Raw genomic sequence first — 72,089 nt, 5'->3', positions numbered from 1 at the left:
ATTTAACTAATAACAATATATAAAGTCCATATTTTAAATGTGACTTCTAAGTTTATTATTGTTAAATTAAATCAATATAATTATGCCAAATTTAGAATTTTAAATTAAATCTTTAACTCTTTTATTTATTTAATTTTTTAATTAAATAGATGTAATAAAATTGATTTTTCTTTATAAAAGTTTCTTTTAATTAAATCATTTAATAATCTCTTTGGTTGATTTAATTATACTTGAAAATTACAACATACCCACAAACTCAATAGGATAAAAATCAACTAAAAGACAAAGTACAAATTAAACTCAAAGGTTAAAAATCTTGAGTTCACGTCATTTTGACAAATTTGGAAAAGTAAACAAATCATATACTTGTCTTTTATCTTAGGACAATTTGCCCAGGTTTAGGATTTGGATTTGAGAACTATCTCCCCTCGTTTACCATTGAGATACTATGATAGGGTACGCTCATCCTAGCAATTCAGGGAAGTTGATGTCTGGTACCTCCAATCTAGATAAAGTTGAACATGTACATATGCATATATATCTAAACTAAACATGCAATGGCGAAGAGTGATACATCGTGTAGATCCTGACAAGTAGATGACTATGGCTCCCTCCCTCGACCACATAAAATACATCAAACATATGATAAAACATACATGTACACCATACACATGCAAGTATGGGGTCAGTAGCCATAAAACCACATATAATTGTCATCATGAAAGTAACTAAAATCACTATATGAAGTATGCACAACATAATCATCACAAGAATAGCCATGAACACATCAAATATGTGAGTATAAAGTATCTCATCAAATATATAATCCAATCATGTAAATAGTGTGAACCTAATCAAGTAACCAAGTACCACTAAATCAAATCATGTAACCATAAAAATTGGCCCAAAAGAATTTCACAATATAACTTAAAAGAAAACTAGGGGTAGGTACTACATTCTCCCCCTAGAATTAGGCTTACTCCTACAATCCTATAAACAAGTAGGGATATGAATCATGTAATCTAAATGCATCCTCCAATGTAGCTAATGACTCATCAGTAGAGTTCCATTGGACCCTTACCTGCTCTATGGTTCAACCCCTAAGGGTCAAATTTCATTGCTCAAGAATGTGCACCATCTCTAAAGCTAGCTACCAACCGTCTACGTGTAACACATTCCAATCAAGAATATACTATCTAAGAACATAAACATGGAAAACATCATGTAAATGAGCTAAGTTGGGTGGCAATGCAAGATGGTAGGCAACTAGACCTATCCTCTCAAGAATCTCAAACATACCCACAAACTAAGGTACTAGCTTCAAACCATTTCCATAATGGATTGGACTCTTCTATGAATGCACTCTCAAGATTGAAAAATGAGTATCAACACACTTAACCATTTTTACTATACATGTCGAGTACACAATGGAAGCCAAGATAGAATCTCTTTATGTGCCAAGTCATAGATAGTGCCAAGCAAACTACAATTGATGCCGAGCAGAACACATTACTGTATATGCCGAGCTATATAGAATTCAACATGTGTCGAGTAGATCAAAAGACAGTGTGTGCCAAGAAATGCAGGAAAACTAATAGGAGCCGAGTAACACAAGAATTCTATAGGAGCCGAGTAATGCAGGAAACACAATGGATGTCAAGCAATCCAGAATAGATGGTGCCGAGCATCAGTATTACTTCATGTGTCGAGAAGTGCAGGATTAGCATAAGAGTTTGTGCCAATACAAACCAAGATGTAAAATGGTTATGCATGACTCATGACAGAATAAGGAATTAAGATCAAATCCTCACATTTACCTATGCAATACTCATGCAATCAATCAAAAAAAATGGAATTGCATGTAGCCAATGGGTGAATTTCAAGGGTTTGAGCGAGAACATTTTATCCAAGGATGCATAACGATCCACTAATCTTTATAAGGGAGTCCTGATGCCATTGGAAAAAAAAAGAGGGTTGGAGAGAAGAAGGAAAAGCTGAGCCTTTTATTGAGGTCATTGTAGAACATTGGTGTAAAAAGATTTAGTGGAAAGGACAGCATTTACACATCAAGTTGATCTGAACAAAACAAGGAACACAATTAGTAGATCAGATCTAGCAAAGATTAGTTAATAGTAAAGCAAATTAACTACCTAAGATCAGCATCAACGATTGCATTTGATCAAGTGTGTTACTCTAATACTTTCTCACAATTGTATTAGGAACTTGGAAATCCCATGGACTTGGGTAGGTTTAACAACCTTTTGTAAATCCTTTAACAAGGTGATGTTCTAAGTTGAATGTTCTTAAGTCCTCTAACAAGGCACACTCCTAACAGGGTGTAGAAATCCTTTAACAGGGTCACATCTTATAGTGTGTAAAGCCTTTAACAGGGCAGGCCTTTAACAAGGCAAACCATCAGAAGTGGTTGAAATCAATTGCTACAATAATTTCGTGGGTATCATCCCCACCCCAGTTTTACTTTCTTATTCCTGGAGGGTTTCTGGGTCACCAAAATCTCAAGTGTTATGTGGTGATGCATGTTTGTCTCTCATGATTGTTTAATGTTTATATTCATGCATGTTAATTTTAGTTATATATTATTAAGGGTTTAAAAGTGGTTAAAAGGCCAGTACTTCTGATTCACCCCCCCTCTTAGAAGATCTCTTCCCATTAAGACATTCCAACAATTGGTATCAAAGCTCAGTTCTCTCAAGAAGAAGCCTAATAGCTTGGAGGAAAAGATCTGAAGATGGAAGTCTTCAAACTTGGGAAGATCATTGAGAACCAGGTGATAGGCGTGCATCTCACTCTACACAAGGTAGAGGAAGCTAGAGAGGAATTAAGAAAATCCTTAAAAAGAAGGAAGGAAATAGCTATAGTTGAAAATGATATTCACTACAAGGAGATTCCAAAGAATTTGATGCAACAATAGCATAACTGATGGAGAAAAATAGACCTAAAGCAAAACAGATAAGAACTCTTAAGATAGAACATGAGTCACAGGCCATGATGCTTTGTGAAATCACTGAACAAAAGAAAAGAGTAGTTGAGGATAGAGTCATGATGGAAGATGACAAAATAAATCTTGCAAATAGACTTGAAGAAAAATGTATTGAATTAACAAGGATCTCAAACATGCAAATGGATACACTTGCCCAAATGATGAACCTTCATCATGAACTCAATATGAAAGATATTGAGATCTCTACTTTGAGGATGCAAAATGAACAACTACAGAATGAATTGAATAGAGAAAAAGAAACAGCAAAAAATCTCAACAAGTCAAGTGAAGTTATCAAGTACTTTGAACAGTTGTTGAAATCCCCAAGATCAACCAATGATACATCAAGACTTGGATACATCAGCACTAAAGTTGGAGAATCATCAAAGAGTGTTGAACATAGAAGTGACAAAGGTAAGGATTCTAAACCCACTTGTCATTACTATAATAAAAAGGGGCATACTGCTAATGTTTGCAGTGGTAGAAGGATCAATCAGCCTAACACACCCAAAAACAAGGGTTACTACCACAAGTGCAATATGCAAGGACATATGACACAACACTGCAGGTCTAAAGTCACAAGGACACAAAGATTTTATGGATATTGCCATAATTGAAAGAAGTATGGACATAGAGCCTTTGAATGCATATCAAAGCCTATGTGGACACCAAATCAGCATGTAAGAAGGGACAACTATGAACACCATTACAATTGGGACTACAATACGAGGAAAAGTTGTCACTATTGTCAAGAGTATGGACATATACCCCAGAACTTCATGAGAACACATTTCAAGGGAAACTATAAAAGATGGTTGAACCAAACTACTTTCTTCAGTTGCTTGAAAACTAGACATGTTAGCAGGAATTGTCCAACAAAGGCCAAGGCACCCAAGACTGAAGTAAATAAGGGCAAAGAAAAGATTGATGTGTAACACATCAGAACAGACATGAAGAAGACATGGCCGAAAAAGGATGGATCAAGTACATCCAATGGAAGGGTCACTTCACCCACGAGGTCAAGTGATCATTTCTCATCCAATTAATCACAAGATGAGCCTACGGGGATGATACATATAAGGAAGTATCATACATCAGCCCTAAACCATGAAGAAACACTGCAAAGTAAAAATCTGCATGAGACAAGATGATAAGACAAAAAATTTGAATGATGATTCTGAGCTATCTTTGGAAGCCGAGTGAAACTACTTTGGATGCTGAGTTAAGAAGTCAAGTGGAAGCCGAGTGAAACTGCAGTGGTGGCTGAGTTATTAAAAGAGTTAGTAGATGCCAAGTGAGAATAGCTGCCGAGTGGATGCCAAGTTGAAAAACCTTTGGAAGTCGAGTGATAGGTAAAGGTACAAAAATGCATTAAATGCAGAGTTTTTGAGTCACTTAAAGGTGAAAATCGATTCATTTTTGAGCCATTCAAATGAAGAGCGATTATCAGGAGCATGACTGAACGATTTTTAAGCGATTTGCAGCGATTCAGCATCTACGCAAATGATCTAAGCATTTAACCAAGTATTTCCTTCAGGTGTCGAGTTTTATAGTTTGTGAAGTTTGCTTTAATTGTCAAAACCCTAGTTCAATTAAGAATGGCGTCTAGTTCAAAGATGACCCAAGGAAAAGAGAGCCATGAGATTCAACTTGTTAGTAACGAGGTTAAGCAACCTGAGTTTAGACCCATACCAAAAGTTGCATATAAAAATGATCCCACTGGTGCCCTATCCGCCATCCCTGAAAAAGTTGTTATGGTTCAGGATGTGTGAAAGTGTTATAACTGCAAAATAGGAGCCATAGGAGACTTGGAAATCTTTAATGCCTTTGACAAACTCTGTGATAATGGTATTGTTGTCACTTAGGTTTGCACCCTTGTCCAAGGCCTATGCACGAGGACAACCTAGTGAAACATGGAAACAACCTCCAAGCTGTGGGACTTGAATTGCGAGGTTGAGTCTCCGGAGAAGGCCGGCTTCCTCTTACTATCAGGGCGCACCTATCTATTCTCAAAAGGGAAAGGGAGAAAGAGAGCATTAAAGCAAATCTACCTAGTCTAATCTAAGGCGGTGATGCACCAAAACAGAGTGTTCAGACTCGTTCTCTACCCAAATATGCACTACGAAACTAGGGTAACATTCAAGGTCATACATTCATTCAGACTTATATCAACCAACAGCCACATACAGATTAGGAGACCAACTGAATAACACCAGGAACAGAAGATTTCACTTGTATATTATTCAATAGGCCAAAGATAGATACAGTATGCAGACCACTGATCTCAACAATGCATCAACGAGAGGCAAAACGATACACATACACGTTGATGGTTGAAAGAGATGATACAGGATGTTCATCTAGCTCAGAGACAAAGGGATTTTTACACTGCAAATCTGCAAGCAGCAGCAGAGAAATCAGGAAGAGTCAACCCTTACAAAATGTACAAAATCTGCCTTTATAGTTCAGGCGTAACTGAGATCTTTTACTGCTGAAATGACCCTGCAACTACCTACCATTGAGTCCCGTGGAAGACAATCATGGAAAAAATCTCCAGAAAATTTGATCTCTTTCACCAATAATGTCCTGAGAAGACTGAAAACGACGCCATAACTGCGCTCCGACCTGATAGATAGATCAACGGATGGATGGAGTGTCATTTTGTGTTTTACATTTACTCTGGTAGGTCGAGATTGATCATGGAGATTAGATCGCACGACAAAATCGATTATCCTCGCCTCCTGGTTCATGAATCCGTTGAAGTCAAAAGGTCAACCGAGCTCCTTATGCATCAACTAGGCCGCGCAGGCCAATTGCATTTCTTTATTTTGCCACCTGGAGGTCCTCCCATGGTTAACCACCCTTCATTGGACTAACTGCACCACCTTGAATACTATCATGACTGTGACGGTTACACTAACCGCCAACCGCCATCCTAGACTGCGCCGACAGGACACGTGTCGACAAGGCGCTGTGTCGCCAACATAACCCTCGCATATCTCCGCCATAGCGCGATGGCGCCTATCGTCGATCGGCCTCGATCCAACGATTATGGAGACTCGTCATTCTGCAACCTCTTTCCCTTGTAAATCACTGGGCCCACGGTACATGTGGCACTTCCCTATTGGTCCGACAATCGCTTAATCCTTACTGCGCCAGCTGTATGAAACATGGTTCCACCAGGACACGTGGTGCATGGGCGCTATGTCGTCGACATTATCTCCTAGGTAAGTCTCGATAGCGAGACAGTGCCAGTCGTAGATCCCTGCGGATCTGACACTCGTGAAGACTCGACATCGTGTTGAGACTACTGGGCCCGCTATACGCCGTGCACCGACTCATACACATGGCACCTCCTTATTTGGTTCAATGAAGACTAGCTGGCAATCCAAGACCTGATCCGCAGAGTGACCACATGTCAGCTAGGCACCATGTCGCTATGCGGAAATCGAGGCCAAATTCCCATAGCACCATAGCGCCCACTGACAGCGTGTCCTGAGATTTACGTGTGTCCCCATCCGATTCGCCATGCTGATTGTGCTTGCACAGTACCCGCTGGGACCCATCCGTCTGATCATTTCCTGCCATGGTGATTTTTTCGCTTGGGCGCTATGTCGCCATCGAAAAATGCATGGGTTTTTCGTTGGCGCCATGGCGCCTCGCAGTGCTTTTGAAACCTCCGGGCCGTGAACCTATCTGCCCGCCGCCATGAAACCTCTGACCTGTCGTACTCTGCAACCTGCAACCGGACCCATCCCACTCATTGCCATATCTGTAACTGCACCACACCTTGGACGACACCTGGCGATCCTTGGTGAGACATGGTCCTATTGATCCACACGGCGGATGGTCGCCATGTCGCTATGATAAAATCCGCACATCTTCACCATAGCGAGATGGCGCCATCCGTTGATGCGACCAAATTCGACGATTGTGAGGACTCGTCGTACCTCGTGCTTCCGCCCTCCATGTCAATACACCTGGCATCGCTTTGAGACATGGCCCCACCTGACACGTGTCACCAGGGCGCGATGTCGCTGTCATAACCCTCGCGCAACTCCTCCATAGCGCGATGGCGCTTACCGTTGATCCGAGCTGATCCGACGGTGGTGAACGTAAGCCTCGACTGTGTTAGTCGTGCTGACAGGAACTCTGACCTGGCACACGTGGTTCCTCCTGATTTGTCACTGCAACACCTGATTCCGTCGGTCGTTAAAACTCACCGCCATGACTATTTTCGTCGGCCGCTATGTCGCTATGGAGATTTTTCGGCTGATTTGCGATAGCGACATAGCGCCAAGGGCGTTAAGAACCTTTTCCAACCCGCAGAACGCTGGACCCACCCCTGCAACGTGTCGTCAGGGCGTCATCGCGCTATAATAAATATCGTGCATTTCCCTTATAGCGCGATGGCGCCAACCATTGGTACCGCTTAGATCTGACGGCCAAAAACTTGCAGGTTGTAACATTAAAACATTTATTCGAGACTAACTGTTGCACGAGCCACACTTTCAAAATTTAAACTCTTGGCGATAAAACCAGAGGTAACACTTCTGGCAACTCGCAGGGGGCATGAGCCTGTTCAATGCATGACCAGTGCCTGAGGATGATCCATTGGGCCATGGAGTCAGAAAAGAGGGCCCAGAAATTACGAAACCGAGAGCTGCAAGAAACCCTAACCCTTAATGAGGAAATCAAAACATTAAAGAACTGTTGAACTCTGGCTCTGTCTTGCGACTTGAAAACAAAAAATAGGACCTCCTCAGCAACCTGAGACTTGTCAAAACTTTGGGAACTGGCGACTCAAGAAGTGAGCCATGTGCACGCGCACTTATTGTAAAACAGGAACAACAGGAAGCAACTAAACTAACTATGTATATGGATTCACAACTTTTTCAGAGACAGGGCTTCAGATGGATCCCATTGACTGGAATGGGCAGAATTTCACCATTTGGCCTACTTAGCTAGAACGCATTGGCCTGTTTGCAACTGGAGATCAGATAAGGGCCACTCCATAGTGGATCAAATTTGGAGTGCCTTCTTGGTTTTGCTCTGTCTGAGTCCCACTTGAGAACTAAATCTCCCTCTCTGAAGATTCTGGCCCTTGCCTTCTTATCAAAACTCTTCTTCATCTGCTACTGGTGTATCTCCAGGGTTTGCATAGCTTTGTTTCTCTTTTCTTCCAGTTCAATCAACTCTGTCATTCTTACTGACATGGAACTATTTTCAACCAATTCCAGCTGATGAGCCAACTCCAAGGATGGGAATTCCAACGAGATTGGAAGTCTGGCCTCCCTACCATATACCAGCACAAAAGGTGAATTCCCAATAGATCTCTTGGGTGTTATCCTATCAGCCCACAGAGCAGTCCTTAATTTTTTATGCTAGACCCTCTGACTGTCTTCTATCGTTCTCCTTATGATTCTGATCAGATTCTTGTTGGAAGATTCAGCTAAACCATTACCCTGGGGGTAGTAATTTGATGATGTGCTCAAATAGATATTGTGATTCATTGCCCATGCACAAATCTGGGTTCCGAAAAAAGATTTAGCATTATCTGAAATGATAGTAGAAGGAGCTCCAAACCTAGATACAATTCCACCAAGGAATTCAACAACTGATGGCTCTGTAGCATCCTTCAAGGCAATTGCCTCTGTCCACCTAGTGAAATAATCGGTAGCAGCCAAGATCCATTTATGACCTGCACTAGATGGAGGATTAATGGGGCCTATAAAATCCAACCCCCACTGGGTGAAGGGTTGATCCACCTGAATGGGGTGAAGAGGAAGAGCTGCAAGTCTTTGTTTACTTGAGAAAAAGGCACATTTTCTCACATACCTATAACAATCATGGAACAGAGATGGCCAATAATATCCAGCCCTCATGATCTTCATGGCGGTTGTTCTTGCAGAGAAGTGGCCACCATCAGGGCCATCATGAAGTTCTTTAATCATCCTCTCGACCTGATCCTCTTCAATACATCTCAACAGGGTCCCATTAAAATCCCTCCTGAATAGGATATCATCAATCACAACATAGGGAATGGATTGCAGTCTATATTGTCTTCTTTTAGCTATGTCCAATCCCTGAGGGTATCCATTCCCTGATAAAAAGTTTCTCATGTCATCCATCTAGCTCCTTGGGGCATTAACATTCCTTTCCTCCTGCTGCTCTGCAATTACCATAGTAGTCCCTTCATCCGAATCCTGACTTGATAACATTTCTTTGCATAATCCTCTCCCTCTTACCAATTTGGTAATCTGAATGTCAACATCATATTCCATTACCCTAGTGATCCATCCAGCTCTCTTTTCACTGATGTCCTTGCTTAACAGGAAGTTTTTTACACTCGCATGGGGCACCAACAAATGGATCCTATTGTGGGATAAGAGGTGTCTAAATTTTTTCAAGGCTCTAATGACTGCAAGGGCTTGCTTCTCAACAAAGCTATACTTATCTTCATATTCCTTGAGTCCTTCACTAAAGAAGGCTATGGGCTGCTCCTCATTCTTGTCATTTGTCTGAGTTAAGACAGCAGAAACACTTGACTCACCACCTAAAGTGTAGAGGATGAAATCTTTCTCAAAATTTGGGTTCATGAGAGTGGGGGCTGAGGCTATGGCTGCCTTAATTTCTTCAAAACTCTCCTTCCCCTCCTTGGTCCATGAGAAGACCATATCTTTCTTAAGCATGGTTGTAAGGGGTTTCACCATGATGGAAAGATTAGGAATAAACCTTCTTACAAAGTTTATCCTACCAAGGAAACTTTGCAGCCCTTTCTTGTGTTTAGGGAGAGGAAGGGCAAGTATTGCTTTTGTTCTTTCTGGATCAATGGTCAACCCATCCTTAGATACAATGTGTCCCAGTAATTTTCCTTGGCTTGTAGCAAAGACACACTTGGCTGGGTTGAGGGAAACCCCAAACTCTCTACATCTTAGAAATACCTGTCTCAAATGATCAAGATGATCTTTTACATTCTTGGAATATACAGTTATATCATCAAGGTATAGTAAGACAAACTTATCGATTAATCTTTTGAAAGCTACCTCCATTGCCTTTTGGAATGTGGCATCTGCATTTGTTAGTCCAAATGGCATCTTGCAATAAGCATAGGTGCCCCATTTAGTAGTAAATGTTGTCTTATATCTGTCAGATTCTTTAACCAACACTTGGTTATAACCAAAAAATCCATCAAGAAAAGAGAACCTCCTTGACCCACTGACCTTGGACAGAATTTGCTCCATAGAAGGGAGAGGATGGTGATCCTTAAGGGAAGCCTGATTAAGATCCCTAAAGTCCACACACAATCTGATTTCTCCATTCTTCTTCCTTACAGGGACAAGGTTAGCCACCCATGATGAGTGTTTGATAGGAAAAATTATGTTAGCTTCAATTAACTTGGATAGTTCCTTCCTCATTAAGGGTTCAATCTTGGGATTCACTGGCCTCTGTTTTTGCCTTACTAGTTTGACCCTATCAACTAAATATATGGTATGCTGAAACAAACTAGGGTCAAACCCCTTTAAGTCATCATACGTCCAAGCAAACACATCATTAATTTCTTGACATAGATGAATGAAAATTTCTTGCTCAGCCTCAGAACAGGTATATTGAAAGATGAGTTTTCTATCATAGAGAAGAAGGGTTTAACCAAAGCCCTAATTTTTCCAATCGTATTCAAAACTGAGTGAATATGCATAATACTTAGCAAAATCCATGATGGATCATTCTGGCTAGAGCGAGGACCAGTCAAGATTACCAAGAAGATGGTTCATAGGGTTACAGGATTTCCAACCCTAGATCAGCCCAAGACACTGAGAAGTGAAAAGAAGGAAACAATTGAGAAGAACACAAGAGCAAAGTGGAATAATAGAGTCATGACCATAGATACCATAACTGATCCACTTCTAGACTTTTCCATGAGGATCATATCACATAAATTTTATCAGTCTAGCAAGTTGAATAGTGTGCCCTGCATAGTAGTGGACGTGGCGTATAAGCTTGTAAAGAAAGACCACACCTATGACCTTGCAGAGCTCATGTTGCAGCAGATTAATGAAAATCTTGAAGCTATTAGAAAGTCTAAAGGAGCACAATGCAAATTTCGGTCAATGCTAGTTTGTATGTTCTTCTATGTGATGAAGAAATTCCCTTCATTTGGTAAAGTCAACTGGAGTCAGAATAAAACCATTTTTGATCAAATAAATGATTTCATTGCACAAATGGGAGATAGCTTTGATGATCAATTGTCTATCTATTTTGATGATTTCAAGAATGCAATGAAGAAAAGAATGAGGATACCAGTCTCACTGGTAGAAAAGCATGTAAATGACATATGCTTTCTAGTCGACATTGATTATACTTACATTCAAACAATCCTTCCAAGAGCAAGATGGCTTAGACCATTAGGATATGAGCTTGATGTTGATCAAGCTTCTGCAGCCATCACAGCATTACTTGCAGAGGAAATGGACAAATCCGCCAAGGCATTTGAAACATATGATACTGTCAAATCAAGAGTTGTTACAAAACTCAAGGCAGCCACAATAGTAAAGAAAAAGGAAAAGTTAGTAAAGAAAATAAAGAAGAAGTTTGGTGTTGGAGAAACAAGTGCAGCAGGTGAAGTAGAGGAGATTAGTGAAGGAGAAGAAGAAGGTGATGATGAGAAAGATGAGGATGAGCCAGAACAAGGGCCACTTGAATTGTCACACAACCAAGGTGAAGACAAATATGAGAGTGTCGAGGAAGAAGAAACCAAGGAAGCACCCATCAAAGGAAAAATCATCAAAAGGAAGGCAAAGACACCTCCTGCTCCTTAGCCTAAATCAAAGAAAGTTGTTGTGCAAATGCCCAAGAAGCCAACAACTAGAGCTACAACAAGGGCCTCTACTCAAAAGGCCAAAGAGGAAGCTACGAAGAAGAAGAAGATAGTCAAGAAAGCATAGGAAGAGCCAAGGAAAAGAAAAAGATATGTGGCTCAACCTGATACTGATGAGGAAGATCAGACTGAAAAGGTAAGTCATCCTCCTAAGTCTTCAATTGATATATTATGTGAAAAGATTAGGAATGGAGACTTAAGTAACAGGAAAAAGATTGATTTCAATAAGTTCAATAAAGAAGAATAGAATAGCATAGAAGAATCAGTCTATGCATTAATGGCACAGTTCAAGTACACGCCTCTTGAACTATATGGACAATTGCCAAAGGAATTGTCTAAAATTGTAGAAGACAGATGGCATTTTTGTTTGAAAATGGAGAAAGAGATGAGGGAATCAACCCTGGCAAGCATATTGCCTGATTTGACAAAGGAACAAGTAATTCAAGTAATCAAAAGGCATAACACTAGGTTTACACCTAAGTATAGGGCATTCTCCATTCTCCAAAACAAAATTGAAGAAGTTGTACAGAGAACCACAAGAGCGTGGAAGAACTTGCATAAGAAAACTAAAGATGTCCTTGAAGAAGAATACAAAGAAGAAGCTATTGCTAAACCAGAGGAAAGAAGGAAGAGGAGAGAAGAGAAGACAGAAGTAGAGAAAAAGGTTGAAGAGGAAAACAAGGAAGAAAGAGAGGAGGAAGGAAAATATGAAGTCAAGGGTACTGATGAGCAACAAAATGTGCAAGACACACAACTTCCACCTCCTAGTCCTCCTCACTCTACTACCACACCTGCAAAAATCATAAAGATTAAGGATGTTGTTGACATCTCATGTCAAAACATCAATCCATTAACTGCAGAGGATCTCACTAAGATCCTTGACCAAACAACTCTTCAAGCACAGTTGTGTACAAATCCCATATTGGTCAGTTTAGATGATCTTCAAAGTCAGTAGATAAACTCAATGAAGCCAAGGTGTCACCACAAGAACCACCTCAAATCATTCAAACTACTGGACTTTCATTTCTTCCACCTCCATCACCACCAAGAATAGCCATACAAGCTCATCAGGAGCCGAGTGCAACAGCAGAGGAAGTCATAGGTATAATAGTACAAAGAGCAAGTACACCTCCAGCAGCAATGACACAAGAAGAAGAAGCCAAGCAAGAAGAAGATGATAAAGAAGAAACACAGGATAAGGAAGAGTCAGCAATACAAAATTTGGTTGAATTGCTAAAATAAGTACTCCTACCAAACCCATTCAAAAGTCGAGTACTGAAATGATGACCTTACAAGTCAATACACCAAGCTCAAGTTCTACTAGGGTAGCCAAGACCATTCATTATGGCATTCCTGAGCTTGATGAAGAAATTAAAATACCCTATTATGATTCAAGCACTTTAACTGAAGAAAAGATGAATGAGTTACAAAGTGCATTGCATAAGAGCAGGAGGAAAGAGGCAATGAGGAAAGACCACAAATACAAGCAGGCAATGAATGAGATCAAAGATATATTCATGGATGCCTTCACCCTTCAACCTCCAAATTCAAGCAGGCCAATCCTTAAGCAACTATTTGACATAGTTGACCAAGTGAATAATGAAGACCATGGTACAAATGTAAAACTCATGGAATGGTCAGAGAAGAAGTTTCTAGGAAAATTCAACCAAAAGATAGCCAATAACATTATTTTGGGACAGGTTGACCTAGCCAAGAAACTAGATAATGTAAAGATTGTATTAGGGAATATATTTTCCCTTTATAGCGAATTGTATGATTTTTCCAAGTTCACACAAGAAATAAATTAGAAAATTTTGAACCTTGAGAGCAACCTTAAGCTCTCCAGTATGCAACTACCCTCAAATCCTGCACAGAGTGAGAAGCATTTTACTCAAATGCTTCACATTCAGAGGGAATTAGTTGCATTATCCGCAGAAGAGGCTGCTCTCAAAGAAAAGCTGATGCAAATGCAAGCATCTATCACTCCCCATTTACAAGTCTTACATAAGGAGCAAATGTATGCAGAAACAGTCCTGAAGAAGGATCCAAACATTTCTACTCATGATGGACTTGTTGATCTAGCAGTAGAGCTTGCAATCCAACACAAATAATTGGATATTGCATTGAATAACTGGGATGCAGCTCTCAAAATACTCCTTGAGGTAAATAAGACATTTTTGGCCAAGCATGGCATTACCATTTAGGACCCTTTGACATAAGTATCAAAAAGGGGGAGATAATTTAGAAAAGGGGAAGACAATATAGGAGATATATTAAGAGGGAGCACAATTGCCAAATTTTGAAACTTTGTTCAGCTTGAAGTTGATTGACTATAAATAGCAATAAAGGAGTCAAGGGACATGCAAATTTTGGTAATCACATGGAGATAGGATCAAAAGGAAAGAACAGGACAGAAACAGAAAACATCAGGCATAATGGCACAAGATATCAGAATTCATGACATAATAATGCATAATCAACTCAGGGGGAGTCATAAGGTATATTGTTGTTCACAATATCTTTTTAAAATTTTGAAAGTGAAGAATGTACACATAAGGTTTAGATCATGAATGATTAGTTAAGTGTTTTTGACACTCATGTCAAAGGGGGAGATTGTTGATCTATAAGTAAGATTGACAAATGAGTGCCAACACACTTAACCATTTTCACTATACATGTCGAGTACACAATAGAAGCCGAGCTAGAATCTCTTTATGTGTCGAGTCACAGATAGTGCCGAGCAAACTACAGTTGATGCCAAGCAGAACACATTATAGTATATGCCGAGCTGTACAGAATTCAACATGTGTCGAGTAGATCAAAAGACAGTGTGTGCCGAGCAATGTAGGAAAACTAACAGGAGCTGAGTAATGCAAGAATTCTATAGGAGCCGAGTAATGCAGGAAACACAGTGGATGCCAAGCAATCCAAAATAGATGGTGTTGAGCATCAGTATTACTTCATGTTCCAAGCAGCGCAAGATTAGCATAAGAGTTTGTGCCAATACAAACCAAGATGTAAAATGGTTATGCATGACTCATAACAGGATAAGGAGATAAGATCAAATCCTCACATTTACCTATGTGAGCCTCATGCAGCCAATAAAAAAAATTGGAATTGCATGTAGCCAATGGGTGAGTGGAAACATTTTATCCAAGGATGCATAACGATCCACTAATCTTTATAAGCGAGTCCTGATGCCATTGAAAAAAAAGGGGGTTGGAGAGAAGAAGGAAAAGCTAAGCCTTTTATTGAGGTCATTGTAGAACATTGGTGTAAAAAGATTTAGTGGAAAGGACAACATTTACACATCAAGTTGATCCAAACAGAACAAGGAACACAATCAGCAGATCAAATCTAGCAAAGATCAGTTAATAGTAGAGTAGATTAAGTACCTGAGATTAGCATCAGAGATTGCATTAGATCAGGTGTAATACTCTAATACTTTCTCACAATTGTATTAGGAACTTGAAAATCCCATGGACTTGGGTAGGTTTAACAACCTTTTGTAAATCCTTTAACAGGGTGGCGTTCTAAGTTGAATGTTCTTAAGTCCTCTAACAAGGCACACTCCTAACAAGGTGTAAAAATCCTTTAACAGGGCCACATCTTATAGTGTGTAAAGCCTTTAATAGGGCAAGCCTTTAACAGGGCAAACCATTAGAAGTGGTTGAAATCAATTGCTACAATAATTTCGTGGGTATCATCCCCACCCTAGTTTTACCTTCTTATTCCTGGAGGGTTTCTAGATCACCAAAATCTCAAGTGTTATGTGGTGATGCATGGTTGTCTCTCATGATTGTTTAATGTTTATATGCATGCATGTTAATTTTAGTTATATATTACTAAGGGTTTAAAAGTGGTTAAAAGGCCTATACTTCTGATTCATCCCCCCTCTCAGAAGATCTCTTCCCATTAAGACATTCCAACATCTCAAACATACCCACAAACTAAGGTGCTAGCTTCAAACCATTTCCATAATGGATTGGACTCTTCTATGAATGCACTCTCAAGATTACCTTCTATCCAACTGCAAACTGCTTATCCATCCTATGAGTATTTGCAAACTTCTTATGTCTATCCTATGTTGTAGACACATGCTCATAGATGTGCACTACCTATTGCTCCATATCTCGAAACATCTCAAGACGTAATAAGATGAAATGCTCTAAACTATCCTAACTCAATGGCGTATGACAAGGACAACCATGCAATGCTTGAAAATATTTCATTCTAATTGAACTGTGATAACCATTATTATATGCAAACTCTATTATATATAGATAATCCTCCCAATGAGACTATCGGTCCATAACATACATACTCAACATATCCTCCAAAACCTGATTCCCTCTCTATGTCTAACCATCTGTCTCAGGGTGATATGTTAAGCTAAAGTTCAACTGCGCTCCAAGATCATGCTGTAAAGATGTCCAAAATGTGGATGTGAATACATGAACCCTATCTGTTATGATCTTTTAGGGAATACCATGCAACCTCACAATATAATGCATAAAGATATTTTCTATTGAACCCATTGTTTAGGATGACCTCTTCAATGAGAAGTGTGCCACCTTAGTCAACTAGTCAATGGCGACCATGATAGCATCATGTCAATGAGCACTCATGGGTAATCCTAAAATGAATTCTGTAAAGATAATATCCCACTTCCATGAAGGAATGAGATTAGGCTATAGAAGTCATGTACATACAGCCACAAAATCAATGATGTCACGCTTCATTCCCTTCCAATAGTATAATCATCATAAGTTTGCATGCATCTTCTTCACACTTGGATGTGTCGATTAAGGTACACTATGGGCCTCATATAGGATCAATATACAAATCTCATCTAGTAGTGGTACATAAATCCTCCTTGTATGAAAAATTCACATCACCAAGTTAAACTTTTCAATAGTAATCAACATAATAGATCATTTGTTCAAAAGTGTAAGGCAAAATTCCTTTCCACTAATAAAACAAATAATGAAGAATATAATAATGTATATAAGAAAAATTTCCAAAGGGTTTGAATACATGAACTCTCATTTGGGTTACATTTGCAAGGCTTCCCCTAGAATTCTTCGAATAAAAGTCCTATATACTTATTGCTCTTGATGAGGTGACTAGATTTAAATCGAGACTGGTTTTTTTCTAGAATCTTTGTTAATGTACCCATTAACCAACCTCTTCCTACCTCTATTTCCCTCAACTCCAAATGGGAAAAGAAGTCTCAAGACTTGATATATGAAAATTATACACTTTTCTATCAACTGTGTTTGAGATATGGGTATCTGGTCCTGAATTGTAAAACCCTTCTGCTCAAAGAAACAGAAAAATTGTCTAGCCATGGCATGGTTATTATTGGTGAGAATGAGGTGGGTTCTTCTTTAGTGGCTCCCCATATGGTGTACTTTCTTGAGACACCTTCCTTGGCAGCACCCCAAGTGGGTGGGCAAGTGTATATGGTGACTTCCCAAGTTGTGGGGCAAGAGACTCCCCTAAGTGACCCACTAGAAATGGACTTGCAAAGAAAAGGTGGCTATCATGGTGGCCTCAGTGGATTAACAATTACTATAGAACATTAATGATATCTTGAGATCCCCTAATTTTTAGTTATTCCTGGTCTTACAATGACTAGGTTGGAAGAAGGAAAAAGTCTCTTTCAACCTCTTTAGGTGGTCCTTGATTTATAAATGAAGAATGGGAGTGATTTGATTATCATTTTGTACATGTGTCCATGTCACCCACCTCATAAGGACCAATCAAATAGCTTTGGAAAATTATGCCTTGGTTTCTCCTAGCTCTATGTTCGGAATGCTTGGGAGTCCAACAAGGATCAACCCCACCTCAAGTAAATCACTCAGTACTACATCAAATGATTCAGGAGGATGGGAAGAGCCTAAAAGAAGAACTCATGGACACCATAAGTGGGAATTGGGAAGTGATGTCAAAGTTGGTAGACCAATGGTAGAATTGGTAGGGCAAAGGCCACTGAAATGGAGACTATCAATGGTAGGCAATCAACCCTATAAGTATCTCAAAGGAAAAAGAGATGAATGTCCTATCTTGGAACATAAGGGGTCTGAATAGCCCCAAAAACTAGTTCACAATTAAACAAATCATTTTAGCAAAACCGTCGACATTTTTTTAATTCATGGGGTAAAGATGATGCAAGACAAATTTGTTTGTATTGTTAATATTAGCCCCAACGGATGATGTAGCTAATAATGCTATGAATGCATGTGAAAGATTCATATCAATTTTTATGTTGTCATTGTTGTCAAAGTATTTGTTGGCTAGACATTGTACTAATCTAGTAGAGTTCCATATCATTTGATTGATGAAGAGGATTTGAAGAAAGTATGATGATGAAAAAGTTGAAAAGTATGGTATTCAATGGGCACTTGAATGAGTTGAATAGTGATAATGTAATATTGGTTTGATTGTTTTACAATCATGTGATGTAATGATGAAGTTTATGTATTCGCCAAACTATACAAGCTACACCAAGTAACAAGGTGAAAGAAGGAATTTAGTATTCACTGAGTGACTACAATTGTCACTAAGCATTTGGAGAAGAGGAAGTTAAAGTACAATTTTAATCAAGTAATTCATATGTCAACCAAGTGAGGTATTACTCGGGTGAAATGTAATATTCACCGAGTATGAGATGGAAGAACAAATTCTAAAATATGAGACTTGAAGCTAACTTATGATGAAAATAAAGAATTTTCAAGGAGTTTGAAGGTGAAAGTCAAAATTAGTTACAAGATCTATGACTGGAAAAATAAAATGAAGATACGATGATAAATATTGAAAATAGATAAGGATGAGCACAAAGTTCAATAAAAGTTCTATTATTCAAATAACTAAATATATTGAATTTGAGATCTACGGATGTGGTTAAATAACAAAACCTAGAAGAATCTACAAGTAGAGAGTTTACTATTTAAGGAGATGTTCAAGCAATTTTTGGTTGTTGGTCAATATTGCTAAGTTGGTGATTCGTGAAGAAAAGAGAAAGAAAGAAGCAAGATGAACCAAGAACAATATAAGGAAGATCAAATAGAGTTAAGAGAAAAGTGAAAGTGTGAAGAAGTGAATCAACCAAATAGAGATCACTAGGAGATCAAAGAAAGAAGGATGCAGAGAAGAATTAGGATCTGCCCAAGCAAGGTAGTGCTAAAACCTAATAGATCATTTGATTGTTACTTTCTTACCATTATAGAAAAAAAATATCTTAACCAAGTGGACCTAACAAGTCTGTGAAATCCTATATGTAACATTGATTAGTGATGTTTGTAAGTCCTTTAGATCGGGCTACTCTTTAGACAGGATCAAGGATTGATAAGGTCTATATGATCTTTATGCTAAAACCCTCTAACCAGGTCACACTAAAAATATGCATGTAACATTTAACAAGGTTGGCTCATAGTAGAGCTTAATTCAAAAGAGTGAAATTATTTGTGTTGTTAGTCCCAAGTGGATTTTCCCTTTATAGGGTTTTCGCATTAAATCATGGTGTCAAATGTGTGATTGATTTTATGTTGAAAGTTTATCTTTAATGGTTTTTATTTAATGGTGCAACTTGGTAAAAGCTACATAAAAGATAAGTTCTATTTTTGATACTTGGTAATAATAGAGATAGTTAGTTAATAGTTTGGAATAAATTGATTACAAGATTGAATTGTGAAGTTAAATGAGATCACTGAGTTATTGCTATTAATTTGATGAATTTTTAATTGGTATTAAAGTGTTTAGAATTACCTTTGGCGAGGGGTTAGCTTCCATTATGTAGAGATGAATGGTGCTTTTGGTGGTATTGCTACCTTATGGAACCCAAGTAAGTTCTCTGGAGGTTTTTTTTTTTTTCATAATTTCTTGAATTTTATTAAAAATATCACGACCTGTCTTGGCTCCTTGTCAATGTTTATGCTCCTAACTTCGAGTTTTGGAGGTTATTGTCCTAAGAGGATATCTCAAAACTTATGTCCCATAATGATAAGGTTAAGCACCCATCTATGGGGGATTTTAATACCCCCCTTTTTCCTTATGAGAAAGAAAGTGGTTCAGTGGACTTTAATGACAACCTATTAGACCTCAAAAAATTCATAATTAAAAATGACCTCTTGGACATGGACCTTCTTGGTTCTTTGTTCACCTGGTCTAACAACAAGAAGGGTTCAAACATGATTCGGGTTAGACTTGGTAGGATTTTTCACTATGCGGGATGTGATATTTTCTCTTCAACCCTTCAAGATCTTCCCCATATGGCTTCAAACCACTCTCCTATCCTTCTTGACTAGAAGGAGAACAATTGGAAAGGACCGCGTCCCTTTCATTACAAAATTATGTGGCACTCACACCTAGACATCCGTGACAAAGTGTGTGAATGGTGGGAAATAAAGGTGAAGGGCACGACTATGTTTAGACTAGCTAAGAAACTAGAAAATATCAAGAGGGAGGTGGTTGGTTGGAGTCATTCTTCCTTCAAGAACATCTTCAAAAAAAAATTCATTGAAGAGAATCTAAGACATCTACAAGAGTGTATGGCTAATGGAGGGTCAATGTCTGATGATCACCTTGAAGAGAAGAGTTGGAGGAAGAAATAGAATGAAATATTAATAGAGAGGATATATTATAGAAGTATAGATTCGAAGTTCAACGACTTTCTGAGTGGGGTAGTAATATGTCCTCCTTTCATAGGTCATCCTCTTCTTACCACAAGAGAAACAGTATCATACCCCTCCTAGATGATAATAATGTTACCTTGTTTAATTCAAAAGACATTGAGGGGAGGGATGATCAATTCTTTAAAGACTCTCTAGGTGCTTAGAATGGTTTCATTGATATGGGAGTCAGGGGTAAACTCATTAGAACTCTCCCCAATATGTTGTGTAATGATGATAATGAGGAGATTCTTCTCTTAGTCACAAGGAAGAAATTAGGTTGGTGATCTTCTCTATGAAGGCTTACAAGGCTTCAAACCCTAATAGTTTCCCTCCTCTGTTCTTCCAGTTCTTTTGGTATCTTATCAACGATGATCTCACTAAAGTTGTTAATGATTTCTTTGGTACTAGAAAACTCCCAAAGTGCCTTAATAATACATTCAGTGTGTTGGCACTAAAAAATTTGGATGCTAAGTCTTTAATGCACTTCAAACTCATTAGCTTATGTAATACATATTATAAATATTTCTCTAAGGTTTTAACTAATTGTATCATGCCTCTACTGGATAAAATCATAAGCCCTTCTCATAAAGGTTTTGTGCCAGGTTGGAAATTCCTTGATGCTGCAATTTGAAATCATGAGATCATTCACTCTATGGATAGAAGTTTAAAAGCCTAGGATGTCACTCAAGTTAGATATTTCTAAAGCTTATGATCATTTTCCTGGGATTTTTTGTTTTCTATCATGTCTAGACTAGCTTCAGCAACTATGTCATCTACTTGGTTAGAGTTATGATAGGGGCAGTCCAATTCTCTATGATTGCTAATGGTTTTCCTTGGGGTTCCTTCATCTTTGTTCGGGATCTCCACTAGGGGGACCCTCTCTCTCCCTACCTATTCATCATGGTGGTGGAGGTTTTGGGAGGTATTTTATCTATAAAAATTTGGAGGGATCTTTGTAGGGAATAAAATTGACTATCTCCCTCCCTCCAAAGGTCCTTCAACAATTTGTTGATGACACTTTTCTATTTGGAGTTTATTCAATTAATGAAGCCAGGCACTTGAAGGGTTTGTTGGACCAGTATGCTCCTGTATATGGACAACACATCAACTTTGAGAGAAGTAAAGTTTACTTCTTTAATATTGAGATTTCCTTACAAAATTGTGTTACTTGCATCTTAGGTTGTCAGATAGTTGCCCTTCTAGACACCTACCTTGGCCTCCCACTCATGGTGTGTGATGACCCTTTAATGATCTCTCTAATAATGAATAAAATATCTCTGGTTTTTACATTTCTTCTCTACCTATCTTCCTATTGCCCCCTATATTTTCCCATCTCCCTCCCTTTGTACTTGCATAGGAGAGGGAAAGAGGTGTATATCCAATATCACAACTCTGGCTTGTTTTAATGGTTTGATTATTATTATAATATATTTTATTATTAAATGGTAGACATATAATCACATTAAAATTATATTAATGATAATATAGGAGTAATATTTATAAATGATATTTAATTTATTATTTTTAAAATATTATATATATTCTATATTATACTATGTTATAATAATGTTAAGTGTTTAGACATATTTAGTATGTTATGTGTTAACAATTTATTATTACAAAGAATATTATGATCTTATTTATTTACTTATTGTTGCTTAGAATATATGTATTAAATTACTATTATTTATTTATATATAATTATTATAGATAGCTTATTTATTAATTTTTTATATTTATTTATTATTAAATCTTATTTTAGTGGGAGTATCACATGGTGGTCGGTCAGCAATTATGGTCTTTTATCCTTGAGAAGTTGTCTTATAACACTTCTAACATATCAGAAAAATAGAACTAGGGATAAAAGCTATTGGCCAAATGGCTACAGCTTCAATATTCCTTCAAATGTTAATACATATAGAGAAGATAGGATGACTGAAGACTTAAACTAGCAAGGTCTAATTTATGATTCTCTATAAAGAGAAGAGCATACTCTCTACTTGCAAACTAACTCTCTAAAAACTCTTAGACTCTAAAATGACTGATGCCCAATATGCTTTCACATGAGCTTATTTATAGCTCCCTAGCAGGTAAGAAGTTACCAGGAACTTGGTGACTAGGTAAGGTGGTATGTCCTTAAAGTAAAGGCGATGTCCTTAAAGTAAAGACAGTGTCCTTAAGGTAAAGACAGTGACGACCATTTACAAAATAGATTCCCACTAACTATCAGGACTATCACATGATGAGTTGTCTGTTGGTGACGGTAGTGGAGGAGTCAATTCTCCATGATCAAATACATCTTCCCATGTGAGTGGTCTCCACATTGCCAATAAAGTGAACTGGTGGCGAATATTCCAGTCATGTTGGTTGTCATCATATACTAAGTGTGGTGAAAAGTAAGATTCTCATCTTAATAGTAGTTTAGTGATGACACAAACACAAACCTCAAGATTGAGATAATGATCTGGATTGACTTTATCAGGACCGACATAATTGAAGAATTCAATAACTTGCTCAGTGTGTGGGGTCGTGCATGTGATCCACCATGTGAAGAAAGGTCTTCGAATTACATTAAGATAAAGCAGGTATCGATGGTCATTCTGCATCTAAAGAATAGTAAGTTCCCCACTATAATCATTGAGATAATTTGGTTGTGTCATGCTTCCCAAATTTACCAGAGTATCTATAGCATAATTTGCATAGTGACAAAACTTTTGATTCATGGCTTGAAGCAAGAATTGTCTTTGAGCAATATGGTGGAGAGAGGAGAAATAAACATTAAACTCCTTTTCTAAATGGAAACCATAGTATGGAAGCTGAGAAGGGTTTACCATAAAAACTCCAAGAGCTTGTCGACTAAGATAATCTACAACTATATTTTCTTTTCCTGGAATATGCTAGACTTCATAATTATATTGATTTAAATATGCTTGCTAGTGAACATACTTTCCTCTACCATCTTTTCTACCACGGTCCTTTCTTTTAATGTGAGAAATCTGGTACAGCCTATTCTGATGATGAATTTTGGTAAATGCATCAATTTTAAAGAAAATTTCTTAAGATAGCAAATTACACCATAAATTTTTTTGTCAAAAGAGATTTATTTTCTGATATCGGTAGGGAATACCCCACTAGTATATTCAGTGATGTATTCCTTGTTATCTTTATAAAAGCGTAAATATCCTCCATAGGCTACATCAGAAGCATCTGTGTAAAAGATAAAATCTTGTGTGGTAGGCACAGTTAGTGTGGGGAGATTCTAGATTTTATACTGGATCTTTTGAACTGCTTTAGTATGAACAGTTGACCATTGTGGTTTTCTTTTCATTAGTATTTGCTATAGTGGCTCGCAATCAAAACCTACATTTGGATAAAAATTATTTACATAATTCAAAATCCCTAAGAATCCTTCCAACTCCTTAGTATTTAATGGAGGCTAAAATTCAAAGACCTTATTTTTGATATGAGGTTGAACCTCAAGTTATCCACCCTTAACTATCAATCCTTGAAATCTACAAGAGTTTGTGCACCACTGGATCTTTGGTAGGGATAGAACAATCCTAGAATCTAGACATAATTTATAAAAATTGTTCAGATGAGATCTATGTTCATCAATTTTTTTACTAAAGACTAAAATATCATCTATGTAAACACAAAGAAAATCTTTACAACCATTGAAGATTTTATCCATTCTCTCCTAGAAATATGAGGGTTAGTTCATCAAGCCAAATGGCATGATAGTCCATTCAAAATGTCTGAATGGATAGCTAAATGCAATCTTCTGCTGATCTTCCTTCTTGATGTGAATTTGATAAAAACCTGATTTACAATCAAACTAAGATAAGATCTTTGAATTAGCAACCTTTGTAATAGATATGATTTATTTGGTATTTAATAAGAGAATGGAATTGTTATATCATTTAATGGTTTATAATTGATTACCATCATTTTCTTTCCTCTCTTCTTTGTTGATTCTTTATTGACCATAAATGCGTAACAATTAAAATCAGATTGAGAGTGAACAATATACTTCCCTTTCTTAAGTTCTTTGATTGCTTGTTGCATGTCATTGTAGTCATGCGCTGGAATGGGGATCTTTTTCCCAATTTTCATTTTTGCTTCTGGCTTGATTTTCATTTCCATCTCTGGCATCTCTTTTTCCTAAAACTTTTGTGGGTCTTTAGAACAAACATTTTGCATGTAGTGCCTGCCCCTAGTTTGCATTTTATTATCATTGTCAAACTCTTTTAGGCCAATTTTATGCTTGATGATTATTAGCATTATTTTGAGATTATCAGATATTGTTTCAGATTCAATTGATTTTATTATGAAATTACTTGGTACTCTATACATTATGTATGCATCATGATTATTACAGTGTTTTCAATTATTGATGATGATTAGTTAGATGGATTATCATATGTGTTTTCTTATGGATACTTATCCCATACTGCATGTGTATGGTGTGTGTGTATGTTTTCTTTATGTATGGCATTTTTGATGTGGTTAAGGAAGGGAGTCGTAGTCACTTGCTAGTCGGGATCTACACGATGCACCACTTCTTGCCATTGCATGTTTACTTTAAAATATTGTGTTTTTACATGCGTGGATTTTATGTAGATTGCAGATACCAAGTATTGACTTTCCTAAATTGCCAGGATGACCATACCCTATAGCATTGTCTCAATGGTAAGAGAGGGGAGATAAATTCTTAAGTCCAAATCCTAAACCTTAACACCATTTGCCTTAGAAAATTAGGACAAGTATCTGAATTAGTTTACTTGTCCAAATTCGTCAAATGATGTGAATTAGTGATTTTGAGCCTGGAGTTTGATTATGTTCTTTGCCTTCAGTTGAGTTGTCATATTTGGTTTTGTGGGTCTGTTGTGATTTTATGTTATAATTAAATCCAATTAAAAGATAATTTAATGATTTAATTTAATGGAAATTTTATAAAGAATTTTGAAATTTAATTATATTTAATTAATTGAGAAATTAATTAAATAAAAGAATTAAATTTAAAATATTATATCAAAGTTCTATTTTTGACTTATTTATATTTATTTAATTTAATAATTATTATTTACAAGTTTTATTTTAATAATAAACTCTAAATAATATTATTAGTTGAATTAATAAATATATTATTAATACATCTCGTAATTAAATAGAGAGAGAAAATATAAATTTAATAAAGTTATTTTAATTAAATTGCATAAAGCGTATGTATGAAATCAAAATATAATAAATTAATAAGAGAGAGTAAGCAATTATTTAATAAATTTTATTTTAATTAAATTGCATAAAGGTTATGCATGAAATTAAAATATAATAAATTAATAAGAGGGAGTAGGCAATTATTTAATAAAGTTTATTTTAATTAAATTGCATAAAGTTTATGCATAAACTTAAAATATATAAATTAATGAAAAATGAAAGCAAATTAATTTAATAAAGATATTTAAATTTAAATTGCTTAAAGTTGTCGCATTAAAATTGTATATAGAAAATTCAATATTTAATTAATTGAAAAATTAATCAAATAAGAAAATTAAATTTAAAAGAATAAATTAAAGTTCTAATTCTAGTATATTTATATTTATTTAATAATTATAATTTAAGAGTTTTATTTTAATAATAAACTCTAACTAATATTATTGGTCGAGTAATAAATATTATTTGATTAAAAAGAAAATATTAAAATATCTTACTATTTGATTTAATTAAAAACTAATTAAATTTATGCTTTAAATAAAAAGTGTAAATTTAGAAAATTGGTTAAAGAAATATTAGAATATGATGTTATTTAATTAATTAGAAATTAATTAAATACGTACTCCAGTTTAAATATTTATTTTAAAAGTCTAATTTAAGAAGTTGAATAAAAATATTAAAAGATTAAATATTAATTTTTTTTATTATGATTATTTAATTAATAATTATTAAATTAAAGTTGCATTTAAATAATGAACTTTAACTATTCTTATTAATTTAAATAATAGACTATGCTTTAAATAGTGCTTACACTAATTAATAAGTGGGGGAAAAGAAAATATAAAAGAATATTTTAATTAAAAAGTTCTTTAAATGTGCATCAAAGAATTAAATTTAAAAGATTTGATTAAAGTTCTAATTTAGACATATTTATATTTATTTAATTCAATAATAATTTATTTAGAAGTTTTATTTTAATTTATGAACTCTCTATATAATTGTTAGTTAAATGAATAAATATTATATTAAAAACATTACATGATTTAATAAGGGAGAGAAAGTTTTAATTTAATAAAGTTTATTTTAATTAAATTGCATAAAGTGTGTGCATAAAAATTAAAATATGATAAGTAAAGACAAAGGGTTTTCGCATGATTGCATGATCAAAGCCTTGATTTGGGGGAAAAACTCTTTATTGAGGGAATTAGAGCTCATTTCTAGATACATAGGTTTGGAGGAGCCAATTTCTAAAAGGAGGGTTTTTGAAGGAAAAGGAAGATTCTTACGTGTTTGTGCATTCATTGTTTTAGCATCAGATCCAAGTAGGATCTTGTGGGTTTTTTCAGTAATTGCTTGTTCTTCAAATTCCTGTCTTCTTTGTGTATATTGTGTTTCTATTTTCAAAAGTTCTTTGGGTTGAAACTCTTATTTGAGAAAATTAATTTTCATTATAGAATTGTCCATGATTTAATTTGAAAACTTTTAGTAAATATTGAACTTTAGGATTTTCAAAATCTAATGAATTATGAAATTCACTTTTGTATGTGTTTTATGTGACGAGTGATTTACTAGTGTTGGGGATTTAGGGTTGACTTAGCTTTGACCAATCTTAGGATGTTACCAGAGGCTTGGGAGTTTTGCATTTGTAGTATTACGTTGAATTGATCTTGATCTTTTAAACCCAACCATGGTAATGTGTCTGGCATGTTCTATGAAGTGTGTTGATTTATTGAGTGTTATTGCTTTCTAGTGTTCTTGTGTGATGCTAAGGTGAATGTATGACCTACTAGACTTAACCATTTTTTTAGTCTCAATCAATTGTATTTGGATTGCTTTCCAATTGCTTTTATAAAGACTGAGGTGTTTGTATGAATTGTTTTGGTGATGTCATGCTATGACATATTTGACTTGACCATTTTGAGTCTTCGATCAGTTATTTTTGGGATGCTTTCTAGGTGCTCGTAGAGAATTGATGTGATTATTGTAAATTATCTTTTGATGCTTTCTAGTCACTTGTATAGGATTGAGATGATTTTATATGATTCTTTGAATTGTGATTTTATGAGCCTAGGGTAGGTTATCTATATGTAATGTCAAGAAGTGGCTTGCAATGGAGGTCGGGACCCTAAGTGGCTGCCAAGGTAACCCATTGTAAGTTGTTTAATAAGTGAAAAAACTACACTAAATGGGAATAAAATGAACCTAATAAGAGTCTTCTTATGTTCTCGCCCATGTCTCGAGTACTAGTACAGACTAGGATGGGAGTAGAGAGAATGCTTGGTTGCAACCTTGCATCCATAGTATGCCTTGTCAGTATGAGAGGATACTAGTGGCTACATAGGGATCACTAGGGGGTCAGGGTCCTGAGAGACTGCCAGGGAAATTCTAGCGCACTTGCCTGCTTACATAATAGGTTTCCTACATGTTCGTGTTTGCCTCTGGGTCTAGATGTCAACCTATCTTGGAACCTTTGAGTAAGATTTCTTTTAGGATTTCTTGGACTTAGATATTACTTTTGATATTTGGTTTGTTATCCTGTTTGGGACTTGAGACTATCTCCTCAGCGCAGTGGGAGTGGGCCATTTAGGTTTCACGTAGTCGGGTGGTAGTATTTTTTACTCTTACCATTGAGATTCGTCCATAGTCATCATGGCTATAGCTTCCTTGTCTACATTTCCTTTCATTCTATCTTTGTATCATTATGATGGATGTTTATATCTTTTATGATGTATGGTTTCATTTATTGTATTGTACTTTGTATTATGAGTCCAAGGAGGATGATGTAATTCTACTTTTACAAATGTATATTCTTTTAGCCTTTCATACCCTGTGACATGTACAATAGATGATTGAGCATTCCGAATTTAATTGCCCAGTGGCATTTGGAACAAATGTATATTATTTAAATGGACTTTGGACTTTTAATTATTCTTTTATATGGATGTGGTATTTTTTAGACTTGGTATTAATTAAATTAAATGTGATTCAATGTCTTGGGATCCTTAACGAATATAACGTGTTATGTATGCTTTTAGTTGATTGTATGTTATTGCTTCCGCTACTATGTGTTTGATGTGTATGTTTTATCTTTCTTGTTTTAAAAAAAAAGTTGGCAAACATAGTAAAATTTTAGGTTATTTCTTTTGGATCCCTTGGTGGGGCGTTACACTACATGATCAAGGCTTTTAAATCTGCAAGAAGTTCAGAAGTCTAGACTATATTGACAAAGGGATGCTTCTCTGAAGCATAGACGAATCTAGGAGTGCTGATTTTTTCTCCTTGAAGAGTAAACATGATGCTCTTCATTGTACAGCCATAAGGTGAATATCTGTCTATAAAATTTCCTCCAAGTAGTACATCTACGGGCATTTGTTGTAGGGCAAAGAAGTTACATTTAAATTTCTTTCCTTCTATCTACAGAGTTTGTTAATGACAATATTTGTCATAGCTAAATTGGTTGCCTTGTACAGCACAGACAGTATATATAGTTTTTTCTATTAACTATTCCCAATTATTAAGGACTTGTCTTTTACATAAAGAGAGAGAGGCTTCAGTATCAATATGAGCATCATAGTGCTTGCCATTAATTAGAACATTAATGTACTAAGAAAATTTTCAAGTAAGGAGATATACTAAATACTGTGGTTCTAGTTTTGGAGTAGGGTTAGGTAATACAATCATTACCATTCTTGTTGTACTAGGACCAGGAATATCAAAATTGGCAATATCTTCATCTTCATATTCTTCCTGAATTTTAGAGGAGAATTCATCAAAACTTAGGCCAAAGTAAGAGGGTCCTTCATCTAAATCCCTAATTGTAACACTAGATTTTTTGCTAGGGATAACTGGCTTAGGACTGGAGAGATCATGGTATGTGGTCAAGGCTTATACAATAGGGTCTGGTTGTGGCTCAAACTTATAGAACTTCCTTTGCTTTTGTTTTATTGTAACAAGATTGAACACAGCGGCCTGTTAACATATATGTTCATAAGGTTCTGTAGTTTGATACATATTGAAGTTTTGGAATTCTTCTATGAGGCTATCAAAATATGGTTTCTTCTAGAACGGTGGCTAGTATGACATCTTTGGTGGTTGTTGATGCTGGAAAGTATAGGAAGAATAGGTAGGTTCATCTTCATCATCATCATACTGCCATTTATAATTTATTCCTCCTCTATTATTGTTATTGCGCCAATTGTTGAATCAGTTGTTTCCTCTTTTGGAATGATTCATGCAGACACTAGGTAGATCCTTATCATCTTCTTCTTCAAGTTGTTGTTTTGCTACTTGTAGGGTAGCAGCAAGATCTTCAAGAAGAGCATCATCTTCTTCAGAGACTTCTTCTACATCTTCTAAAATAGGTTCAAAAATGTTATCTTGCATATATAGATCTTCTTCTTCCTCTACAACATTCCACCACACTGCTGCAATTGGATTAGAGTAGACGGCTTTAACAGCTTCGTTCTTGCAATGATAATTAGGAGCTTTATGCCCAGGCTTATTGAAAATATAGCAAATGATCTGATTGGATTGCAGACGAGGATGAGAACACTTGCAAAGGAAACGGTGATTAGGTGCATAATATTTTTGGCAAGGAAAAGAGCAAGGTTGAAAATGAAGTTTCTTATGCTTTCTGCATTGTTTTGTGGCTCTACATTGAGTTTTAGTGAAAGGATTGCAACCAAAATTATCAAGGAATGTGGGTGCAATGCATTGTGCTTCATGCTTAGTGAACTTTTGCTAATATTTATAATTATCAATGAACTAGAGAATTTGGTCTTTAGCAAACTGAATAAGGTTAGAAATAGGGCATTCTTTGAGAGTAAGGGCTCTGAGATCTAAATATTGCATGACCTTATCAGAGATGTTGTATGGAAAACCTTCCATATACTTTGTCTTTTCCATTGTGACCTATTCTTCATTAGTCAATTGATACAACAATATCCTAAAATGGTTTGAGTAAGCAAAGAAATCTTTTAGATCACAGCACTACATCTGAAGAATATCCTTGATTATCCTTTCATGTCAATTACTTAACTTAGGGCATAACTCATTTACTGATTCATTCATCAAATAGTTAATAGGAATTACTTGTACTTGTCGCTATATAGTTTGTCCTATTTGATTTACAACAATCTAAAGAGTAAATTTCTGATAGACTTTAGCATCCTTTTCAGCAGTTGATTTACTGTCCTGCCATGATCTAGCAATTCCCCATAAATAATTTACTACAAATGTGCATGTATTATCTTGGTCTATTCCAGACAAGGTTCCTATTATCAATAAAGTGTGGATCCAACTTTCAATTTTTTGCTTTGGATCATCATCATTATCAATGTCTAAATACCAAGGTTGTATGTTACAACTTGTTCTCATCATCAAAAGATGATCTTTCCTACTTCTTAGGGGCTTGTAGAGAGGTTGGTAGTACTAAGTAACCAATCAAGAGATGTGGAAAACTCTTGTAAAGAATAATCTACATTAGAAAGACTTGTAATATGAGCATCATGATTTTGCTGGTTATGCTCCACGCGTAGTAACAGCTTGTAACTCATCAGCATTTTTGTCTACATTATTTAGAAGTTGTTATGTTTGTATCTTGATTTTTCTCAAGCAGTCCTTTATTTCTATCACTCTAGTATGATTTTCAACAACAATGTTACCTATTTTCTGTACATTAGTGTTAACTACAGTTAAGGCCTATTTAATAGAAATGACATATGTACAAAGGTCATCTATATTTTGCGGCAAGTGATCACAAAATTTTGAAATGAAGTTATTTTTCTTATGTTCAGTAGAAGGTTCATTTTCTTCAACATATTTTGGCTGAAAGACATACTGAAACATTGATACTATACAATGTTCATGTTTGAATTGCCCTTTTATAGGTGGCCATCTTCCATTCTGATAATATGTATTTTCCTGTTCTTTGTACCATTTAAGGGTTTCTGCTCCAAGTAAGGCATTAATCATGTGTACAAAAGGATGATCCTTTTTAATCTTTTCTTTTCCCTTATTAGTTCTAGCTTGAACTGGTTCAAGAATCTGGGGACCAGTATTCAGAGGTGCTTCATCCTCAATTTCTAGAAAAAGTTGACTTTTCTTTCTGCTAAATGTTCTTCCTTGAAAGCTAAAGGAGGAACTCGAGCATCAGAATATGGTGAGGCAGAAACAAATGGGTTCATTGTAGTCATGGACAAAGATCTAGGCAATATATTTATTTGGTTATGAGATACATGGTGTACTTGTTTGGTTGCTTCTAACAATCTAGGTGCAACATTTTGTATCTAGTCAAGTATCCATCCTATATATATATATATATATATATATATATATATATATATATATATATATATATATGGTATTTACATGACCCTTTTTAAGTTGGACTTCTCCATTTAACGTTTTGGCATAGGGCAAGTTGTCTAAAATAGTAGGATTGTTTGTATTTGTCATATTGTATAAGACTTGTATTTGGATAGAAGCATATTTGAAAGCACCAAACATATTCATTCCATATAATGAACTAAACACACCCCAAAAATTTAAAGAACCATATTTGACTTCAAGGCTGGACTTATCCCTGGTTGCTACTGTCATATTAGGATAATACAAAAAACATAGAATTTTTTGTCATTCTTAATAGGCTAGAGAATTGGCACGCATGGTTATAATTGACCTGTCTTCTATTGGAATAGAGCTAAATAACATACAAGGCATATGTTTTCTGGTACTAATGATCCTATAGTTCCCTGTATAGCTCCAAAATGTAAAAAGTTCATTTCCTAGTGATTTCTAATATACTCAATTTCTTCAAGAGGGAAGATAGATAACGTTTTGGTTTGGAATGTTTGAGTAGGATCATATTCTAAAGTAAGCTCTACTATTCTCATGCAAGGAATCACAATTGGTCTGAAAGTAGACTTAGACAAAAAAATCTTTAACTTATTTGGAGTATAAGCACTCTTCTTATATACATTACTAGGCTATAACTCAGAAGGTATATAAGTATGTACTTGCCTAGACAGGGTCTTCTCATCTGTCTATATGTCTAAAACTTCTTCAATAATCAAGTCTTCGCTGGTAGGCTATCTTTTAGGAGCTTCGAAGAATCCTTCCATATAAGCTTCATTAATCCTTTCGACGCCATCTTGGACAATAGATATGTGGAACTTAGTCATTTTCTTTTGCAAATGAGAAATGGGATCAACTAGGACACTAACAGGGGTTTTACAAGAGAGATAACAGATACCAATAAGTACAATAGATAAAAGCAGGTAATAAAATTTTCTCAAATTCCAACACAGAGTGTAACCCTACAGAGATAAACTCTTCACACTTAGTCAATATCTCAATTTGTGACTAGAAATGGAAAGATTCTGACTGCCTAGATGATAATCTTGAGAGAGGTTTGACTTAGATATGGTGCTAATACCACTTATAACACTTCTAACATATCAGAAAAATAGAACCAGCAATGGAGGCTGTGATAAAACTTTTAAGCTGGAAAGGGAAGGTTCTTAGTAATACGGAAAACTACAAGTCCTTATGGCTTCTCTCTAGGGCATTTCATTCTACTTTTTCTCTATTTTAAAAATCTCTTTCTCTATGGCTTTGGTCTCAGACAAGATCTAGAAAAACTTTATATGGACGAGGATGAAAGAGAGTTTAACTAGGAACAACTTAGTCAATTGGGACATTGTCTATAAACCCAAGGCTTTAGGTGGTATGGGGGTCAACAAAGTGGGAGTCCTTAACAAGGCCCTTCTCACTAAAAGTGGTTGGAGGTTGGCTAAGGACAAGGGAGGCTAGTAGCAAATTATGAAGGCTAAATACTTCTATGAATCCTCCTTCACCTCTCATTTGTTTGACAATGATCTCCTCCATGGCTCGAGGATTTGGAAAAATGTAATAAAAATTCTTACCTCCCTCCATCATGGCTTGAGGTGGATGGTTAACAAGGGTGACAAATTAGATTTTTGAAAGATAACTGGACAGGAGGTAAACCTCCCATATTTAAAATTTTTATCATCTCATGAACAATTTAATGGACAATTTTGGCTTGTGGGTAAAGGACTTTATCTTCCCTACTAGGGATTGGAAACCCCTCATCTTGAGCTGGAAGGGGTTTCTTTAGGGCCTAGTTCTTCTCAAGGAATTAAGCATCTTATCAATCTTTAGAGAAATCGGGCCTCCCCTAATTATCACAACTTTATCTAGGACAAATGTAAGTTAGAAGTTTTCTCTATCTGATCCTCATACCTCATGTTGATTGATTCAAAGGCCTTTCCTCTCTATTGGAATAAGGTTTGGACACAATATCTCACCCCCAAAATTAACTTTTTTTGGGTGGTATACTCCCTTGGAAAAAATTATGGTTGTGGACAACCTCAGACGTCAGGGATAATAATTCCCCAACAGATGTGACCTTTACAAACATGTAGAGGAGGATATATACCACCTGTTCATGTGTTGTCCATTTATTTCACAAATTTAAACCTTTCTTCCAAGTAAATTTCAGCTCTCCTAGTTGTTCGGGAGTAGCATTCACCATTTTTTGTTGATTGATTGATTATGTCTTCTCACTCGCCAATCCAACTCCTATGGAAGTTGATTCCTCTGCACATCTATTAGAGTGTTTGGAAGAAAAGGAATAATTTAGGATTTTTAGGGCTACTAAGATCCCAAAAAATGTGAGTTTTGACTCCACTATTAAATTGTTAAGTAAAAACTTTGTGGTGACTAGTTGGTAGTCATCCTCCCATTCTCCCACCCTTTGGGATCTTTAGGTTTTGGTGGCATGGTTGCTACCCGAGTCTACAAATAACATTGACAACTCCAAATTGTTCGCTCAAGATAACATGAATTGGGCACCCACTTAGGGACTAGCTAAATATAATTTGATAGGGCTGCTAAAGATGTCTTGGCGATAGGGGGAGGGGTTATCAGAAATGGGGAGGGGAAGCTTATCTTGGCCTTCTCTAGTGATTTTGGTCCTAACTCTAGCAATATGTTAAAGGTTCTTTCTCTTTAATGGGGAAAGGTTCTTTCTCTTTAATGAGGCCTCAAGTTCACGACCTCCCTCGTGAGACACTAGGTTCTGGTGGAGGATGATTCCAAACTAGTTATTGATGATGTAAATTGGTTGTCTAATGCAAGGTAGTCTATTGGTAGTGTGTTGACAGATATTTAGCCTACCGTTGACAGTTTGGAAGAGACTAGAGTCCAATACTCGAGATGCATTGTTGGTGATAGGTGGCTTCTCTCCCAGTTGAAATTCAAATTCTCATAGAGAGTGAAGTGCCATGTAATCCTCTAAATGATGTTTAAGATGATTATGTGTGCCAGTTGGGTTAGCAATGGTTGTTTCCTTTTGTTTATCTTTGGTGATGTTAATAAGGATGGTATGATGTCAAATCGTCATTACCCAAACTTGGTGGTGTAGGGCACCTCCCTAAACCTAAGTTTTTGGTATGATTAGGGGTTGGTTAGGTGTGAATGTGTGTTCAATAAGTTCCACATGTCCTAAGAAGACAACTACTCCAATTGTAAGAGCTAAAATGTTCACTAGGTCTTAATTGCTCAAGTATTGCTCATTGAGCCAAAATTGCTTAGTGAGGCAAATATAGGAAGGGATGAGTAAATAGGATCTTTTATTAGCCAAATAGGTCCTAGGTATTCTACCTAAGTACTAGGATGGTCCTAGGTGGACCCAGTTGGCCACAAACTGTTGTGAGCAAAAAGCCAAACTTGCAAAATTGCAAAAAGTTGCTTGAGAGAAAGTGCATTTATCAGTTTTGGAAGTTGTAATTACCCATGCTCAGGTTTATGAGTAGGGTAGATGATATTTTGAAGGGTTAGAAGCATTACCATCAAGTTTGGCACGTGAGATAATAATGTACAGACATCTCTGTAGGGTTTCCTTGTGTTTTCATGTTGTAGTACAACCTTGTACAGATTGGCACAATAGATCCAATTCATGTTTTTGGTACATTAGGTTTTACTGATTATTTTCCATATTCATTTTGGTAGTGGAGTGCTAAGGTTAGCAAGTTACAAGCTTTTGTCTGTTGATTGGTCTATGTATCAATTCACATTGATGTTTGCACAAAATGCCGCTAACCTAATCACCCCATGGTGGAAAATGCACAAAACCAAGATGGGTGATAGGTTAGAAGTTGTACATAATGTTTCCTATTTTGGTACTAGGATTCCAAGCCAAGAAGTAAAGCCCTAGGCTGACTGTTGGGAATTAGTAAGCTATGACAATTGTAAAAATGTCAATGCAGGGCACACCCATGATCATGTTGAGGCAAACTAGTGCCTTCCTAGAAGCCCTAGTATGTCATGTTGAATATGCAAAAGGAATGGAGACTTGTTGTGAAGTTTGAGGAATTGGAGAGATTGTTGTTTACTAACTAGACCAAAGACCTAATGTTAAGGCTGAAAACTAGGGCTATTGAGTTAAAGTATCACTTGTCATCCTCTCCTTAAGCTTTTCTACAATTGAACTATAGATGGAAAACATAAAATCATGTCTAATGGAAAGTACTAGTATACATGGTATGATTATTCTTTTAACAATGCTAGCTCAATGGAAGAGCATTTTCTTTACAACTAGGAGGATGATGGTTCAATTTCATCATTCCCTAATATCACTAAATATATGATTAAATTAAGAGCTAAATGACCAAACCAATGACAAAAATAGTTTGTTCGTAAAATTTTATCATGTGATAAATGACTAACAATGAACCAGTAATGGGACCAAAACCGACATTCCTATCCGATATTAAGGAGTTTATTTAGTAATACATTGCTATTTTATACTAGTGCAAGAACTTGAATGCAAAAGTCTCCAAACATTCCCAACATTTTTATTATCTATATGCGTGCAAGTTTCATGAAGGCACAAGTTCAACATATCAATTTTCATCAAACATCAAATTGGATGTTACACTTTTTCCTCCGCATTTATCATTATTCTCACAACTATATTAGTAGTCATCAATATTTTGTTAAGGTGCTCTTTTTCATTTAGTCTCTTTATTTAGTTCTATTGTTTTTGTTAGATTTGTTTTGTCTCTATACTTTGTATGTACTAGACATACATGCACCTTTCTTTTGTCCACGATTTGCGTTAGTGTCCTGGATGTTGCCCTTATTGACCTTGATGTTGGCCTTATTGACCTTGACGATTATTCCGTACAAATCCTTTCAATTTTTGTAATCACATTATTTTTATCATTCAATATACTTCATTTATTGACATTTATCTATTTGTTTAGTTAAAGTTACCTTCACACAACCTTTGGCCATAGGCTAACTATGCACACATATTGATAGAGTTGGTGTTGTGTTGATGCATTAAAGAAGTTTCGTTTGGTTTTACTTTATACATCATGCAAGACACGACATTCACATTCAAGGTCATTCTCCATATCCTAATAAATTGTTAATTGCATCCTAGGGTTCATGTGTATGATTTGAAGTTTCTTGTTTGTTAAGGTGTGTATTTTTTAATTCTACAAAAAAGAGGGAAAAAAAGATTGCTCAAATTCATATTTTTTTGCTAGAATTAAGAATGCAATTTGAGGATCATCATATATTAGAATTACAAATAGGAGACATAATTGCATCTTATACAAACCTAAAATTGTGATATCGATCTACTATAAAGAAAACATAACATTATAATCACTAACACAAACATAACATTTTACTCATGATTCATACATGACTATCTAATATATATATTTTTAAATAAGAATGTATCCATTTAAAAAAATTAATCCTTACATATTAATATTAATCTAAATGATCTATTTAGATTGATTATTATCTATAACTTAATTCTTCCTTTTACTCATCACTACGTTGAGTTGGCAATTTTTCTCCCCAACTGGTGATGGTGTAAAAAGCAATTTTAAAAAAACTAGTGATAGTATAGAGACTCCTATTAATATCTTGTGCTCTTATTAGTCCCTGCCTATTTATAGGCAGGGAACTAATGTTCCCAATTGCCAACTTCTAATTAATTTTCCTCCTAGAAATGATCAAAACACTAAAGTTCAAAATTGTTTTATTTTTATAATCAATATTCCATTTTTTCTATTGGCTACTGTCAATTTACCAAAGGGTTTTATTATTTTTCCAAACCAAAAAATAACATTTTTTATTCTAATTTCCTCTAAAAACTTCTCAAGAACACTAGGAGAAAGCATGGACAATAGACTAGATACGATCCATATAGATGTATTTGAAGTTGTTGCCCATCCATTTTCTGCCCGCGTTCTATCAAGGAATTTATTTTTGCTGTACCAGCTGAAATTAATTTCCCAAAATTATTATCATTTTCTTCCAAATTTAAATGCAAACTAAAATCTCTAGGCGCTGGGTTTGTTGGGGTTTTCCACGAAGTAAGATGCTTTCTTCATTCCAAGGAGTCCTGTCTCCACCGGATTGTTAAAGTCTTCCCAAACCACAATGTCACTTGTATTTCTCTTCCTCTTGTTAATATTATTTCTATTACTATTGTCCTCTGCAAATAAAACCAAGTTACCAGAATCCGAAGTTATGGCAGGAGAACCTCTCGGGAGATTCTCGATTTCCCCAAACAAAGGCTTTACTAGCCTCCAAATCTACCGAGTTTCCATTTTCTGTAAATCTGAGGAAACAACTGATAGGATGCGCCTTATTGGCTACCCAAACAACAGTCTTGGGAGTGATTTGGGCATATCATATGCTGATTAACATTTTTTGTTGTAGAAATCCACTCTCAAATTGCCAATTGTGGGAAACAATTATTTCGTTCTAGCTGAAGTACTTCAGACAAGTGGTATACCAGAAACCACAGGTTTAGGGAGGATAAATTTCCACGGCAAAAAAAAATATTTGTACATTGAAACCAACACTCAACTATAAATATCAGCATGATTTGGTATCTGGTTAACACAATCTCAACCATTTCATTAATCATAAAAAATATTAATGCTTTTTTCTAAGAGAATAAATAGGAGAATTGTTGAGACATCTTTTGTAAATAGAGACATGTTATTATAAATAAAATCTAAATTAGAATTATCATGTGAAGAGATTTGTTACTAAAAGTAGCAATAATTTGAAAAGAAATGAAACATTTAAATTTCTTAGAAGTTGCAGGTATTATCACAGAATCAGTTAATTTTCACAGAATCAGTTAATTTTTCTTATCACAATAGGCATGAACTCTTGCTCCCATAGAGCTCTTGTTATTACCTAGTTTAGCACTTCTTTACCTTTCCAAAAACTTACGGAAAATCTCTGTTATGCTTCTCTTGTCGCCGGCCACTAACCATGGCTCTTCCACTCTTACTTCAACTTTGTTCTCGATGATTCCCCAAATTGGATATCGGTTTGCGGGAAGCCAAGAAGAAGCTTCCGTGAAGACGCCCATCCATACCCATTTTCCTTCAGACAAAACGGTATGAAAATAATGCCCGCCGCTACCACTGCCGATGTGGAAGTGTAAAGTCGGATAAACACAATCTATAATAAAACATATTAGAATGGCATTGGCTGTGGCAGAACTCTCTGGCCGCTCCAATTGGAAGTTTCCATATGCTGGACTTTCCACCATGGCAGAGTAGTCAAGAACAAAAGCGTTTGGCATTTCAAAGAAACTCTTAAAACCCACATCACAATCTACCTTCGTGCATATTGTCACTTCCCTTGGCCAATTCTGCATTGCAAATGCACAGCACCACAAAATTAGACGACTTGTAATATTTTATCATTATCATTAAAATATAGTTGAATAATTATAATTCTATCACCTGCGTTTTAGTGAAGAATGGTCTAACAACTGATTTGTCGTCTGCTACCACTGTCACCCAGTTCAACCTCACACACTGCTCAAGCCTTGCTATTAGTGGCGCCTTCCAACGGGTATGTACTTCCAACTTCTCCAATGACCTCAGTCGTTCTAAGCCTTCTACCTTCTCCAATTTGGGGCACATTCGCAATTCAATTTCTTCAAGAGAAGTTAGGTGTCCAAGACTTGGAAGCCAACTTAGTTCTGGACAGCCAGTTATCTTCAGGATATTCAGTGCTCTCAAACTTTCTAAACCTTCAATCCTCTCCAATTTGTGGGACTTGTGCAATTCGAATTCTTTCAGAGAAGATAATTTTGCAAGATTTGGAAGCCCTTCTAATTTTGGACAGTCATCTATCTTTAGCATCTCTAATGATTTTGGACATTCTGAGCCGCCTATCTTATTCAGTTTGTGGCATCTTGCCAAATTAAATTCTTTTAAAGTGGTGATTTCAGCAAGACTTGGAAGCGCCTCCAGCTCTGGGCAGTCACTTATATTTAATTTCTCTAGCGACGTCAAATGATTAAAATTTTCTAACCTATCCAATTTGTCGCACTTTTCCAATTCAAGATATTTTAGAGAAGCTAACTTTCCAAAAATTGGAAGCTCATCTACCTCTATACTGAGCTCCCGCAATGATCTCAACTCCTGTAGACCAGCTATTTTCTTGACTTTCTTGCTACCTTTCAGCTTGAACATTTCTAGAGACACTAGTTCTGCGAAGCATGGAATCCCGTCCAACTCTTCACAGTCGAATATCTTGAGGATCCGGAGATTTTTGAGGCCACGGACACCTCTGATATCCTTCAGGACTACACAATACATAACATCTATGGTCTTCAATGATATTGGCAGGGTTTCCAATTCCCTCAAATGGCCATTAAAACTAAGACTAAGAGTCTCAAGTACGGGACAACAATCTCCAGAAATTGAAACCTGTGACACTTTTGTGCCAACTAGATCTATCTTCTGGAGCATGCACCTTGACCCAAAGCTCAACTCACTGAATGGGCTGAACCTTATAGTCAGACTTTGAAGATGGATAAATGATTTGGGTAAACATTGCACTCCTGACTGATCTATATATAGCTCTCTTAAGGAATTAAGACGCTCCAAAGAATCCGGCAAAAATTTCAACTTCTTACAATATTCGATCTTAAGTGTAGTTAAGGAAGACAAATTCCCAACACAACCTGGCAAAGTTTCCAAATTAGCACATCTTTCAATTTCAAGTCTGGTTAAAGAGGACAAGTACCCAATGGAGGTTGGCAATGTTGTTAGGAGATCACTCCCTATCACCAATTCGGTTAACCTGGTTTGTCGAAAGACGTTGGTTGGCAACTCCTTCAAGCTGGTCCCTTGTAAATAGAGGTTTAGTACGGAAGCCATTTCTGGAAGGCGTAACTCTTCCAATCTCTTGCATCCCTCAAGATCCAGATACCTTAGCTTTGTCATGTGTTCCAAAATGTGTAACTCTGACTTGATGGTGAGCTCTCTACAGTTCTTTAAACAGAGGGAATCCAGTAGTGTCAGATTCTTAAAAGAATCTGGCAAAAACTTCAAATTGATGCAGTCATTCAAATTTAGGTGTCGCAGATTTATCAACGCGCCAAAATTAGTCGGCAAGGATGACAAATTTCTACACCATTTTATCTCCAGGTGCTCCAGTGCTTGGAGATCACAAAGCTCTTCTGGAAGGCAGTTCAGTGTATTCCAGTCGACGTATTTCTGACCTACTGAAATCTTTTTCAAATTCTTGAGACATGATATTGACGCTGGAAATCCTCGCAAACTGATGATGCTTGGATAGGCCGACTGAATAACCAACTCTCTCAACTGCACAGGAGCCTGGGGCCAATTTTCGATACAATTTCTCAGGACATTTAAAAAAATAAAATCGAAGAACATTTTTACAAGAATCATAAAGCAAAATACTTACATCCGCATCACGTCCCCACAACTCTTTTATGCTCTGTGGGTTAACCAGTTCTAAACTTCTTAGTTTTCCCAATGAAAGCCACGAGGGAATATTTGTGTGCTTAAATCCTTTACACTGAAAACAGATCAGTTCTCTGGATAGTTCGCTGTATTCCCGAGTGATAAAATCTCCATCACCAACAAAAATCTTCAATCCAATCAAAGAGGGCGCGAGGCTGCGCGTTCCTTGTTTTGTGTGTATTATGATCCTTCCTTGGCAGGGATAACAGTTGTCGCCAAATGCGTTTGCCATTCCACGGATTTGTATTGCTTCCTGAAAACAGTCAAAAGTTGTGTTTTTTTTACAAAAAACGCACTTCAAAGCAAAATAGAAAACTAGTCAGAAGGGTGTGGTTCCATTCCATGATTAATAAAGCCGTTAAAGCAGTGACTTCACCTCTTGAGGGTAATTTTGGATAGTCTGCTTTGGAGACCAAAGGCGGTATGGTGACTGTCGATTTGCAATGTCCCGTCCTAAGTCTCTTAAATGATCATGCATTTTTATAAAATCATTTTTATCCACCTTAATAAGGCACTTATTGAAGAGCCTTTCCCAACCAAGCAGACCACTCCACCCTGATCCGTCCCAGACTGCAATGGCCACACTTTTCCTCTGTCCAATGAAAAAACATGCTGTATCCAAGAACATATCTTTATCTTCTTCATCAAGTGCATCATAGCTAATTTTGAGCCGCTCATTGATGTCCCTGGGTAATATTCTGGACAATTTATCTAATACACACTGCCAGTAATCTCTGTCAGATTTGTCATAAAGCTGTGCCCCCAAGACCTCAAGCGACAAAGGCAGCTGATTACAAGCAGATAAAAAATGCTCAACGAGATCCTCGAATTGGGGAAGTGGAGAGGGTCGTAAGAATGCATGCCAGCAGAAGAGCTGCTTGGCATGAATGTGATTGAGACCTCTCATTTCATAGACGGTAGAGATGCGGCTTGCTTTAAGTACATCCAACTCACGCGTGGTAACAACAATCAAACTTCCACGGCCAAGTGTCTCCCTTTCTGGCAATAAAGCATCGAGTTGGTCTGCATGATCCACATCATCTAAAATTATAAGCACCGATATAGATCTCAAACGGCTTTTAAGAATCCCTTTGCCTTCGTGTATACTGTCGAAGGAAACGCCTTTCACATCAAGGTCTTCCAGAAGCTTTTTCTGCTTCTCAACCAGCAGCCCTTTCCCTGCAGCATCCCGAAGATCGAAAAGAAAACTTGATCTATCCATGGCCGAGCATCGCTTGTTGAAGATTTCCTTTGCGAGAGTAGTTTTTCCGGAGCCACCCATGCCCCAGATTCCTACAAGCTGTATCAAACCGCCAGATTGATGTGCAATAGTGTCAAATTCTTGCACAGCTTCATGCAGGCCCACCGGATGCTTGGCAACCTCTAAAGGCACCTTCTTCATTTCTCTCATTACACGATGTACCACATTCTTCACCACCCTCTGCTCGTCCCTGGACATGTGAAACAGTACTAGATAAATGGACTAACCAATGAATAAAATGTGTTGGACGTTAATATTCATTTATCAGTGCTAAATGTTCCATTTATTCTCATGAGAGATGGATTCATGTTGAATCACTACTCATAAAACATGGGTCGATGAGTTTGACTCAAAAATCACAGAATTAAATTCTAATAGCAATATTACAATTCATTTATCAGGTTGAAAATCAAAAGTCTTATTGTACAGCTGATTGACAATTTTGTATAAAGATTTAGGAGTCTAGTTTTATGTTTTTGAAGACAGAGTAAAGAACAAGAGTTAGTTCTGGGAGAGCTAGAGTTCTTGTCTATTGATTAAGTAAATGAAACTAAGATAATGCATTTCATCATGAGTTGTATAATTATGTCAAGGTTGTATATTTTTAAATATTGTTTAAAAAATCATAGTTTCAGAGTTCAAATAGCGATAGATCTCAAGAGCATCAGTTATATTCTTAATTATTATTCTTGTGCTGCTCAAGGAATGGTTGATAAAATTAGTTTTTTTTTAACAAAGAAAATGGTAAAATAGATGAAGGTGAAATTTTCTTAGAAAGTAGATGAAGTAGGTGCAAAATTATTCATATAATCAAAAATAAATAAAAAATCGTATTTTAAACATGATGGAAGAGGGAAAGTAATCTGATTATATCTTAAAAATAATTTAGTTTGATTGTTAAGTAATAGCTTTTTAGAATTATAATATAACAAATAATATAGTCTTTACATTTGTGGAAGGTCTTTTTAGGAAAATAAATATATCATTTCTAAATAAAAAGGATTGAACTAATTCTTCATAGGAGATCAGATTTCCACAATCTATGATAGTTATGATGCCTAGCTTCTGGATTAGATTGTATTGAGATTTTTACCATCTAATCCAGAAGCTAAGCACCATAAATCTTCATAGGTTGAACCAAAATAATAATGTCTTAACAATGTAATATGAAATTGAGAAATTAACTTAACAAATCAATTACAAAAATGAGTTAATAATAATTTTGTAAGCTATAATCTTTTATAATTTTATATTTGACTTTCTCTAGTCTTTGTTTGCCATAATTTGAATGTTTTTAGATATCTTAATTCGGGAGGTTATTATTAATTTACTAATTCAAATAATAGTAATAAAATAATAAAATAGAAATGAATTAAAATATTATAATTACTTTAGAATTCTAAATTGAAAACTCATAACAAAAATTAAAACAATAATCATAAATATATAATCGTTATTTAGTAAATATATCAATTTAATTTTAATCAAAGAGAATGATACACCTTTCAATTCTACCAAATACTTTTTTTTAATTTAACATACACATTTTGCTGTTGTATTGTAATGTATTTCTCTGAAAAGTGAAGGATGGTCCAAATTACAACCCTATTGTAAAATCTTCCCTGCCATTCTGAAAGCAGCAAGCATGGCTTCATTTTGAAAGCAACGAAGCGCACTGTGCTCAGATCTTATGGCTTCTTCCATTCTCCTCGGCTGTACAGATGAACAAGGATGTTGAAATTCCAGAGACAAGCAGGAGCCAGCATTTGCCCTGCTTTGTGGAAGGGTACTCTTCTGGTCTATTTTGTTCTCCTGTTGCTGCTCTGCCTCTGCACTGGGGCTCATTCACAACGTGTCACCCAGAGTGAAGCTCAACAAGGTATTTGAAATAAAAAAAGCCTATTTTCGCATGCACAATTGTGCAATCTTTGGTTTCTCGATTGAAACATTGTCCTGTGCATAATGTTGGTGGTTACAGGCGAAGAAAATTCTTCTTAATGAAGATGAGTTGCCCAAATGGTTATTTATCTTGAATTGGAGTGATCAGTTTAGATTTCTAGAATCCATTTCATAGGTTTTGATTTATCTCCCTTTTTCTTTATACCGATTCATTACCCTTTTAATTAGCTAATGCACTTGCAATTCCTGAAATTACCCTTTTTTATGCTCAAGCCTAGCAGAAATAAAATCCACTTTTATTTGTGCGCATAGAACTGTGTACCTTGAATATGAGATTAGATTTTCCTTGGGTTGTTTAATTCTGGATTGTCGTTCCGTTGCCTGCTGATGAAATGTGTATAGGATATATAATTAAGAGGGGAAGACTATTCAAGGAAAGGAGGACGATGATAAGGACATCAAGGATTAGAGAAGGTGGACTCTTAATGATTCAAATATTGGAAAATCTATTGGAAAAGGAAAGTTCAGAAGTTTATATCTTGTTAGGGAAAAGAAGGTTATTAGATGGCAATAAGTTGGACATTTTTAAGTTTGACAAAATCTGCTGAAAACATGTGTCTTAACTTTGCAATATTTTTCTAAAAAATTCAAGAATTCATTTGTGGAAGTTTTCCACTTGTTTATATCTTGGAAAAGATGTATAAAATACCAAAAGGTGCCCTGTCCATAGTAGAATATAGGAGGGTCATTTTTTGAGCATAGTTAGCTTGTTTTATGACTTTTATGGGAGTCTAAACTAAGAGACAAAATTATGGACGGGATTACTATTTAAACCTGGTTGTTTTTTCCGTCTTGGAAATGTAAATGTCAAAAATGGGTAACATGTGGCATGGTAGTTTTGCCCATGGTTTTGTAAAACCACGAGTGGTTTCTAGATTGTAAAATCGCTATAAAAGGAGGGCTTGGGGAGGTGTTTGGGTAATTGAGTTCAGTTTGCAAGACTGGGTGCTAGAAGAAGTCTCTTTGAGTTTGAGTTGTGGTGATGTGCTCCTGTAAGAACTTGCATTGCAAGCGTATTGTAATCATCTTGGTTTGATAATACATTGTGCGAGTTTTGGAGGGTGGGGTTTTTCTCCCGGAAGGGCTTCCCCGCAGTAATCATTGTGTTATGCGTTCATTGTTATTTTGTTTATGTTATTATGCATTTCTTAAGATCTCTGCAATAGTTAGTTGAATTTGCATAATCATCCTTTCAAAGATTAGCGTAGGAAGCGTTTCCACACACCTTTGCCTCCGTACAAAAACTTGGTTCTAGATACCCTGCTGCAGCTTATAGATCACTCACAAGACAAGATAGGAACTCAAACTCTTCAGAAACTCTTATTTCCTTTTGAATTTGAAAGATACATTTTTTAAAGGGATTTGTGTAAATGAAGACAATGTTTTCTATTGAAATGAAATTAGAGACACTGATGAAATGTTTTCATCTTATTGTTTTGTTACGGATATAGATTGTTTACTTCGGTGTCTAATTTGTAAAGCTTGATATATGTACATTGCAAGTCATTATTATAAGAGGAAGTCCTTGGAGAGTTACCATTATGCTACTAAAATTACTCTATTTTCTGGATGAAAAGTAAATAGCTGAGATAAATTGCACTGTAACTATTTATTCAATAATATAATTGGGCTCTGAGTGTTTTGGAGTGAGTTTTTTTTCTACAAAGTTTTTTCTATATAAATTGTTGTTTTATGTTATTAAATGATTTGTTTTTTATTAAGGAAAATAGGTTTTAATGGGGCCCCGAAACCCTACGTAACTAAAAGATTAACATAGGTAAAGCGCTAAAAGTATCAACAACATACTAGCCACAAGCTAAAAACAACAGCCTCCCTCAAGATAAACAGGTAAAACCAGAAAAAGAAAATGGGGAAGCAGGACAAAAAACCAAGAAAAGCCCAAAGCCAAGAGAACAACTCAGGCAATTTCTCTGAGAATTTTCGCAACACGAATCTCTAGCTCAGACAATCTTCCAGCTCACTCCTTAAGGTCAGAAAGATCTTTATCAAGTTCCTAGGTGTCCTTTTTCTTTGTGCTGGATCTGGTCTTCTTCCTCGACCCATCCTCAGGAGACTTATCCTTGCCACTACTGGGAGAATGGCCATCCTCCTTACTACCCCTGTGTTCCTCAATTTTGTTAATCAACACCTTTAAGTTGTCGTTAGAAGCTTTAAGAATGTTATGGTTTTGTTCAGCGATTTTCTATAGAGTGCCCTCCATGCTCTAAACTCTCTTCTTCACTTCCTCCACTCTGTTTTCCATATCCTTTTCCTCCTTGGTTTCCCTGTTCTTGTTATTGCAATTGTCCCTTCCTCCACTCTGTTTTCCATATCCTTTTCCTCCTTGGTTTTCCTGTTCTTGTTATTGCAATTGTCCCTCTTGGTATTTGTTACACATTTTGGGGAGCATTAATGGGGACGATAATTTTGGGGAGGGAATTTGAGAAAGAGGATTGCCTCTATCCTCCTCTTAATGCAACTTTCTCTTTCCCTCTGTAGCATATTCTCCGCTCTTTGCATATTATCAGTCTCAGATCTCTCCTTTCTTTTCTTTCACTCCTTCCTTTCTTCAATCATTTTTTTTGGGGCAATGTTGAACGTCATGGTGGAAGTTGTCAAGGAGGATGAGTGCAGTGCTGAAGTGGCAGCTACAGATTTGGGAAGGGAATTGGAGGGATATTGGTGGCTGGACTGAGGAAAGGGTTGGGGAAAGATTTGGAGAAAGATTCAGTCATAAGAGCTTTGGGGAACCTACTGAATTGAGATGTTTTATCCAGGTGGCTTCTTAAATTTTACTTTCTGATGCAACAATAATGCTTAGAGTTTTGCTGGTTAAGACTCATTTCATATGAATTAGAACGAGTGAATATTTTCTTAGTCCTAAATGCCTCAATTAGGTCTGTCAAAATATTTGGAAGACTATCTACTTGTTTTTCTACTCCCCTCTTAACTTCTTCCACTGTATTATTTTTGAATATCAAGATTCCTTGTGGATGTATTGGGACCTTTTTTAGAGAGTCCTTTATATATTCTTTTATTTTTAGATTAGTATTAATAGCTGATCTTCATGATAACATCCCTATCAACTCAAGCCACCAAACTCTTAAATTCTGTTGAAATTAGACAAACTGGATTATTAAATGTTTGAAAGAAAGTTTGCACCTTGGAAAGGAGGGTCTGAAGAAATGGAAGATCTGTGAGTACTTGTCATTTAGTAAATAAAGAATATTTCAAATTGTTGAAATGGGTGGCGGTAAATCTTGAATTTTGCCATACTAGGAAACATGTAAAGCTCAGATTGTTGTTTTATTTCCATCTATCAGATTGTATAATCTAAACCACAATATTATTTAATATTCCAATGATTTATTTAATATAGTATAAAATATCCATGTTCTTGCGGGCAGAATCGTTCTTAGTATTTAGTTATACTCTTTGTAACAAGAAAAGTTTATACACAGCTCAATATTCATTCCACCCACTTCCTATTTAGTGCTTACTTGGTAGGCAATCTTGGTCAAGCCCCATAACATTCTCCATCCAAGATCTAAAGATAGGGATTACCCCCTTGTGTGGTAGAAATGATTATACTCAGTATGATGCACATTCATCGATAGTAGGTATCTCCTAGAGAACTACAAGGTGTAAAGACACTAATACTATTCAATTTCTTTGACTTCGATGACAGAAGCTGAGTAATAATTACCTTTGAGTTATTTTCCCTTGAGAAACTCTGAACTCTACTGTATCTAGAGATTTCCATGTGTCATTTTAGTTTGCACTGAAAATTTTTAATTCATAATTCATTTCAAGACAACTTGACTTTTAGATTACATTGTCTATAAATTGTGCGCTATGGTCTAGCTGAGGTGATTAATACACCTCAACAAAACAGAAATGCCACATTACCATCAAACTGCCAGTCAATGTTTCAGCAAAATTAACAACCATCTTCCTATGTTGTCTACATTACAATTGAAAGAATCGGTGTTCCTTAAAACATCCAATGAATCAAAGATGTAAGCAAAATTAACAATCATCTTCCTATGTTGTCTACAGTACAATTGAAAGAATCGGTGCTCCTTAAAACATCCAATGAATCAAAGAGGTATGCAGATCGCATTACCCTATGCCATGAGGATACATTCTCTTTGATACCAGAATTCGTACTTTGAATCAGTGTGTAGTATAATTTGGCTAGGTCACTTAATCTAACAATTCTTGTAAATGGAAGTCAGTGTTCTAGAGTAGTCCGGTTAAGTGAGGATTCAATGAATTCTAAAGCGTGGATCATCGCATGGGTGTAATTATCCATCTTAAATAATATGTATGGAAACAATTATAATAATCACTACATAGCATTCCAGATTTCTTTGAGGAAAGTTGTAATTTTGGGTAGAAAATTATTGATGTTATACTTCCTACTAACTCACTGGCACAAAAATGAGTAGTTGTGTGGAGTAAAAAATGGCTCGTGTTAATGGAGGTTTCATTCAATTTCTTTCTTGCCTTAAACTGAGATGCCTAAACCTACTGCAAAAGGGAAACCTCAAAGAACATCGATTTCATAATCAATGCATTCCAATCAAGATGATTGCTAGAATTTATTAATTTCCACTCTAATTCGTGCTCGGTTAACAGAAGAACTTTGTTTATCGCATGAAAAAAATAAACATCTTATGGTATAAAGGAAATTGTGTTATTTAAGATTTTTAGATTAGAGCGTGATTGTTATAATATGTAAACCATTGATTTTAAAATTTAGGAAGGGAAATTTTTCCTTTTCCCTGTGTGTCTTCTGAGTGCAAAATTGTGTGCTAGAAGAGTCAGTGCATATATATGTTTCCTCTAACTTATGTTAGAGTTATTATAGAGAATTGTGGTTCAAATGAATGTTGGCTAACTTGAACTGTCATGCGTTTTCTAATTAGTTAAGAAATCTTGCATTTGGATGCATAAATTCCACTATGTTTAAAAATTGGATGTGACAAAAAAGAGATCTGTACATGTTGATTAAGGACCATTGACGATTCTACTCCATATGTTGATTTAGCTATCCATATTAGTGAATGGTTCTATAATATGATTTATTTAACCGCACAATTCCATTGTACTTCTCTTAGTTTTACCTATTTAGACTTTCCTCGTTGTCAGGCTAAGTATCTTTCATGTCAGGAAAGATTCCAGGGAAGCTTAATAGGCTTCGTGGTAGGGTGGTAAACCACTCCTACAATATTCTCGCCCTTGTGTTCTCAGACAAGTTCTGGAGCTTCTGTCAAAATGGTCAACATAATCAATACATCTCAATATTCTACTAATGAAATTATGGTTTCTTTAAGATTTCAGCATATATGTATATATATCATTTTTGTTAAAGTTAATGATATTTAATCAACTAATGTTGACTGGTTGATCTTCAAATGACTTTGACTCTCGTTGAATTTTATGCATTTTATGAAGATTGTTGATGTGGCATTGGTTTTGCAAGGGCAATTTTTACAAAAGGGCTAAAAATAATTTGAGAAGAAAAAATCATTAATTATATAAAATCTTATGTGAATAGATTAAATTATGAATGATTTTTAATTTAAACAAAATAATAGTTCAAAATATATTATATTAAGCAACCAATAATAACTAATTAAGTAAAATAAATATAGAAAAAAATAACAGTTAACAAGAGATAATAATCCCTAGCTAACGAGGAGGAAAAATCATCCAAATGTCTGATATAACATCTTAGATATTATGAACATATTGCAACAATTAGCCTCTACAACTCTAATACCCATTGCCGCTCATTTTCAATTTTGAATTGTTCATGGCAGGCCCTAGGCCTCCGAACCCTCCATCCTACCCTGATCTGTTGTCAACTGTCATGTCCCCAATTTTCTGGTGACAGTTCGATTTAATTAATTTAATTAATCTGGTTGTCCAAGGACGACTAATTAATTATTTTAATTAAATAAATAATATTAAAAGATAACCTTGTATTTAATAAAGTGACTTGGAAAATATTTAATAAAGTCACTTGAGGGATAAGATCAAAAATGTTCTAGAAGTCTCTGGAGAGGATGGAGAGAAAAGAATAAATAGGCACCCTGGGGCTCCATTCGAATCAGGCAGTTGATTATCTCTTTTTGATTTTCAGATTGTGATTTAATCACAAGTGCATTGTGGAACCTAGGGTTTTCGCAATTGTCACAGTTGGCCATTGAGAACGATAACTCTCAATTGGTACGCAATTTTGAGGGTGTGAAATATCATCTGAATTATTGCAGATTGGAGGTGACAATCAGTCATTTCATCAGGGCAGAATCTGTGGCTCAAGACCAACAATTTCGGGGGATCTTTCTGAGGGTTGATATTCGAAGATATAATCTAGGATTTACAGGATCAGTTGCAGTATTGAACAGATCTAGGAAAGAAGGCGAGTCTCCAAGTCAATCTTCCAGCGGCACTGCCACAAATCGTTAAAGCCGAACCTGGACGAAAGGCAAATGTCACTTACGAATAAGCACTTTTTGACTAGGGACATTTGATTATCAAGGAACGAGTGTCTCATTCAGTTTGAAAGATAGTATTAGACCATTCCTGATCATAGGCAGGCATTCGTCATCTATGTGATCATCGCAACTCTTTAATTCTGCAAGATATGAGTATCAACGGCAAGTCTGTAATCAGTACTGGCAACTTGAATAAGGGCACTCGATACAATCTGGGCACAACGTGATAAGTCGCGATAGATCACCTACAGTTTGGAAGGGGACGAGTTAAGAAACAAGGTTTTGATCAATCCACCCAGGGTCACTGAGGGGCCGGTGAAACAATTACAAGTGCGAGTATCATCATCCAGCGGAAGAACGCAGAAAGGCACGCAACAGAGATCCAGCGATAACAAGGGTAGTTGGAGCAGTGATCGAGGTGTTGGCAAAGATTACCATCAGAACGAATGTCTACATGTTCGTGGGTCCAGCCGAATGAAAAAGCACAGAGATCGGGATTTCTCTGGAGATAATTTGAACAGTGTTCAATTGATCCGGACTCATTATTAACATCCACGATATCAGTAGTTTGGCTTTTCCAATCCAGAATTAATAAGGCAACGAATAAGGCACGGGAAATCATTCTGATTCATGCTTGGCAGCTGGATAAAGTGCCGACCTAGATTGTGGAAGTATTGACCCAAACTGTCAAACTATAATCAGGGAAAACATTTCTTGTTTGGCTGGACGTCCTTTCGATCTCCATAATGATTAATGCGTGGAAGAGTTGCATTGAAAACTCTCTAATGTAGGTACTGGACAAAGTCGCTTGGAGCTATGTCAGAAGCCAGAACCTTAGCATGTTATTATCCAGTTTTCAAATCTTACAATAAGCAATAAGTCAGGGCTATGGTTTGGAAATTGGATTATGGTCAAGCATAGTAACATTTGATTGAAATAAGACTTCCTCCTTGAACATTGAAGGTACAATTACATTTTGCATTTGATATGTCTTGGTGAATTATGTGAGAAATTACTCCATTCATGACAAATCTCATAGGGTATTAGTACAACTCTGATTACAAGAATAGAATTTGACATCAGTTTGTAACTAGTTCGTTAAACAACCTTGGTTGATAACTGTTTGACGAAATGCCTAACCATTGAAGTTTAAGATTTTGGTGCTGGAGAAAGCAATAACCTGTCGGGGTTATTTCATCTGTAGATGGTGTTAACATTGCGCAGGGATTTGGAGGACATGACAAACAGGATTTTCAATTTTGAATTGTTCATGGCAGGACCTAGGCCTCTGGACCGTCCATCCTACCCTGATCTGTAGATGGTGTTAACATTGCGCAAGGATTTGGAGGACACAACAGACAGGAGTGGGGTCGTGGGGGTGGAGGGGAAGACTTTTTTTGACCCTACACTCTTGGGAAATGGTGGACCTACTGGTAGTCTGGTGTAAGGTGGACAAAAGACAACAGTTGGGACACTTAGAGGTTGGAAGAATGCACTAGTGGGTTCACAAGTAGCTAGTGTTTCAACGAAGGATCCCAAGATTGCTCTTAGTGCTAATGGGCCAATAATTTGCCTCCCAGATACTTTAGTGGACAGCGTTACCTCTAGCCTCAAACTATGTGTAGTGGGCAAATTTGTTGCCTTCAAACCCATGATCGAGATGGTTCATAAGTGGGTGAGTTGAAAATGGAGGATAAAGGGTAGTGTTGATATTTCTACAATGCCAAGCAGCCTTTTCTGTTTTAAATTCACTACGGAGGAGGATATCAATTTCATACTCTCGGGAACTTGGTATTATGGAAAGCATTGTCTTGCTTTAACAAAGTGGCATTTGGGCTTTGATGTTAGTGTAGAACTTAATAAGCTAGCTCCAGTCTGGGTAAGGTTACCTGGACTACCCCTTGAATTTTGGGATGAGAAGATCCTAAGGTGGGTAGGGAATTCCTTTGGTCACTTTGTTACTGTGGACAAGGTGACAATGCAAAAATCAAGATTGGTGTATGCTAGATTCTGTGTGAATGTGGCATTGAATTGGGCCCTCCGACTGTGGTCACACTAAAAACTAAATGGGGAGAGAGATATCAACCCATAGAATATGAGAATGCAGGGCTTTTTTGTCAAAAGTGTGGACAATTTGGACATCTTATAGTTGACTGTAAGGCCCAATTGCAAAAGGATAAACAAAAGGAAGGATCCCCTGGAATTGTAAAAGAAGCTGTTGGGGAATCTTTGGAAACTCCAAGATTGGAGGAGGAGACTGCTGACACACAAAATATGGAGGTTAACATGATTTAGGATACCCCTATCAAAGGATCCAAGGGGCAAAGTGAACCTAAAGTGGGGGAAGCTTTAGAGGATAAGAAGAAAATGGAAGAGTATCCTTTTAGATGTGAGATAGAGGAATTAATAAGTTCACCCTTGGGGGAACTTAAGAAAGGAGAAATGATGGAGGAAGGGGAAATAGTGGCACACAACTCCCTTCTTAGTTCACCAGCAAGTCTGAAAAATAAGGGCTTACAGGGACATATGGTTGTAGATTGTGCTACCCAAGAGAGAGTATACACCCCTCTAATGATGATAAAAGCCTCTCCAGCGGAGATAGCAATAAAAGTGATGGCAAGTCCAGAGAAAGCTAAAAAGGAACGAAGCCCCACTTCACCTCAAGAAGGTGATAATGGGGAATGGGAAGTTCAGAAAAGGAAGGAGGGGAGGGGGGGAGGGGGAACCAGATGTAGGAACATGTGGGACAGCTAGAAGATCGGCTAGCAGAGCAACCAGGACAAAACAAGTAGCAAGGGATCTGGCCAGTGGTAAGCAACTTACACTAGAGACTATAACAAGAAGTAAGAAATGAAATTCCTCTCTTGGAATCTAAATAATCCCCAGAAGCAATATGCTCTAAAACAGTGTATATTTTAGGAAAAGGTTGATTGTGTGTTAATTCAAAAAACTAAAATGTCTAGTGCTAATTTTGATAGAATAGTTAGTCATGTTTGGCCTGGGGCCACCTTCATGCATATGGATACTGATGGAGCCTCAGGGGGTATTGCCACCATGTGGAACCCGTGCTCTATGACGGGGGTTGGAATATGGAGGGACAGGAATTTTATGATAACAGAGTTCCAAACTAGTAACCAAAAATGGGGGCTTATTAATATCTATGCTTCTAATAATAAGGTAGAGAGGAAAGAAACTTATGGTAAGCTGGAAAGGATTATAGAAACTATGAAGGATAAATAATTAATGTGTATGGAAGACTTTAATACCCCCCTCTATCACTCGGAGAAGTTAGGAGGAAGTAGAGACTACTTTGAAAGCTTGCAAGATCTTCATGATTTTATGGGACAAGTGGATTTAATTGATGTTGAGTTGAGAGGGAACCCATTTACTTGGACTAATAATAGAAAATGAAGTGATCTCATTCACGTTAGGTTGGATAGGTTGATGGTGACAGGGAACCGGTTAAGTAACTCCAGTTTGGAGAACCTCACAAGAACTGCTTCTGACCATTCCCCTTTAATCTTTCATTGGGAGGATGGCTTAAAAGGAGGACTGAAACCTTTCACGTATGAAATAATGTGGAAATCTCACTCAGAATTCAAAGATAGAATCCAAGAATGGTGGAATATAAGGATAGATGGTACTGCAATGTATAGACTAACTCAAAAGTTAGATAATATAAGGAGAAACGTTAAGGGCTGGGCTAAGAGTTCCTTTGGAGATTTGTTCAAAATCAAAAGAGAAGTGGAAAAAAAATTTAAAAAGCTTCAAGGGGAGATTGCTGAGGGAAATAATCTAGAAATACTACTCAGAAAGAGGAAGAATATAGAAAAAAATGGAAGGACATCATTTTGAGGGAGGAATTTTTTTGGAAGCAAAGATCAAGGGTCCAACAGTTAACTGAGGGAGACAAGAACACTACCTTTTTCCACAGGTCAGCTTCCAATCATAAAAGAAGTAACACGATCAACAGGTTGGAAGGAGAAGGGGGAAGAGAATACAAGGACCAGAAGGAGATGGGAAGACATGCGGTGGAATATTTTAGCAGGGCTTATAATAAGTATAATAGTAAAGGAAATCAGGTTATTAGAGGAAGTTTGATAAATACAATCCCACAAGTGCTTGGAGATGTGGAAAATAATAGCATTCTAAGAAACATCATGGAGGAGGAAGTAAATAGTGTTGTGTTTTCTATGAAAGCTTACAAGGCCCCAAGACCTGGTGGTTTCCCCCCAGCTTTTTTCCAGCAATATTGGGAGGTCATTAAAAGTGAGCTAGTTTGGGCTACCAGAGATTTCTTTAAGACGGGGAAGATGCTAAAAAGGATAAATAAGACTTTTATTGCTTTGGTCCCTAAGACTCTAAAACCCACGAGTCTTCTGGATTTTACGCCTATAAGCCTGTGTAACACAATGTATAAGATTTTTGCAAAAGTTCTAGTCAATAGGATAAAGCCCTTTCTTAAGAGCATCATAGGAACACCACAAAAGGGGTTCGTGCGAAGAAGACAAATTCTGGATGCGGCAATAACTACTCATGAGATCATACATTCAATGGAAAGAAATAAAAGACCCGGAATGGCCTTCAAGTTGGATATCTCTAAGGCGTATGATAAGGTAAAGTGGGACTTCCTTTATGATGTGCTTGAAAGAGTGGGTTTTAATGACAAAGTGATAAATCTCATTAGGATGATGGTGGGTACGGTCCAGTATTTGATACTTCTAAATGGCTCCCATTGAGGCAATTTTGAAGCAGAGAGAGGACTAAGACAAGGAGACCCACTATCTCCCTACCTCTTTATTATGGTTGCAGAGGTTTTGGGGAGATCATTCTCTAAATTGGTAAATACAGGATGTGTTAAAGGGATTAAACCTACTACTGCTGTTGATATTGAAGTGTTACAACAAATTGTAGATGACACATTTCTATTTGGAGAATCCTCTATTATAGAAGCTGAGGCATGGAAGAGTATTCTCCGTAGTTATGAAGAAAGTTCAAGTCAACAAATAAATTACTCTAAAAGTAAGATTTATTTTTTTAATGCTAATGCTTTTATGCAGAGGAAGATTAGGAACATTTTAGGTTGTTAGTTAGCCAACCTCCCCGATACTTATCTTGGTCTACTGCTAACCACTAAGGAGGTGACCCAATGACTTCTGGAATAATATTGTTGAAAGAATCCAAAAGAAGTTGACAGGATGTAAAGGGAAAAATAGTAATGCTAACAAACTACAGTTACTCTTTGCGGCTCTTCAGGGTATTCCAATCTACTTTCTATCCCTTTTTTAAATTAACCAAAATATGGCAGACAGAATTGACAGAATACTAAGGAATTTCCTTTGGTCAAGAACAGAGGAAAAGAACAAATTGAGTCTGGTCAACTGGGAGGATGTATGCAAAACAAAGGAGGGGGGGATTGGGAATGAGAAGACTTCGTGATCTGAATAAAGCTCTCCTTGCAAAAATTGGATGGAGATTGGGAGAAGACAATATAGATTGAAGCAATATCATGAAAGCTAAATATTTGTCAAACTCCCTATTCACTCAAAATCTCTTTAACAATGATCTCCTGGGAGGATCCAAAATTTGGATGAATATTGTTAAGCGCAGAAGCATATTGAGGGAAGGGGCAAGGTGGATAATGGATAATGGGCAAAGTGGATAATGGGTAATGGGCAAAGTATCAGATTCTGGGAGGATAATTGGATGGGGGGGAAACCGTTGGTTTACAGCAAATTTAAAAGACTAATGGAGAATTTGAAGGAGGAAATGGGAATGAAGATGGAGGACTATATTGACTAGGAGAGGAAGTGGAAGAAACTGCAAAAGGATACAGGATATTCAACCACTTATTGAGTTGGAAGAGTTGTTGGGAGCACAAAGACTACCTATTCTAATCCAGGAGGATAAAGTGGTATGGGATTTAACTTCTAGTGGCAATTTTACAGTCAAATCAGCTTACAAACATCTCTTAAGTAAGAACCTCTGCCCCCCAATATGGAGTAAAGTCTAGATTAGTAATCTCCTCCATAAAATCATTTTTTTTGGTGGATTGTTCAGCATGGTCAAATACTAACACTAGATAATCTGAAAAAGAAGGGGATTCTTTCTCACAAACCGATGCTATCTCTGCAAAGAAAAAGAGGAGAATATCTCTCACCTGTTCCTTGAATGCTTGTGTACCTTGAAGATCTAGGCACTAGTGTGAGAGAAGTTTGGACTATGGTGGGTGTTGAAGGATAACTTAAATCAATTTGTGGAAAATTGGAACTGTCCCTTCTATCACCCAAAGCTGGTATTTTTGTGGAGAATTGTTCCACCATATATTTGCTGGCATATATGGAAAGAAAGAAACAACAGAATCTTTCAGGAGGAGGAAAAACCTGAGGAGGTAGTCATGGGAATCATGGAGAAATTGCTAAAAGAAAATATAAGGATTGCTAAATGTAAGACACTGAAAGAAGAGCCAGGCAGGAAAGAATGTCAAATAGTAAAAAAATGGGGTATTAAAGGGAATTTTTACCATTTTGATAACTCTAAAGTGTTAAAGAGATAGCAAACAAGATGGAAACCACCAACTCTAACTCAGCAAATTTTGATGGTGCTGCAAAAGGGGGCACAGGGGCGGCAGGTGGAGTGTTGAGAAATGAAGATGGTGATGCATTGTTAGTCTATTCTGGGAAAGTAGGGGGAGGAAGTAATAATTTGGCTAAAGCGATGGCTCTGCTTTGGGGTCTTCAGCTGATTAGTGAAATGCAAATAAAGGAAATAACTATAGAAGGTGACTCCAAATTAATTATTGATTTGGTGAAGGGAGTTTCCCGGCCATACTGGAATATCCAGACTATCATCATGGCTATCAGACACATATTAGAAAGGATGGAGAAAGTCTAGTTGCAGCACATATACAGAGAAGGAAATATGGTGGCAGATGTTGTTGCCATCATGGGGTTTGAATTAAAGGCAATGACGTGTTGGAGAAGCATGGAAAGCCTAAAGGAGCAAATTAAGGCCTTGATATGCAAGGAAAGAGGGGAAGCGAAAGTTAAATATGACTACGCAAATAAAGGTTAGTGGCAATTTTGTCAATTTCATATCTAGGAAGGCGAAATTTGCTAAATTTAATAAAAATTTAAGGGAAAGATGAGGAGATGCTGTCGTACAGATCGAATAATGAATGGATGTAAATTAAGGTGTGAGTTATTTCGCTGTTATGGTAACATAATGCAAAGTTTTAAAATTTTCCTTTTTGAAAGTATGAAAAATATCATTACTGAGGCTGTCAGAGATTTTAGGGATGTTAAAATAATGATGCTAAGTACGCACGAATCCCAAAATAAAATTGAATGGGACTTTGAAGTGTCTCGAAAACGAGCTTGTAAAGTTGTTTGGTTCATTGCTATGCTGTTGGGGGTTAACATTGTTCACAGAGAGCTCAATGACAAGGAGGTTCAGATGCGAATTATTGAGGTGGGAGATTCAAAAATTAGCGAGAAGAAATGGGTGGAGATTTGAATAGACTGGAAGATTGAAAATTTTAAAAACAAGATGGCTACCTGGTACCTATTAAGGGAGGGGGGATTTCTTCCTTATATGCAGGCGATGGCAAGGTATGATGAAAATTGTGCTCTCCAGTTTGTTAACGGGTGGAATGATCATAAGGTAACCATAAACAGCATTACATTTCAAGTTAATGAGGATGTAATTGCAATGGCCACTGGGTTGTCCATGAAAGGGAAAAAATATAAGAAGGTCACAAAAACGGCGGACGAGGCCAGCATGAGTGGTTTTTTAGCTGAAGGGGAAGAACCTGTGTGCTATAGGGGAGGATTTAGGGGGGATAAGCTATCGGCCCCTTGGGAGGATGTTTGTTTGGTGCTTATGAAATACCTTACGCTCGAAGGCAGGTTTGGAGTTTATTAGTACTATCACTTTCCCCTCTTGACCATTTTAGAAATAGAGATTTCATTTCTATTCTATTTTTTCTGTTACATTCTCTAGAGGATATGGTTAGTGATGTGAGGGAGAAGAGGAGTAAGGGGCATAATTTCTCTATTATCCTCCAGGGCCTAATCTTTATACTTTACCAGTTTCATCTTGCCCTCTGCCCCCCTAGGTTGTTGTGGTTGACAATCAGCGCCACCATCAGAATTCACCTCCAAGTACCAACACTGGAACCAGAATCCACACCTCGCGCCCTTCCCCTAGTAGAGATAATAAGAAAAAGAAAAACCTAGAATTGGCTATCAAACAAAAGGGTTGTAAAAAGATCAAGGTTAAAAAATTGGTGGAGGTGGAAGTGGAGGATTCGGAAGAGGAGGGAGGAGGAAAGGGTAGGAGAAGGTCGAGAAGGCTTGCAAAAACCAAAACAAGGTATAAGCAAAGGTCTAATAGATTTAGGGTTGAAGCAATAGATTAGGAGAGCTTTGAGAACAATGAAAGGGAGTTGGAGGAGGAGAAACATTCCGACTCCAAGAGGAAAAAAGGGAAAGAGGAGAAAGAAAAAAGTGAGAATTCTATTGATAATACCCAGATGTCTAATGGCAACACCCAAGTGTCTGCTGGTAATGCCATCACAACTAAGACTACTCACGTGTCGGCCCGCTTTACCCTGCAACCTATTACCTTTTGTGAGGACAGTAGCAAAGTGGATACCTCCCCCATCACCATTTCCTCTCTGGTTAAGGAAAAATCCAAGGTTTTTACTAACCAGCAAGTTTTGCAGGATGACAACTAGGTGGCAAAAACTAATGAGGGATAGGAAGATGGAAATTGAAAATAAGGAGGAGGAGGAACGAAAGGATGAGACTACTTAGTTGGATCAAAGGGTCAAATTCTTAGAGGAGGGATTCTACTCCTCTAAATTTGCACTAAAGGTCACTCATGTTGCTGCTACCACCCTCCAATTGCTAACACAGGAGAAGGATGAAACAGGAATGGACATGGAGGATAACAAGCTACTCAATAAGTTTCTAGCTGATGATTGGGCTTGGGTTCTACTGGCTAGGACAGGAAAGGAAAAGGATGAGAAATAAGATGGTAGTTTTGGGAGATCTTTTGATCCTGGTTGTTTTTTGTTTTTATTGCTGCTACTTGGTTTGCTAGTCTATAATTGTTACTCAGACTTGGGTTGGCTTGTTTGTGCCAATAGTTTTATATTCTAAACTTAAGTAGTTTGATTAGTTCTATAGTTCTCTTCTTTAGAATAGATGTTATTGTATATGGTAGCGTGTTGTTTCTAGGATGGGGTGGTGTTCTTATGTCAAAAGTTAGTCAATGCTTTGAACATTCGTAGTATGGTTAGAACTACAGCTATTAAGTTACTGCATGGTGTTTTTGGTTGTTAGTTTTGTTCTATGATGCTGTAATGTCTTCTGCTGGTTTTTGCTAGTAGTCTATTGATTACCAGCTTTTGCTCTGTAAGGGTCGACCCTCTTGTTTTGGTCACTTTATATTTCAAAAACAAGAGATAATAGCTAATTAAGCCAAATGAACAGAAATATTTAAATAATGTATGACATGACTCATTATTTTATAATTATGAGTTTTAAGAGTTAATAGTGAAGATAATAGCTATTTAAGCTAAATAAATACAAAAAAGAGAGAGTTAAAAGTGGAGTGAGATGTAATCTGGCCGAAAAATAATTAACAGCAAAGGCTGACAATTTCCAACCAAAAAAGTAATTTTAGGGAACAAAGCTCTACACAAAGCCTATCCACTTATATTAAAAATAAAAATAATATAATTATAATTATAATTAAAAAATTATAAATTAGAAAATGTGATTTTTAAAAATATTTAAATATCAATCTTTAATTTTAAAAGTATATAAAGAGTGTCATATAGAAGTAAAAGTGCAATTAAACTGTAAATGCTTTTAGTTCATAATTATTGAATAAGTAAAAAGTATTAATACCAAGCTAAACAAATCATTTAAGGAGTGCTTTCCTCTCTCACACCAAAACAACATTTCCTTGGACATTGTTAGGTATCAAGAAAAGCCTAGCCACCTAATAGTATCTATTATCCAATTTTCTCAACATTTGAATTGGGGTATAAGAACAACCTAGCCGACCTAATAACGTCCCCTCTTTTGAGTCAATTTTTTTTCTCATTTTGTCAAAAATTACCTTTTTTTTAATTGTTGGTGGACTGCATGTGAATAAGTAATAAAATTTTATGAAACTCAAAGTTGTCTTCATTTTTTATTTCAGTTGTTCTTGATAAAAAGAAAAACCAAAGAAGAGAAAAAAAAAACTATTCAATTTTGAATATAAGATAAGGGTTTTTAATTTTTTTAATTTATTACATATACAGCTTATTAAATATTTACAATAAATAATCTATCAATATTATAATGGGCACATGCTAATCTCTAGATAAAAGACAAAACAAAGTCAAAAAAAAAAATTTAAAATTCCATGATTTTTTTTCAAATGTTGAAATTTTTAGAAAAGGCCATGATGTTTTCCATTTTTAAAAAATTGGTCAACTATTCTATCGATAGTAGCGTCCATTATAATATACATATTTAAAAAATATAAAAAATTCTCTATATTTTAAGAGTTGTCCCCTTAAAAACGGCGTCGTCTACCCAGCCCCATCATTCAGGATGGGCTGGATGCACGCCCCTCCATGCCATACCATGGCATTGCATCTGCAGGCCCCGGTTGCACTTTCTTTGTGTAGGATGTTTTTTTCAAATAAAGGTTTAGAAATTTTTTCTCTTTTAAGTGTCAAAATAGTGTGTTTTTTTTGAGAATTTTTTTCTCTTTAAAGTGTCAAAATAGTGAAATTTTTGTATATGTGTATGTGATTAGTTATAAATTTTAGATCTTTAGTTTTAATATTTTTTATTTTATTATTATATTGAACTGATAATGTTTATTATGTATATTTTTATTATTGTATATTGTTTAAGTTTAATATCATTAAAATATTCAATATATATGTAGATTTATTTGTTTAATACATATTATTTACATAATAAAACAATATTTTAGTTTTCATGTTAATTAAATTTAATTTTCATTAATGTTAGTAAATTTAAATGAATACGTATTAGTTTAATATAATTCGACATAATTATAATATACAATATTAATTAGATAATAAGTTTTCGAACTAATCTAGTTAAAAATAAAAGTCCGCACTTAGTAAATTTTTTTTTAAATTATCATAACTTAAATAAAAATATAATTAAGTGTCTATGATGAAAAATCTAATTAAAAAAATAAACTAAATGGACCTAAAATAATTTTTTTAGTGTTAATCATAAAATTTATCATTTATTTTCCTTTAACAAAGATTTTTTTAATGAAGTGATATAAATGAAGTAATATAATAGAGTTAGTAATATAATGAAGCGATAATAGAATGATATTAACTCTATTAACTAATTTATTTTAAGTTATCATGCTATGCTATGCCATGGCATGGATGAGCGGCGTCGTCTATCCAGCGCCACGGTTATGGATAGAGTTGCATCATCTATCACTCTATTATCGCTTCATTATATTACTGACTCTATTATATTGCTTCATTTATATTAATTCATTTAAAAAATCTTTGGTAAAAGAAAATAAATGATAAATTTTATGATTAACACTACAAATATATTTTAGGTCCATTCAGTTTTTTTTTTTTTTAAATGTCGTTTGCTGTATTAAATGTCCTCACTAGTACACAGAATGTAGAATTTAAGTCAACTGACTTTCACTTAAGTTACGCTGCAATTACAGCTAAGAATGTCTGCAATGGAAAAAATAATTTATAATTTAAGTCAACTGACTTTCCCTTATGTTACGCTGCAATTACAGCTAAGGTAGTTCGCGCTAGAAAAACCGTTTCGGCACGCGAGGTCTCCGCTCGCTTTTTCGTCGAGAGTTTCTGACAAGTCTGAAATTTACAGATCTATGCAATAGATGCATCCAGAATGCTCAGCATATTTATAATTCTAATTTTATTTTATTTTCAATTTTAAAAGAGAAGCGGATAATAAATTTGAGTACTAAGACGTTACCCAATCTTATTGCCACCCAGTATGTCGAACACATAGCATGATTCCATGTTATAACTCGCTTCGAGCATCCTCATTGTCATTCTAATTTATTTGGAGGCTCGCTAAAGATTTTATATTAGTTTTTTAATTTATCTATTTTCCTGAAGCGTGTCAAAGGAAAAAAAAAAGAGTTTGCAAAAAATTGATGTCAAAGTTGTAGAAGAAAAAATAAAGGAAATTGAAATAAAATTGAAATTAGAAAAGTGGGAAAATAATTATATAAAAGAAAATAGCAATTGTAACATAGAGAAATTTCAAGTTTATTATTAAGTTATTTTAAGATTTTAATATAATTCAAATATTTCACTTCTCAATATTGTCTGTAAAATAGTATAAAAATAATTATTAGCTTTTACTAAAAGCAAGAATGCTTATGCCTTCATTCAATTCATGAAGAGTTAAACAAACTTCAATAGTTTATATTTATCTTTTATTTAATATAATTATATAAATTTCCATTTTCTAAATTGCTATTGCAAATTCTAATTCTAATTTTGATATGAAATAAAAATAATTCCAAAAAAAATACAGATTTTTTTTATCAAAACCAATCTTTTTAATCCTACCCTGCACTGCAATTTGTGACAATCAAAATGGCACGGCTTCAACCAAAAGCAATTTGTGACAAACAAAATCTTTTTATAAACACGATTTTGAAGAACAAACTAATTTAAACACTGATACCAAGGAAAGATTCGATGAGGGAAATGCACGAGGAAGATTGTTTCAACTTACCCTTGAATCTGCTTATTAACTATATCGCCAGTATAGAAAGACGCTTGATGCAGTGCCCGTTTCCAACGCTGAAGTTCTGAGGTGTACCTGCTCAGTTGTACCAGCAAACAAGCAATGTACAACAACAAAGTTTAACTCACCTCTGACATATACCAAACAAACAAAGCTGGAAAAAAAAAAAAATGAGAATATTTGATGAGGCAAATACGAGACGAAGGGTATTTGAGTTGTACCTTTTCTTCCTTTCAAACCTAGCTAACGCATCTGCAAACATTCCTCTTCCTAGAATCGCCCATCTTAAAGTAAAAGGCTCAACCTGGTAGAAGATGGGGATAATTTTGGCGCCGGTTTGCAGCATAAAGTCCAGTTCAGCCAAACACCAGGGGGATTCCGCATAGTGTTCAGAAAAAATAGCTATATGAATTGATGAACTACGAATTGCTGCTTCTAAAGCTCCGGGGAAATAATCCCCGAGCTTCAGCTCATCTTTATCCAAGAACACTCGCAGACCCGTTGCATGTAGGGAATCGTAGATCCTGCTGGCCAAAGTGAATTTGACATCTTGTCCACAATGATTTATGAACACATCGTACGGGATGTGTCTCTTTACAGATGAGGATGCAACAAAAGTAGGATCTATCATTAATTTGTCAAAAGGAGAAGTGGGCAGGGCAAGTCTTAGGCCATTTCCAGCATTTGTTAGGCCATACCTGCGTTGCCCACCAGTGGTTGAAGGAAGAGCCATGTATAGATACAAATCTAAAGAAAGACAAGTGAGTGGGGCAATTCTCAGACAATTACCAGAGGTGAAAGCTGGGAGGGCCAAATTCAACAAGTGAAGAATGCTTATAAAAGGGGCTCAGTGCTACAAATGCTTAACTACAACAAGAACAAGGAAACCAAATCAAAGCTGGCTTGATGCAAAATTGCTTGAGCGAGAAAGCGTCTGGTGATGTTTGTACGCGCGATACAGAAAAAATCGAGTTAAATAACAAATTAATAAAGAAGGATGAAGCGAGAAAACCGCCTAGCAGAGAATCCGATGGTTTTGTTTGTGCGGGAAAACCACTCCGGTAAAGAATTGGTAAAGCATTTTCCTCATTTTTCTCTTTCACCGACATTAATGACCCACAAAACCCCGTGAAAGGCCGTGCAGGATGAGAAATGAAAATGGGTTTACAGAGGAATGCACATGGAAATAGGAAATGAACATGGTGATGGATTCTATGGGCTAAAATTGCAAGCTAAAGCGTAAAATATCTACGGGAAGTTTGACTTAAAAACCTAAGTGAGCCCCTCCATCATGTGGATAAGTGGAGCGTCGAACAAGAATTTCTGGTTCTGAGGGTACTTGTCATATTGTCATTCATTAGACATTTTTTCTTTCCACAATGTAGGTAGGTCTTCTTTATTCCTAATAATAATAAAGTCATATATTTCTACATTGTGCAATATTGTCTTTCTTTTGTATTATCCCAATAATAATAAAAATTTAAATACATAAAGTGTACAACTTTTAGTAAAAGAGTATAATTTTTCATCTAGACTATTAATTTTTCATCTTCTAAGTAATGTGCAATTATTGTTCATTTTCAAGATTACATCTAAATTTGAACTAGCTCCTATAATTTGATATGTGAAACAAGCAGATGGCTGATACCAAAAGAAGAATGAGAAAACATGACATGTCCATTCTCCAATATGGAGATGGTTGAGATTGAACATCATTTTATCATGGGATTTTCGACTTGTAACAACATTAGATCTAATTATCCTCGATAACTTTCTACAATTTGCTCTCTATATTTTACCATCCATGTTATTAATTTTCCAATCTCCTTTCCTTTTTCCAAATTTTTGCTTCCTACAATTTTAATATAGAAAAAGACTCAAGATATTAAGTAAAATAGAAAGTTACATAGCTCCTTAGCCATGCATTATTCTTTGCAAACATGATTACCATGTACTTTGACAAATCTAACAATACTTATAAATCATTTAGTGTGTAAGTGCACCAAGTTGATGATAAAAAAAAGTGGCGGCATGGTGAAAAACACAAATTTTCACAAAACATGTGCATGTTATTCATAATTGAAATTAGTTGGCTAAGGGAAACTGAGCCTAATTTTCTAAATTGAAAAATACTAAAAGTTCTTGATAAACCACACGAGTTACAAAGAACTAAAATGTCTTCATAAACCACATGGGTTATGAGGAATGCACCATGTCCATAGTTCTATAAAATCTGCACATGTTTTTATTATGTAAAAATATTGGTTCTCCCTAATGTCTTAAATAGTATTTATGGTTTAAGTGAAGATGTGTGTGTGTGTGTGAGAGAGAGAGATATGAGGGACCAAAAAAAGGGCATAAGTTATCATATTTTTTATAAAATCAGCAATTTCTAAACTTCAACGAGAAATTGAAGATAGTTAGACTCAACATTTCAAGATACAACAAAACAAGAGTCATTGTCCTCCAAATCTAGTGTGTAAACTACTATTTATTTTGTTAAGTGATGAAGTTTAAGGTCGTCAAAAAGGAGGAGCACACAAAGTGGTACTATTTATTGAGTAAAAATATTTAACATAGTGTTAGGTGTGCTACCCTTATTTAATGTTAACATTTTGTTTTTTGAAATTCTTTAGTCACTTTGATCAGAAGTTATCTAACACCATTTAGTTTATCCTAGATTTTTTTTTTTTTTCTAATTTTGAAATGTATATTTAATTTTTTATGAATTTTGTTAGTGGACACATCTTTAAAATGTGAAATATGTGTTTGCCTATCCTAAAATTCATTGAAAACTAATAAAAAATTAAAACTTTTATTTTTTAAACTATGTAGAATGGAGTCTAGTTGCTAAAAACCCAATTTGTTGTAAAATTTGAAAAATGAGCCAAAATCTAACCCTAAAATATTCTATGTTAGTTTTTTACAAAAAATGGACATACATTCAAAAGAAATAAAATTTGGAAGGCTTAACATAATCTAAATTCAAAATAAATTATATGGTTAGATAGCTAACAAAGTGATCTGCAATAACATGTAACTCAATTTTATTGATATTCAACCACTAGGAAACTTGATGGAGGGCACATAAAAGATGCTATGAATTTTTGATATACTTGTTGGAAAATATGTCTCTGGCATGTTTGAGTCCACCAAGCCTTTGGATTGGATCTCTAAGAAAAATCCAAGCCTTAGGCTTAATGAGTTATAATGCTTTAAAAAGTGCACTCGCCCTAAAGTGTGTGCACACTATCAAAATGTACACTATAGTTCATATGCCCTATGGGGCAATAAAGAAAGGCTACTTGAAACCCTTTTAAATAGAGTGCACTCATGTCAATTTTAGCACTGGGATCATACACAAAAATTAATATTTAAGTATTTCTTATACTTGGGTTACATTTTATGTATATACTTTTGGGATGTTTGAAAGTGGTCTCAACTTCATAGCAATTTAAATAAAGATTTTGGATTTTGAGAGTTTTTTAGAAATTTTAGACTTAGCCAAATCTCAAGAATCAACACATTATATTCAACATATTTTCTCATGGGTCGTTGATTATAACCTTAACTCCTTGACTTATACATAATCATTTTTAGATTATTGTATTGTTTATTCTCTCTCTCTCTCTCTCTCTCTCTCTACTTACTGCAAGACATCTTATGCTTCTTGAAGGGTCCAAAGTAATCATTAGGGATCCTAGGACGCATTACCATACACTAATGTATGGTAAGGGATCTCAAGTGTTCCTAGAACGCACTAATGTGTCCTATGAACCCTTAAGACCAATGTATGGTAGGGGTTCTTAAGGAAACTATAACATATTAATATGTTGTAGTACTCATTTCCATGCATTAGTGTATTATAAGGGGCCTTAAGGACCTCTACAACATAGTAATATGTCTTAGAACCCCTTAACATCACTTAGGACCCATTGTCATATATTAGTGTATGGTACGGGGTCCTAAGGGTTTCAAGGGGTCTTAAAGTTCTAAATAGGGTGAAAGCACATATCTGTGTCACCTTTGGGGCTAACTTTAATGATTTGGTGGAACTAAATCAAACCAGACTACTTCTGAGGGGACCGAATCTAGCCGAAACCAGATGGCGCTGACTAGATGCCAAGTGATGTGTACACATCTATAGGTATTTGGCCAGACTGGATCCAGTCGGATTTGATCAGGTCAAAACGCGAAAAATTATATAAGCCACAAAAATACAAATTTGCCAGTCATTTGCATCATACGAGCTTGCTGGAATTGTGGAGCAGGAAGAGCTACAAGAGTCATTCGGCTAGATCAGGCATGTTAGCAATTTTCCTTGATATTTTAAAATGTTTTAAGTTTTATTTTATGTTTTCTTAGGTAAAAATATGGTTTTTAATGTGTATTTTTAATGTAGATAGTTTTAAAGAGTTCTTTTTTTTTATTATACGTTTAGGTTTTTAAGTACCATAATATTAGATAAAGTTAAGAAAAGGTATTGAAATTTAGTAAAGCTTAGACATTATTAGATAAATTGGATTAATTGTAAAATATTGTTTATAGAAAATATTAGAAAATTTAGAAAAGATTATAGGGTAAAAGTACAAAGTTGTGTCACCTTTTAGGCTGACTTATCAAAATGACTGAATTTTAGTATTTCTATCCAAAAATATTTTTTTCTCATACATATGATCTAGATAAATTTATTCTAGCTAAGTTATATATGGTCTCACACTTTTCCAATTGGAAATGTCTATTAAATGCATGTTTTATACTAGTTTATATCCAATTACTAAAAAATTAAAATTATTTCAGAAAATTGGCATTTCAATAACTCTTACTATTTTTTATGATTTTCTTTTAGTAAAATATAAACACCATTTTATAGAGCTCAAAGTCAAGAATATTTTCATATAGAGTTTATAGTATTTTAATTAGATATAGTATATTGTAATTAAGAATTCTACTAGCACGCATTTTAACACTATAAAAAATGTCGATTTTGAGAAACAAAAAATAATAAATCATATCAAAAAAATTTGAAAATTATATGACATACTAGAGGAGAGAGCCCTCTTTTAGAATGTATAATTTTTCTTCTAGTTAGAATAGATTTGTTCTTAAAAATGTGGTGGGAGATGAAAACTATCAATTTCAGGTGAGTTGAAATTTGAATCACTATAAAAGAGAAAATATAGGTCTAAAGTCAATTTTTATTTTTTATTTTTCTAGCTATATGTGTTATCTATAGCATAGTCTGAGTTCAAATGGAAATAAGTTTATTTCCATATAGTTTTGTGGTGGGAACTAAACCCCTAATTTTCAATCTTTTTCAGCAATTAAAAAATTATCTATAAAAATTAGAAAAAAATATCATTTCTTATTCCCAAAAAAAAAAAAAAAAACTAATCTTAAACTTCAACCATTTGTACCCATTTCATTAGTTTACTTAATTTTGAAATTCTAAATAATAATACCACTTTTATGTCATTGAAGATGAACATTTATACTTGTGTTAGTTTTTTCCTTTACAAAAGGGTGACACAAGTTTGTGCTTTTACCCTATAATAGTTAGAGGCTTTTGAAACTTTAAAAAATATTAGAAACTATAAAAAATATTAGAATAGTTAGAAACTTTTGAAACTTCAGAAAATAATAGAAAAAAAATATTAAATATAAAAAATTAGTTAGATGTAAATTAGAGAATTTAAATATTTTTATAATGTTTTTATTAGAAATCATTAGAAATTGTTCTAAAGGTAAAAGTTTAGAAACTACTATAAACTGGTAACTTAAACCATTAGATTGAACTAAATCAGACTCTACCTCTTATCGTGAACACAAATAAATTATAATTGAAACCTTAACATTGAACCTTATAAGTTATAGACTGGAGCAGAACTTAACATTGAATGTAATTAAATCACAACATTAAACCTAATCAAACCCAAACTAAAACTCTCACATCGAACCAAATTAGACTCTAACTCCTATAATGAACCTTAAATCCAAATATGTTGACCTAAACCCTAAATGTTTAATCCTCTCTCTCTAGATCTCAAACTTATAACCTTGTGTCTCTCTCTAACTCCTAAACCCAAAATCGCTCTCTAACCCCATAATCACTAAACTTCTCTCTCTCTAACCTCATAATCCCTAACATAACTTCATCTCTCTTATCTCATCTCTCTCTCTCTCTCTCTCTCTCTCTCTCTCTCTCTCTCTCTCATTACTTCATCTCTCTCTTACATAACCTCATCTCTCCCAACCCTAACCTCCTCTCTCTCTCTAGATCTCAAACTTTTAACACTTTGTCTCTCTTAACTCCTAAACCCCATCTTTCTAAACCCTAAATTGCTATCTAAACCCTAAACCACTCTCTAACCCTATAATCCCTAAACCTCTCTCTCTAACTTACATAACTTCATCTCTCCCAACCCTAAACTCCTCTCTCTCTCTCTCTAGATCTCAAAATTTTAACCCTCTATCCCTCTCTAACTTGTAAACTCTATATATCTCTCTAAAACCTAAATCACTCTATAACTCCTAAACCCCGTCATTCTAAACCCTAAACCACTCTCTAACCCCATAACCCCTAACATAACTTAATTTCTCCCAACTCATCTCTCTCTTACATAACTTCATCTCTCTCTCTCTCACACATAACCTCATCTCTCCCAACCCTAACCTACTCTCTCTCTCTCTCTCTCTCTCTCTCTCTCTCTCTCTCTCTCTCTCTTTCTATATCTAAAACTTTTAACCCTTTGTCTCTCTCCAACTCCTAAACCCCATCTCTCTAAACCCTAAACCACTATCTAAAACCCCATCTCTCTGGACCCTAAACCTCTCTCTAACCCCATAATCCCTAACATAACTTCATCTCTCCTATCTCATCTCTCTCTCACTCTCACTCTCACTCTCTCTCTTTCTCACACACACACAACCTCATCTCTCCCAAACCTAACCTTCTCTCTCTCTCTCTCTCTCTCTCTCTCTCTCTCTCTCTCTCTCTCTCTCTCTCTCTCTCTCTCTCTCGCTCTCTATGTATATATATATATATACTTTTAACCCTCTATCTCTCTCTAACTCCTAAACCCCATCCACCTCAAATTGTGCATGTCTATAGGAAACTTGTACAAAAATTGCAACTTAATCTGAGTGATAATATTTAGCTTGAATTTCAGTTTGAAAGGAAAGAGTATAGTTTTTAGAGAAGTCTATAATTGACAAAATACATCCTACTAGGAAACAATTTTTTGAATCTCGAAACTATTTCACTTGCCATCTTGCATCATGACAATGTTGGATGTGTTGATAAATCATTGCTTTGAATTTATCCATAAACTCACCATATGGAAAATTGCTCTCCTTCAAAGCTATTTTTTTTCATTCTTCTCCATTCTTTGTTTGATATATCTCATACTCAAATCTATTCCACAACTGGCGTTGAAACATCAATATTGTCTATTTCATATGAAAATTTCTACAACTCTCCACAATTTGTACATGCATTTTTTTATCATTGTACATTAAATTCATCATACTCTTCAGAATTGTCACATAACAAAGACTTGGCACATTGTGTTGTGCTTCTAGGAATTATCATATTTGGCTTAAGTGTTGCCATAGATTTTCTAAACGGTTGCAAATAAAGATGAAACTCAACATGATTTCAACAACAAGTTTCACGTACCTTATTTATGCATGCAAAACATGGGTACAACCTCTCAAACATTCTTTGGCAAATTTTCACATTTTCAAATTCTTTTTTGAAAGCTTCAAATAATTCACTTTGGTGTTGTGTCTAGAAAGTGTTTTGGATGTGCTATTTTCATACCCATCTCTTCATCTTTGATCTATATAGTGTCTCTTCTATTGGAAGAAACACATGACTAGCTAGTCCAATATTCAACATGTCTTCTAACATATTCAAAAATTCTATCCTTTCGA

General features: G+C 35.6%; 1 protein-coding gene across 1 annotated transcript; it reads right to left on the bottom strand.

The window, feature by feature from the left end:
• Nucleotides 1-38,887: 38,887 nt before the first annotated feature.
• Nucleotides 38,888-65,395, bottom strand: LOC149543526 (TMV resistance protein N-like). The gene is made up of 6 exons (XM_089798321.1): nt 64,376-65,395; nt 64,143-64,229; nt 41,996-43,070; nt 41,561-41,872; nt 39,583-41,469; nt 38,888-39,488 (listed from the first exon to the last, which is right to left on the bottom strand). The coding sequence occupies exons 1-6, from the start codon at nt 64,885-64,887 to the stop codon at nt 39,042-39,044; spliced, it is 4,320 nt and encodes a 1,439-aa protein (XP_089654447.1). The 5' UTR covers nt 64,888-65,395; the 3' UTR covers nt 38,888-39,041.
• Between the last annotated feature and the right edge of the window lie 6,694 nt (nt 65,396-72,089).

The sequence above is a fragment of the Cupressus sempervirens genome, chromosome 8 (genome assembly GCF_028749045.1).
Source record: "Cupressus sempervirens isolate cs-2001-9-10 chromosome 8, ASM2874904v1, whole genome shotgun sequence".
Taxonomy (NCBI): domain Eukaryota; kingdom Viridiplantae; phylum Streptophyta; class Pinopsida; order Cupressales; family Cupressaceae; genus Cupressus; species Cupressus sempervirens.
This window is presented reverse-complemented; position numbering and strand designations above follow the sequence as displayed.

Coding starts and splice junctions, on each gene's coding strand:
- LOC149543526 (XM_089798321.1), bottom strand. CDS start 64,887: ATGGCTCTTCCTTCAACCACTGGTGGGCAACGCAGGTATGGCCTAACA. Junction 43,071..64,142: donor GTTAATAAGCAGATTCAAGG/GTAAGTTGAAAC, acceptor TCACATGTCCAG/GGACGAGCAGAGGGTGGTGA. Junction 41,873..41,995: donor TCCAAAATTACCCTCAAGAG/GTGAAGTCACTG, acceptor GACTGTTTTCAG/GAAGCAATACAAATCCGTGG.